Source organism: Lotus japonicus, chromosome 6, assembly GCF_012489685.1.
Source record: "Lotus japonicus ecotype B-129 chromosome 6, LjGifu_v1.2".
Classification (NCBI taxonomy): domain Eukaryota; kingdom Viridiplantae; phylum Streptophyta; class Magnoliopsida; order Fabales; family Fabaceae; genus Lotus; species Lotus japonicus.
Window position 1 is genome coordinate 20335598 of NC_080046.1, and position 72089 is coordinate 20407686.

The following is a 72089-nucleotide window of genomic DNA, read 5'->3' on the forward strand; positions in this document are numbered from 1 at the left end:
AGACTCATCCTTGCGGGTTAGAAACTTTACCCATGTCCAGCGGCTATAGTCATCAACGATAACCATCCCATATCTCTTGCCACCTATAGACTCAGTTTTCACTGGTCCAAACAGGTCGATATGCAGAAGTTCTAACGGCCTTGAGGTTGAGACAACATTCTTTGCCTTGAAAGGGACTTTTTGTGAATTTGCCTTTCTGACATGCTTCACAAAGAGCGTCTGAAGCGAACTTCAGATTGGGTAAGCCCCTGACAAGGTTTAGCTTGCTCAGCTGAGAAATCTTTCTCATACTGGCATGCCCTAACCGTCTATGCCATACCCACTGCTCTTCATTAACAGACAGAAGGCACTTCACATTCTGAGCCTCCAACTCAGATAATCTGATCTTATAAATGTTGTTCTTCCTCTTGCTGTTAAACAGAACAGAGCCATCGATCTGACTTACAGCCCGGCAGGACTTTTGATTGAATATAACATCATAACCCTTGTCAGCTAATTGACTTATAGACAATAAGTTATGTGTTAAGCCGTCTACCAATAAAACATTATCAATGCATGGACTACTATCTACACAAATAGTACCAGTACCAATAATTTTACCCTTTTCATTTCCTCCAAAGCCAACTTCGCCTCCAGGCTTAAGTTTCAGCTCTCGGAACATACGCTTTTCTCCCGTCATGTGACGCGAGCATCCACTGTCCAGATACCATGATTGGTGTTTCAGTGGAGCTATCAAGGATATCTGCAACATAGATAATCTTGTCCTTAGGTACCCACTTTCTGGGTCCTCTTTTGTTAGTTACCCCAAAGGTTCTGATCACCTTGGGTGTCTCAACATGATATTTTAAAGGAATATTTGCATGATATTTAGTCATAGAGAAAGATCCCTTTTTAAGAGGGTTTTTAGCAACTTCAGCAGGTACAGGATCAGGCAATATGGTACCAGAGGGAACAAAGCATTCATACAAGGATTTAGCTTTAGACACAGAAGGCTCATTTCTAATTGGTTTAGAATAGCCAATGCCATGCATTCCATTTCTGCTTACACCATAGATCATTGAAGCCATTAAGCTTCTATCTACGCTTTTAGCCAGGAATCTTTGAAAAGATTTTTCATACTTAGATTCATGCTTACTATCAGAGGCATCGCAGGCAATAACTTCTTCTAACTTTGCAATTTGATTCTTAAGCACAGAGTTAGAATTAACTAAAGCATGGTTATCATTTTTCAAATCAGATATGATTTTCTCATGTTCAGAAGGAGTTTTAGAAACAGCAGATAAGTTCTTTTTCAGCTTCTTATGCTTAGACAACAAGGAGTTATACTTATCCATGATATCAGACAAAGCATGTTTCAGTTCAGAGGTAGAGAAGGAAGCAAATACCTCATTTTCATCGTCAGAGTCTGGATCTCCTTCTGATTCTGAGTCAGAGTCAACAGCTTCCTTTGACTCTGTTCCTTTGTCTTTGACAATAGCCATGAGTCCTTGGACTTCACCATCAGAGTCAACATCCTCTGACTCTGATTCATCGAATGTCACCATCAGACTCTTCTTGGTCTTGAAGTGCTTCTTTGGCTTCTTGTCCTTCTTCAATTTTGGACAGTCACTTTTGTAGTGCCCTGATTCTTTGCACTCAAAGCAAGTGACTTCCTTGATTGATGACTTCTTCTGACCTGAGGATTCAGACTTTCCTCTTGCCTTTCCAGAGCCTTTGAACTTGCTCTGCCTGTGCTTCCAGATGCGGTTGAGTCTCTTGGAGATCAGAGTCAGCTCATCTTCATCAGAATCTTCTGATGCTTCTTCAGATTCTTCTTCTTCAGCTTGAAGAGCCTTTGACTTCTCAACCTTAGCCTTTTCAGATTTGGATTTCAAGGCTATGGACTTTTTCCTCAGATCTTGCATCTCTGAGCGCTTCAGCTCATGGCATTTCAAAATGCTGATGAGTTCTTCTAAACTCATATTCTCAACATCTCTCGTGAGCTCTATTGAAGTCACCAAAGGCATCCAACTTTCAGGAAGACACCTGATGACCCTTATGACGTGATCTTTTGTTGTGTAGCTCTTGTTGAGAGGACGTATGCCAGCTACAAGCAGTTGAAATCTGGAGAACATTTCTTCAATGGACTCATTTGGCTCCATGATGAAGGATTCATACTTTTGGATCAAAGACAATGCCTTTGATTCTTTGACTTTCTTGTTTCCTTCATGAGACATCTTCAGAGAATCAAAAATGCCTTTAGCAAACTCACGATCTGTAATCTTCTGGTACTCCTCATAGGAGATAGCACTTAGAAGAATTGCTCTTGCTTTATGATGTTGTGAGTACAGCTTCTTTTGATCTGCAGACATCTCTGACCTTGGGATCTTTTTGCCATCTGCATCAACTGGACGCTCATAGCCATCCACAATAATATCCCAGAGATCTGCATCGAAACCCAGAAAGAAACTTTCCAGTCTATCTTTCCAATATTCGAACCTTTGACCATCGAACATAGGAGGCTTTGCGTTGTAACCATCTCTTTGAGTTTCACTGGTGGTGGCAGCCATTGTTTTTCACACCGGCCCGGATCACTGAACACTGTTAGGTGTGGTAATCAGAACTTGCGCTCTGATACCAATTGAAGGTATGAAAAACGGTAGAAAGGGGGGGTTTGAATAACGTTTTCAGTACAAAACTACCACCTTAAAGATTTTAACAAATCTTTTCGAGAACTAAGTGCAAAAGATAGAGATAGAAAAGCACACAAGGATTTTATCCTGGTTCACTTGATAAATCACTCAAGCTACTCCAGTCCACCCGTTAAGGTGATTTCTTCCTTCTTAGAATGAAGGCAATCCACTAATCAGGTAAGAGTTACAACTGCACTTGAAACCTACAAGTGACTAACAATTACACTGACTTAGCTCACACTAAGATTCACTCTCTTAGTCTTCTCTAGGATCCGATCAACCTTGATCTCCTAAAGGAAAATCAAACAACTGTTTGAGGTTGGTGTTTACAAGGGTTTGCTTCTGAATAAGCTGAGTGTAAACTAAAATAAATTACAAGATGAAAGAAAGCTTAGAATATATCTTGCGCGTGTGTATTGCTTCTTGTATATTTTTTTTTTCTTCTTTTCTTCTAGCCGCTTCTTTCAATCTTCAGCCTCTATATATACTCCAAGGATTAGGGTTGAGCGTTGCATGGGAAATGCTACCGTTGGAGGGCAGTTCTGGAAAATCCAGCTTCTGCTGTGGCTGAGAACGTTAGGTAGGTCGTCAGGAAGGTACACTTGCTTTTGTACTTGGATAGCGACTTGACCTTTTAACCTAGGAGACTTCTGATCAGAGGAATGCTTCGTATTGGAACTTGTGAAGCCGGTTGATCAGAGTCAGAGGGATAGCACAGATCCTCTGACCATTGTATCTTCTGATTCTGAACTCAGAGGGAAGAACATGGCCTTCAGAGTTTCTTGCTTCTGGACTTCAGAGTTTCCACTATTCAGCTTCTGGATCTTCAGAGTCTTCTACACCATCGGAACATCTGAACCTTCAGTGTTTCTTGGTTGTCAGAACTTCTGGATCATCAGAGCTTCTAGCGACTGAGTCCTCATCAGAGTTTGTATAGCTTCAGATCTTCTGAAGCTTTTCCACTGTTCATACTGAACATGGTGAATGCGAAAGCGTTGCTTGGGTTACCCTTTATACACAGTGCTTCTGATTTGTGTGAAATTGAGTCAGGGTCAGAGCCTGTAAATAGCACACTCAGAAAAACACGTTAGAGTACCACAATTGTTCATATCAAAAGGTTAACTTGTAATCATCAAAACATAGAGTTGTACTACTAGATCAAAACTTGATCTTACACTAGTGACTGAGTCCACATCAGAGTTTGTATAACTTCAGAACTTCTGAAGCTTTTCCACTGTTCATACTGAACATGGTGAATGCGAAAGCGTTGCTTGGGTCACTCTTTATACACAGTGCTTCTGATTTGTGTGAGATTGAGTTGAGGTCAGAACCTGCAAATAGCACACTCAGAAAAACACGTTAGAGTACCACAATTGTTCATATCAAAAGGTTAACTTGTGTGAGACCCAAGTTTTTAAGTTTGGAATAAACCGAATAAAATTCCTTTTCACGATTAATTTGAGGTAACGTGAAGGAAAACCTGAACAAGTGTCTATTGAATGGAATAAATTTGTGAAGGAGAAAGTTCAGGAAAAAGCTAAGGATGGTATCCAAGTCGATAAAGGTTATAGCACGGTTAGTATTCGCTTTAACCTAGGTCAAGAACGCTAGGAAATAGCTAATTTACTCTTTAAGGCACGATGAAAACTAATTCCAAAAATTTTCAGAGAAATGTTAGAACTTCTCTTATTCGTCTATAAACGAGCGTTTCGATACGAAACCCTAGAATGTAAGAACGTCAAATTCCAATACTCGGAAGTTTGCCGAAACCGAATCACTGATAGTTCAGAAACCCTAAAATCAACGGACGATGAAGACTTTTTCTATTCGGAGCTTCAAATAAAGATTTCATCCGCGTTCGCCCACTCTAATCGACGTTCCAGATCTTTCTTCAGAAGGAAGTTTCTGCATCCGAGGTCAAAATCATAAAGTGCATTTTAAGCCGGTACACATTAAAAACAAGCCTCGAAAACCAAAAATCATACTGATATTTCTTTGGAGAATTAGAAGATTCAGCGGGAAGAATATCGTGTCTAAAATACGTTGGAATCAGTAGGAAAAATCGGATTCGCGAAATTCTCATTTTTCCGCATTTTCCATTTCCTATATATAGTATGAAAAATGAAAAAAAAATCAAAAAAATAGCTTCACAACACACACACACGGCCGAGACATTGAAGAGGAAAAAGGAAGAAAAGTGATTTTTCCAATTCTTGACCGATCGTCGTTCCGTTCGTTGCTACGCGTAGACATCGAGGTACTGATGCTATCCCTCACTTCTGATCGTCAGATCTGTCGACTTTTTCTATGTCTTTCTGTGCTCAAAGTTTTGAGCTTTTTGTAAAACTGTCCAAATAAGCTGATTTTAGTGTCTAAACTTATTGCCTACGTGCTCTAGAGCGTGAATATCCGGTTGTTTTCTGCTGAATGTCGCCGAAATGCCGCCGGGATCAATTTCTGTTGGAAAAACCCATTTCTGGGTAAAGTTCCGTTCTTTAAGCTGGAAATTCACGACTGAGCTTAGCTTTAGTAGGATTAGTTGTTATAAATGTCGTTAGGATCGATCCCATCCAATTTGTTTTTCGAAATTCCAATTTTGAAATTCTGAGCTGAAAATAATGACCAAAATACCCCTGCGACAGTTTTCAACCCGATAATTTTTCTGAGAGTTTCCCTGGCCTAGATATCGCCTAAGAATACCTTGGAATTGATTTAGATCGAAGAAAAAGTTCGAAAACCCTATTTTCTATAGTGGCCGAAACCTATTTGCTTGGGTACCGTGTCCAAAAATAATTTTCGGGTCTCTATGACCTGAGCCATTGCGTAGCTCTTTCAATTGTCGAAATTTTGGCGCCGGTTTCGTGTCATTCCGAGTTCTGTAGCTCGAGTTATGCACGTTTTAGCGAATAAAGTGTTTTTGTACAAAACTTGAATCGAGTCAAAACTCATCCATTCGGGGAAAGCCCTTCCATTCGTGCCTAAATGTTGTACTCTGAAGCTTCTTGAGCTTCGTCGAACATTAGTTAGGATTGTTTCGACTGTATCGACTTGTTTTGATTCATTATTGCTTTGCTTGCTTAAAGGTTCAATTGTGGAAACTTTGGGATTGACTGAACAAGCTTGTGAGCAAGACCTGCACCGCGAGACCAGAACAACTCAAGGTTAGGGCAACTTACTTACTAGCTAATGATTTATAGGCGTCGATAAATTCGACTTGAATATTGCTTGATATTGAATATTGCTTGTTATTGAATATTGCTTGGGTATTGTTGATCGTTTGAAATTGGAAAGTTTTTTTCTGGAGGCTTTGACCGAGTGAACTTATATGAGACGTGTGTCTCCGTTTTCTGAGAGGCTTCGGCCGTTTACTGGTTTCTGTCTTATGATTCCCGCACCATACTCTTATTGCATCGCTCTTTAGAGCTGAATATTGTTGAATTGATATCGAATTGTGCGTGTTGACGCGATTGCGGAGCGTAGGACATTTGAGTTGATGTTGTTGATCTTTCGGGTTGAGAGGAAACCCTAGGCAGGTCCTGACCTTAGGTCTGAGATCTAGCCCTCTTTGAACACTTAGACTTTTCCGGGGATTATATTTGGGGGATTTGGGAAACTTTGAATAGTTGGAATTTGGAACTTGAGAATTTATGGAACTTGGATTTCGATAATAAACCTCATAACTTGATTAACTCCACTTGAAATGCTTTGATTAATTAACGAGACCTTTAGGAAAATTTAAGACTTGGAAATGATTGTGAAAAACGGGAAATAGTCGAAAAGCCTTGAACTTGAGATGATTTGATGGTCGTCACGAGGATGAACCATAGTGACCATGGAAATGTCACTGAGTGCAATATGTACTCCGGCTTTTCACAGCCTAGTCGCAAGACGACTTTGATCTTCGGGTCCTTTTAAATTGAGACTTGTGGTTAAACTCGTACGTGTGAGGACGATTCGATGTTTTGTTAACCATATTGCATTATGCATATGTTTGGGGTTTGGGACGGTCAGAAGACTGGGCCTTCACGAAGAACACCAAGGGTGTATCTTCGACTTTGCGGCGCGAATCCGTATGTCCAAACCCGACGGGTTGGGCCGATTCGGCAATAATTGTTGACACGCGCGAATCCGTATATTCAATCCGATGGATTGGATCGATTCGGCGGTAGTCACTCAGGCACGCGTGAGTCCGTATGTTCAATCCGATGGATTGGATTGATTCAGCGATTGCCATTTTACCTCGCGTGAATCCGTATGTTCAATCCGAGGGATTGGATCGATTCAGCGACAACTTTTCGACACGCGCGGATCCGTATGTTCAATCCGATGGATTGGATCGATTCGGCGGTAGTCATTGGACACGCGCAACGTCCGTATGTTCGACTCTTTTGAGTGAACCGACTTGGCGTTGTCATTCGTTGCATGTGCGAGTCCGTATGTTCAACCCGATGGGTTGGATCGACTCGACATGCCTAATTGTGGGAGTTGCGTGTGCGAGTCCGTATGTTCAACCCAAGGGGTTTGATCGACTTGACATGCCTAATTGTTGGGATAATCTTCTGAGTTGACATTGCATGCATACATGCACCCCTACTGATTTATTGAGTCATTGTTTATTGAACTGTTGAGATAGCAGATATCGAATTGTTTATTAGAGCCTTGATAACATGCTATGTATATACCTTAGGGTAGGCAATACATAAATTACATGTAGATATACAACATATATATAAATATACCCCCTTATTCTTCACATGTTGTTTGTATTATCTATTTTATTCCGTGAGTTGACCCTAGCGCCTTGGCTTTGTTTGTATGTTTGTGTTTGGGCGGTCGGCCTGCTGCCAAGCGTCCGTCAGTCGATTCGTGATGACTCGTCACTCGAGGAGGACCAGGAGCGTAATGATTATTACTGAAGCTTTCGACGAGGACCCGGACTGAATGCATGACCAGATGAGGGTCGATGATGGAAGCATAGGGTATGGGTGTTTAGAGCCTACTAAGGTTGGGTGTTAGTGTCATAGCTCTGAATCGTCATTTGTACTTTTGGGACAGGGTAGTTTCCGACAGATTGCTTTTCGGTGTGGTTCTCCGTTGATGGGAATCGCATGGAGTAGTCGGACGTAAGAAGTCTTTTTGGAAGCCGTTTTGGGCAGACTTACTTTTCGAAGGACTGTATTTATAAAACTTATGACTCTATTTATGAGTCGCACTTGTTTGCCGTTGGGCAACACTTTTAGTTACTTGATGTTACTTTCCGTCACTTGGGGACACTCATGACGATGTTTTTAGTTGCAGCGAGGGCTGTGCTTGTATTGTATATTAATCGCCGTTAATCGCGATTGGGTTGAGTCTTTATTTCGACAAGTCTTTTTATTTAAACAAAAACGAAAAAAAAATACCTGCTTTTCCACTTTACTTTATTTTATTTTCGAGTTACTAAAGTGACGCCACCGAAATCGGGGTGTTACAACTTGTAATCATCAAAACATAGAGTTGTACTACTAGATCAAAACTTGATCTTACACACAGTGCTTCTGATTTGTGTGAGATTGAGTTGAGGTCAGAACCTGCAAATAGCACACTCAGACAAACACGTTAGAGTACCACAATTGTTCATATCAAAAGGTTAACTTGTAATCATCAAAACATAGAGTTGTACTACTAGATCAAAACTTGATCTTACACTAAAGCATTAACTAATAGTTCAGTGAGTAGCCCTCACCTGTAGATTCTCCAGGATTGTCCTCTAACTCTTCTTCACAAGCAAAGCCTTGGTCCTCGGGAAACTCTTCAAACGAACCTTTAAAGTAAAACCACAGAATTCTATTAAAATCTATCGGAACTAAGCTATCAATACTCACTAAGGTTACACGGAGTAGTATATACTCCGAGGTACGATAATCTAGCGCGAAAGGACAAGTTTTCGAAAAAGGAATTTTCCTCCCTCCCCCTTAGGGTGCTCGGCCACTATTGGTAATTGTGGGGTTCGATTTTTCTTCGATCAAACTTGGTTCCTATGCTATCATTAGCCGTAACTAAGGGTATTCTAAACTCGGAAAAATTATCGGATCAAAAACTGTCGCAGGGGTATTTTGGTCAATATTTTTAGCTCAGAAATTCAAAACTGAAATTTCAAAAAGCAAATTGGATGGGAACGTCACCAACGACGTTTATGACAACTAATCCTACTAGAACTAAGCTAAGGCGATAGTTTTCAGCCCAAAGGTTGCGACTTTGCTTAAAAATGGGTATTTGATGCAAAAATTGATTCCGGCGGAATTTCAGCGACATAACGGAAAAACTAATCCGACAGAAGTGCTCTTGGGCACGTAGGGAAGATGTTTAGAATCAAAAATGAAGTATTCAGGATAGTTTTGCAAAAACCTCAAAACTATGAGCACAGAAAGACATAGAGAAAAGCTATGGAAAAGACGATCAGAGGTAAGGATTAGCGACTATACCTCGGCACCTTGAAGTAGCAACTGTTGGATCAACGATCAAGCAAGAAATGAACAAAAACTCTTCTTCCTCTTCCTCTTGGTGAGCTCGCGGGTTTTGGAGAGAAAATGGTGGAGATTTGTGATATTTTCTCATTTCTTGGCTATATATAGAGGTTGGCAAAACGCGGTAAAATGAAAGTTTCGCGAATCTGATTTTTCCGGCTTCATTCACCGTGAATTCTAAGATAGGTTTTGGCGACATAATACCAGAACTCAAAAGAGGTTTCCTTGTATTTTTGGTAACTAATGCAAAGTCGGTGTAAAACTATTTTACCCGATAAGTTGCTTTTTGCATCGGATGTCGAAATAGAAAACTTCCTTCTGAAGAAAGATTGAAAACATCAAGAGAAATGGGTGTGCGCGTGTGGAATCTTCATTTGAAGCTCCGAATAGAAAAAGTCTTCATTGTCGGTTGATTTTAGGGTTTTTGAACTATCAAGGTTTTGGTTTCGGCAAACTTCCGATGATTGGAATCGGACGTTCGTAGATCCAAGAGTTTCACCTTGAAACGATTGTCATATAAGGAATAAGAGAAGTTCTAACATTTCTCTGAAGATTTTTGGAATTAGCTTCCATCGTGCCTATAAGTGAAAACTAGCTATTTACTAGGGTTTCTGCCCTAGGTTTAAGCGTATAACGGTCGTGCTATAACTTTTATCGACTTTGATGCAACCCTTAGAATTTTCCTGAACTTTTTCCTTCACAAATTTATTCCATTCGATAAACTCTTGTTCAGGTTTCCCTTCACGAAACATCAAGCCTAATCGTAAATGGAAATCTCTTCCACTTATTCTAAGCTTAAAAACTTGGGTCTTACAGACAGGGTCACACGCCAAGTAGTGAGGTCACTCGCCAGCTAATGGCCACAATTCACGCCTTGCCTTCACTCATCGTAGCGTCTTTATGGATCATGTCGCTTCCTGGGCAGGTCCCCTATTATGACGAGGGGGCTCTCCTAGTCTTATTTTTTTGTGGTTCCCTCCTTAATTGGGCCACACAAACTTATCTTATTTTTAAAGAAAAAAACAACTTTTTAATTTGATTGGGCCAAGCCCACATTTTATTTATTTATAGGGTTTGAAACCCTTGTTTTTGTGAGTGAGAGGAACAGTAACGTGAAAACAAGATTCACATTGTTTTGAAACCGCAACACTTGTTTGGAGAAGAGGATTTTGGTTCTTGACAGATATTCCGATATATCGTTTGTTCTCCATTTTGGATGAACCTTTAGTATGCCCTTCATGTCTGTGTCTTATTTCCACCTTTTATTGGTGTAGTTTTTCCCTTTTTGTTTTGGGGTTTATTTCCACCTTTTTTGGGTGAAGCTTTTGATGTCGTGGGACATTATTTTGTAACCATTATTTTTCTATAGTGGATTACTTTGTGGTTGTTTACTTCTCACATTGAGAAGGTTTTTCCACGTTAAAGTTCTTGTGCCTCTACTTTATTTTTATTGCCTCTGGAGTTATTTGGATTTTCTTTGAAGGTTGTTCGGTTCTCACAAGTGAATAGAAGTTTTTGTGCTTCTAATTTTTTCCACTACGCCACTCAATTCCCAACACTTATAGCATTTAACAAACAATAGGGAGCCTTTTGAAGAAGAAGACAAAGTTGAAGAGCTTCATACTCTAAAGTCCTATGCTTTAGTGGGACTGTATAAGTAAAACTTGGAGAATCGAAGAAACTAAGAAAACTAAGCAAGAAAACGAGAAATAATATACAACAAACAAGCTTTGCAAAACTTTTAGCATCATTTCATATATGAAGTAGAGTTTACAAGAAAAAAAAACTCACAACACGCAAACTTTTTTATTTTTGTGCTTTAGTTTTACAATCTTGTAAAACTCAAAGAGTGCTATCAAAATCATATCTTATAGGCACCTCTTGTGAGTTATTGAGCTTAAAGATTTTACTATCATCTCTATTGAGAGATAACTATAAAGTATAAACAACCCTACATTCTCGAATTAGATTATGATTAGGACAAGTCCTTGATAATACTTGGTGGGAGTCTTTAATAATACTTTTAGGAGAAGTTTTTTATAATACTTGACCTAGTTTGAGTTGGAAATCTTGGTTGAGTCCAAGACATGACGTAGCCCGAGCTTAAGTGAACCTGGATAAATCTTGTGTGTTATCTCTAATTCCCTTCACCTTTTGTTATTACTCTTTATTATTCTTTGAAGCTAACAAAAAGAGCTTTTCTATAAAACGCTTTTGATTCACGCTTAGAAAACTTGTTTCGCCAAAAGTAGTAAAAACACAACTCAACCCCCTTCTTGTGTTCTTGTGTTTATTCTCATAACCTTTGAGACCATTTACCAACAATGTGAAAATAATAAATGTCCATATTTATTATAAAAACTTTTATGAACTCAAATCATAACTAAAGTTGTATTAATATATATATATATATATATTTATTTTTTCTTAATCAATTTCATGAACTACTCTAAGGTACAATATAAATCATTTTTTAATACAACAACATAACAGAGGATATGGAGGAACTGCACTAGATGCTTGACAGTAACCCTTAAGATATCCTCGAAAAATACAATATTGGTTGCATTTTTCATCATGGACTTCAGCAATGCAGGGGCCTATGTAGTTGCACATTTGATCTGATGCTGATGTTGGACCTGCGACAATACGAATTTTACAACTTTGTGCACATGATTCTTTCATTTCTATGTGAAAAAGTTCGTTAAAATATTGTGAAGGGTGAATATGTTTTTGGTCCATGACATATATACACATCCGAATAAAAAATGATTCTTTTAGAAGCTCATGCATAAACTTGCAGAAGTCGAAAAAACAAAAGGGGAAAAGTAATTTAATGTGTGTAAATAGAAAACGTGATGAAGGTGAGAATGTGTTTCATGTTGTAACTGTTTTCATGTGCAACTGAATGTGAGAGAGCCTGAAAAGGTTAGACAGAGAAAAAAATGTCTAAGCCCGAGAAGGTGGGACGAGGCAATGGTGGGGGAAGGTGGTGGTGGTGGACAAGTGGAGGTTGGGTAGTTGTTGGGAAAGGGAGTGGGACATTAAGAATAAGAGGAAGAGAAGGAAAAGAATGATTAAAGTTTTGAAGGACTAAAACTTATATGAAAATTACACGTGACTCCTATATCTGACTATGATTTTCATGTGAGCAATGACTAGGTAAAAAAGTATTTTAAAACGGTTTTATAACGACATAAGAAATATTTCAAATCAAATAAAAAAAATTCAGGGACAAAAAAATAGGAAAAAAGGTTTCAATGACAAATTAGATTTAGGATTTTTAGGGATAAAAAACATATTTAACCCTATTGTGAATTTCTATATTAAAAATCCAATATACTATGATAAAATAAAAAATAATATTATAATGAAAAATAATATTGAAAATCATAAAAATTGTTACATATGTCAATTACATAAAACATATAGATTAGGTAAGTAAGAAAACAAGTTTCATTCTTAAATTTCTTAATAATTATATATTCAAAATAAAAGCGCACAACATGAAAATCAATTTATTCTTCTTACCAGAAGATAGAATCAAAACAGTGAACAAAATCCCAAGGAGAAAATGTTGACCGGTGTGAAAAGATATTTTATGAGAATTTCACTTGTGAACTCTAGTTTGCTCTAGAAAATTCATAGAGGAAGAGGTACAAAATTTTCAGACATGATCACTTTTGCAGGGGCAACATAACCATTTCCCACAAACGCAACACATTGTACCTGGACTTATCATTTGAGTAGTACTTATCCCTAGTGCGTTGGCAATTCCTTCTGTGTTTATTTTGTTGACTGCAGTATTAGTCTCTTGTGCTTTCTCCATCCTTTGTGCAGTTCCCACATAATCAGTGCTCACAAGAGCACAGAACAACACCATCACCATTAACACCATCTTTAGAAAAGCCATTAATTCGTGAGTTGTTTTACTGATAAAACCAATAAGGCATACTTTTTTATGCGCAAAAGTAATTATACCTATTTATATGCATCTTGATGTTGGAAAGATTCAGAAAAGTCAACTTTTATATTTATTTGTTTTGTGTGAGTTAATGACAATCAATAAATATAAAAGTTGACTTCACCAATTTATGGGATTTAAAGTAATTCAAGATATGCCATTTAATTGACATTAAGTTTTATATGTTGACCTTATGTCATTCATGCATGTTGATGTATCTGGTATGTTTTTAAGCTATATTGGTTGAATCAATTACTCCCTCCGTTCCAAAATGTAGGTTGTTTTAGGTTGTGCACATTGTTTAAGAGCTCATTAATTGATAATTTTTTTGATTAAAATACCCCTATTTAAAGTTGTGTTATATTAAGGAGAGAGAAATGTTATTATTGATTAAGTGGATAGTGAGAGTTGTGATAGGTGAAAATTGAAGGTGGTAATTAAGATATATAATATTAAATGAGGGTATATAAGGAAGAAAGAGAGAAAAAGTGCATTGGTTTTGCAAAACAACTTATATTTTGGAATATGATATAAATTCTAAAACAACTTACATTTTGGAACGGAGGGAGTATTTTTTACAATAACTTATGTAATAATATGAGAAATTTCTTAAATAGTACTCCCTCTTATCCTAATAATGAAACACATATTAATTTTGTTAATTTTTAGAAAAATGTTATTTTTCCTATTTTACATTTTATAATGTATTTTATCTTTCTTTGTTTATTGTTCTGACAAAGGGAATTACTTAGAAAAACATTAATTAATGCTCTCTTAAAATCTAAGTGGACAGATAGTCAGATACATAAAAATAAAGTTTTTCTTCTAAGTTGACAGTTAATAAAGAATGGGGGAGTAGATAATTGATGATATGATAAATATATGAAATGTAATTATATGGAGCAAGTTATCTGAAAGATTTATTGTACACTAGTTTTTTAGTATATAGAGCATATGTTTCATGTTTCTTAACAAAAATTATTTTCAATTCATTTTGTGATATTACTCTTGAGAATGAGAAAACATTGAAGTATTAATTGATTGAGGTAGATGTGTATTTTTTTTATTGATGAGTACGTATTATGCTCAAAGATATGTAATACTATTATATGAGCTTTTTTCCTCGTAAAAGTAACAGTGATGCAATCTCTATAGTAAATAAAATGACTAAATGTAACTCAGTATGTGATTGTGTAAGTTTTCTATAAAAATTAAAGGACTTTTATAAAATGAGACTCATCTCTTGCTTTCACATTTTTCGATTGAAATTTTACGAGAATGTGTGATAATGAAAGCTTAATGCATACCCAAGCATATTATTGGTGATGCATATAAAAATTTATAAAATTTATTGTACTGTGAGTATTGAATTATTTAATATGCAGTTTGTACAAGTATATATTTTTAAAATTAATTAGGTAATAAATATATTAAGATAATAATATATTTTTAAAAGAAAAATGGAATAAATATAAAAGGTACTTGGCGAGCCAAGCATAAAGGAATACAAAGCGGGAATGAAGGTTATGCTGGAAAAAAATGGGATGAACAACGCGAACACCGAGCCAAGCAGCAACCTTGGTGGGACAAAAACAGCAACAACACGAACAGTACACCTTCACGAACCAGAACCTACAGTAAAACAAGCTGAGTCGCGAAAATCAATCCGCTGTCCTTGAGAGTTTTATTCGGGAATTATCCCAAACACTCCCCCAGGATTAAACAACCTCTTCCAATAAGCCGGGTGACAGAACTAGCGAGATTTACTTAATCAATATGTCCAAGATACAATTTAGATGGGAAAGGAAGGGAGAGGTAGAACTAGTTTTTTGCTATATTTCTTCATGAGAATAAGCTTAGTATTTATAGGGAATGATTTCACCAAATACAATATAGAGGAGGGCATAAATGATGGGCGGCAGAAATTAAAGAGTGGGAGGCAAACCTTTAATTAGAGGGTGGCAACACACTAAACAAGGGTGATACAATCTAGGTTGTACGGTGGCATTTATCATAGACGGTGAGCACATGTAAAATATGTTTGAACTTTTGAAATACACAATATTTTTCCAACAGGTTAGTACAAAAAAAAAGTAACCAACAAAAAAATCTAGGAAACCCCAAAGAAAAAGAAAGAAGCAAAACCCACAATTAAAAATCCAACCAAAATGAAATCTTATAGATAGCCCTAAAACAAGCCAATCAACTTTACCTCAACCTACGGGACCTTATGTTATCAGCAATGTTGTTCCGTGCTAGAACATAGAGAGGGAAGGTAGTACCCAAAGTGTGAGGAAAGTGATATGAATGCTTAGAGAGAGAAACTCTAACCGCTTAGAAAGAGAAAATATAACTGAATTTCAATGCTATTATTTCTCGAATGAGCTAAGAGTCCCTTACAATTGGTATTCCCCTCCTATTTATAGAGGTGGAGTTGGGCTTTGGCGCCTCTATCCTATCCAAATGGGCCAGTTGGGCCTCGGGAAGGGAGGCCCAAGGTCATGGCGCGTCCCCCGCCCAAGGTCAGGTCTCCTGGGCGAGGGACCCTGGGGTCTCGCCCGGTCCACAAGTCCACAAGACACCGCGCTCGAAGCATGAGAGCTAAGTGTGTCTTTAAGCAAGAAACAAGGCGAGAGCCCCAAGGATGCCGACTAAAACTTTAAAAATTAAAATCTAGAAGTGAAAAACGATGGCCAACATGGCCTGGTAAATAAAGCCTTTTGCAATCGACACTTTGGACCTTCAGTTGCACCCTCTTCTTCCGGGCGAACCCAGTCCACAGCCAACGGCTACTAGTCCGCCCGACTCGGCATAGTTATGCACGCGCCCTAAATCGCGACGTTTTGTCACGTGTTGCATCCTTTCCACACGTCGTACCTTGAAGCGATGCTTGGATCAGTAAATCCACAGAATCTCAACCGCCACCTTTGAAATGTTTTCTCGAATCATGTCAACATCTTGTCAATTTTAAATTTGAACCAACCAGCTTCAACCGTCACAGCTTTCCACTTAATGCGCTGCTCCTGCTCTCTGGAATCCACGTCACACCTTTTGTGTGAAGGCCCCACCTTTACCATGATGATTTAGCATGATGAGGCACGACTTCCCAATCTTTATCACACCCAACCCTTGAGTTCTTTCCCCTCAAATCATTCATCATCTTCTATTAATTGCTCCCATATTTGCTCCCGACTCCCGCTTCGGTCTCCTTTGCTGATCTCACGAATCCCAACTCCGGCTCTTGCTCCTCTTCTCACAGTTCCCTTCCTGGTTAGTTTTCATCCCTTCCTTCTCCCCTTTCTCTCTTTTCTTTCTTTGATGTCTTCAACAGGGACCTTGTCCTCCATTGAGGAGATCAAAGCCCACCGCTTGGCAACCTTCGCCGCTCTGCCCTCCCCAATTTCAGAAGCCCCTGATCAAGGAGTTCTTGATCAACCATCGGAACTGTCAACCAGCAAATCCGTCTCTGACCTTGCTCGTAAGGTCGGTGGGCTCTGCCATTCTTCGTTATTAGAGGGCCTTCTCCAAACCACCGAATGTCGGGGACAGGACCGCCCCTGGCAGCATCGTGGGCTTAATGACCCCAAATATTCCCATTTTTTCTTTGTTTACGAATATATGTTTCTTGATCTGAGCATTAAACTTCCTTTCACCTCCTTTCTTACTCAAATGTTGTGCGTTGACGTAGCACCCTCTGCTACCCTTTTTTCCTTCTTCTTTGAAGTAGATTCTCAAACTCGAGGTTCTCGCGGCTGGGTCACTCTGGTGCCCCGGCCAGGACGAGAACGATTTGCCCCTTATCAAGTGGGCCCGGAATCTTATTTGGCTCGCCGGTATTTCAGGGTCACCGTCCACCCCGCTTACCCCTCATCATTTACCCAGAAGGACGGGAAAGCCCTTTTCCCTCTTTACTGGACGCTGTCCCCCAGATCCTTATCCGGCTTCCCAAAAATATATTTTTCCTCCAGAGAAAGCTTCGCTGTGTAGGTCTTATCTCGACTTCCACTTTTTAGTTGTATTGAACTGCTTGATGTCCCCCCAGGATCCAAATTGCTCCCCCGACTAGGTCATTTTTCTTACTCCTTTGTCGCACCCCTCTTTTTATATGTCCTTCATCTCTAACGACTGCTCTCTCTTTTTCTTTTCAGGAAAAATGAATTTCTCTTCCGACGAACTGCTAAAGGCTTTCCTTTCCGGGGGTGTCAAAACTCCTCCCTCCGCTCATACCGGAGAGAAGAGACAAAGCTCGCCGTCGGACGACGTTGTTTCCAAGAAGAAAAAACTGGACGAGCTGAAACCACCTTTCGTTTCTTCAACTGTCCCTGGCGAGGAGGGCACTGCCTCTGGCTCTCCCGCCCCGGTTGGTACGGGTGATCCTTCTAAACCTATTCACCAGGGCGAGGCGAGCATCGCCCAGGTTGAGGGCCTTTCTCGCCCCCCGGTGTCACCGACGGCCCAGTCCTCGCCAACTGTCGTTCATCTCTCAACTTCTGCCTCTGACTTGCCAACTCATGCTTCTCCGAAGGCTGTTGGCGGGGAAAAAGACCCCCCTCTGAATCGTCCACAGAACCCCTCTGACGCATCAATGTAAGGCCCAAGTTTTTCAGTTTATACCAAGTGAATAAATTCTTATTCACCAGTAGGTTTGATGCATGGCGAAGGGAAACCTGAACAAGAGTTTAGTAAATGAAATAAATGTATGAAGGAGAAAGTTCAGGAAAAGTCTGAGGTTCGTATTGAAGTCGATAAAAGTTATAGCACGATCGTTTTACGCTTAAACCTAGGTCAGAAACCCTAGTATATAGCTAATTTTCACTTTTAGGCACGACGGAAGTTAATTCCAAAAATCTTCAGAGAAATGTTAGAACTTCTCTTTTTTTTTCCATATATCACAATCGTTTCGAGGCGAAACTCTAGGATCTACGAAGTTTGCCGAAACCGAATCCCTGGTATTTCAAAACCCTAGAATTTCTCGACAATGAAGACTTTTTCTATTCAGAGCTTCAAATGAAGATTCTACACGCGTACACCCATTTCTCTTGATGATTTCAATCTTTCTTCAGAAGGAAGTTTTCCATTCCGACATTCGATGCAAAAAGCAACTTATCGGGTAAAATAGTTTTACACCGACTATGCTTTAGTTGCCAAAAATATAAGGAGACCTCATTTTAGTTTTGGAATTCTTTCGCCAAAACCTATCTTAGAATTCACGGAGAATGACGCCGGAAAAATCAGATTCGCGAAACTTTCATTTTCTCGCGAATTTCCAACCTTTATATATAGCAAAGAAAGGAAGAAAAACTCAAATTTTCCTCCATTTTCTCTCCTCAAACCCGCGGCCAAGAACAAGGAAGAAGGAAGAAGAATTTTGTTCATCGCTTGCTTGATCGTTGATCCGTTAGTTGCTACTTCAAGGCTTCGAGGTATAGTCGCTAATCCTTACCTCTGATCGCTTTTTCCATAGCTTTTCTGTAGAGTTTTCTGAGCGGATAGTTTATGGGTTTTTGCAAAACTATCCTGAATCTTTCATTTCTGATTCTAAACCTCTTCCTTATGCGCCCAAGATCACTTCTGCCGGGTTAGATTTTCCGTTATGTCGCCGGAATCAATTTGAGCCTAAAATACCCATTTTTGGAGTTTTTGGAGTAAAGCTTCAACCTTTAGGCTGAAAACTATCGCCTTAGCTTAGTGCTAGTAGGATTAGTTGTCATAAACGTCGTTGGTGATGTCCCTGCAAAATTTGGTTTTTGGGATTTCAGTTTTGAAATTTCTAAGTTAAAAATCATGACCAAAATACCCCTGCGACAGTTTTTGATCCGATAATTTTTCCGAGTTCAGAATACCCTTAGTTACGGCTAATGATAGTATAGGAACCAAGTTTGATCGAAGAAAAATCGAGTCTCCTAATTACCTAAAGTGGCCGAACCTATTAAAGGGGGAGGAGGAAATTTCCTTTTCCGGAAACTTGTCTTTTCGCGCTAGATTATCGTACCTTAGAGTATAGATTACTTCGAGTAACCTTAGTAAGTATCGATAGCTTAGTTTTCGATAGATTCTGATAGTATTTCTGTGGTTTTGCTCTAAAGGTGATTTTGAGGAATTCCCAGAGGAGCAAGCCTTTGATTGTGAACAAGTGTTAGGAGATCGTCCTAGAGAATCTACAGGTGAGGGCTTCTCACTGAATCTCTAGTTAATGCCTAGGGTCGATGTTTCGACATTGTTTACTGTTTATGCACTGGATTGTGTGTGATTGGAAAATGTTTTCTGAGGCTTCGGCTGACAATGTAGATGATTCATCTACTGAATGTTTTTGAGATTGTCTTACATGCTATGTGCTATGTGGGTAATCTAGGATGTGTGGTGCATGCTTTATATGCTAAGTGCTAAGTGTTTATGATGCGATTTATTGATATATGACATGTTGTTGATTGTGATGATTTAAATATGCTCTGTACTGGAATCTGAGATTCTGAATGGTGAGAATAGCGGGCAGGTCATGCCGATTTTATTTTGAGAGTTTTGAGAAAGTTTGATAGGACGAACGAGGTTCGGGCCTTAATTTTGTTTAGTGGATCGAGACATCCTCTGGAAGCGACTTGGGATTGGGAGATCCTGAAAATGTATAAGACTTGCGATAAGACAAAATGGAATCTATTTTATAAAGAAAATTCATAAGACCTTAAATAACCTCAAAATCTTTAAGTAATGATAATAACCTCGAAGGAAGGCATTGGAAGTCAAATCATAGTTTTGGAAAAACGAGGAGTGTCGTCGGATCCAAGTGTAGCGTTTGTTTGTTGTGCTGTTGGAGCAGCGTTTGTTTGTCGTGCTGTTGGAGCAGCGTTTGTTGTTGTGCTGTTGGAGCAGCGTTTGTTTGTTGTGCTGTTGGAGCAGCGTTTGTTTGTTGTGCTGTTGGAGCAGCGTTTGTTGTTGTGCTGTTGGAGCAGCTATGGTTGTTGTGAAGTGTGTCTTTTGTCGCAGAATCGACTTTACCTTAGGGTAAGCTTTTAGAGACATTAATTTAGCTAGAACACGTGGCGACGTGTCGAGTGAGATCGGAGACGTTGATTGACTAATCATCTTGCATTCTTGCAACATTAATGAGGTATTAACACAGGACGTACTCTGGACCTCGTCGGTTTCCAAAATGGTCATAAGACCCGGAATGCCGTGGTAGAGCGTTTGTAGACGTCTCTTGTAGCAGACCGAAATGGCAGACCTACGGGTTTACTGCTGATCTGGCTACCTTTGTGTGGTGTAAGAGGCACGCGGGCCGAAATGGTTCCACCGTGGCTGGTGTTAGGGCTGATCCGTTTGATGTCCATCCCTTTCCGGAATGCATGTGGTTAACTAGGTTAACCTGCATATCATTTCATGCAACATGCATACTGACTTAGTGATGAGTGTGTTTGATACTTGTTAATTCTATTTGAGGCATGTTAACTGTGATTTATCGTCGTTTATATTCATCATGAGATATGCAACCCTAGGATGTTATCCCTAGCTAAAAGCCTAAGTGGCTATCCTATTATCTGTATCTATCCTTGCTATTATTTACATAATTCTTTGGAGTTGACCCTCGCGTCTTCTGTGTGTGCTTTGGCGAACAAACGCCCTTTGTCAGATGTCTTCGGCGGACTAGTTCACGACGGTTCACCCTTCGGGGGAAACTAGAGTTGGGATGCTGGAACAGGAGCGCATCGCGATAGCGAGCGGAGGACGGAGGATGTACCTAGACTTAGTCGTTCTGGATTCAGATTCGGACGACGATCACGCTAGCATGTAGGATTGAGTGTTAGTGTGAGCTCCTCGAGATGGGATTAGTGTAGGAGTAGAGTCTTAGCTCTGAACATCATTTGTTTCATTCGGGACAGGGTAGTTTCCCACCTATAGCTTTTTGTGTGGTTTCGTTACGGGAATCACAGAGAGTTGGTTGGACTTAGGAAGTCTTGTTTCAGGCCGATGGGCCAGCTTATTCTCATTTTGAGGGATAGTGTTGCGGACACTTAACCTTTTCTTTTGGTTTGTACTTTTGCCTACGGGCGCTACTCTTCTATTACCCGTCACTGGAGGTTCACTCGTGACGAGGTTGCTACTTACAGCGGGGGCTGTTTATATATTGTATATTAGTTTTATTACTTTTCGCACTTGGGTTTTATTTATTTCAGTCTTGTCTTAGTTATAATCGGAAAAAAAAAATATATTCACGTTTTTCCGCATTAAGTTTACTTTTGGTTACTAAAGTGACGCCACCGAAATCGGGGTGTTACAATGTGGTATCAGAGCACGGTCGAGTCTTTCGGGAATTGTTGGGGAAGAGGTCTTCTGTGCTAGGTTGTGTGACTCTGCAAAGAGTGAAAATTGATTGTCTGCTAGCGATTTTTCGCTTAGAATTGATTGAAGTTATTGCTTAATCATATTGTATAGTTATGGAAATGCTATCTTATGATGAGTACTAACTGTTTGTCTAACTTAACAGAACATGGTGAACACTAACCAGTTAGCGGAGATGATGGCCACTATGGCCCAAGCTGTGACGGCACAAGCGAACGATAATGCTATGAGGCGTGCTGCTGAGGAGGCACGTGAACAGCATCAGCGCCAGAGGGAAGTAACTCTGGACCAGAACAAAGGCCTGAATGATTTCAGGAGGCAAAACCCACCAAAGTTCCCTGGTGGTACTGACCCAGACAAAGCGGACCTTTGGATCCAGGAAGTCGAGAAGATTTTCGGTGTTTTGCAAACTGTTGAGGGTGCCAAGGTTGGCATGGCAACTTACTTGCTGCTGGGTGATGCTGAGTACTGGTGGAGGGGCACCAGGGGGATTATGGAAGACAACCATGAAGAGATCAACTGGAACTCTTTCCGAACCGCGTTCTTGGAGAAATACTTTCCAACAAGTGCTCGAGATGAGCGGGAGTCACAATTCCTGACACTCCGTCAAGGAGGTATGTCAGTACCGGAATTTGCTTCAAAGCTGGAATCTTTGGCGAAGCATTTTCAATTCTTTCATGATCATGTTAATGAGCGCTACATGTGCAAGCGCTTTGTAAATGGACTGAGGCCTGATATTGAGGACTCAGTGAGGCCGCTGGGAATCATGCGATTCCAGTCGTTGGTTGAGAAAGCCACGGAAGTGGAACTGACGAAGAACCGGAGAATGAACCGGGCTGGAACTGGAGGGCCGATGAGATCGGGCTCTCAAAATTTTTAGAGCAGAGAGAAATTTCAGAGCAGGGGGCCATATCAGCGTCTTGCTGGAAGAGGATTTACTTCAGGATCTTACAGACCCGTGACGGGTGCTGCTGGAGGTTCCGGAGATCAGACTATGAAGAAGGAGACGACCTGTTTCAGATGTGGGGAGCCGGGGCCCTATGCCAATGCTTGTCCCGACACGAGGCCCAAATGCTACAATTGTAACAAAATGGGGCACACTGCCGATCAGTGCAGAGCACCCAAGACGGAGCCAACCGTGAACACTGCTCGTGGAAAGCGTCCTGCGGCTAAAGCAAGAGTTTACACCATGGACGGTGAGAGAGCTGAGGGGTTTGTCAGAGGAGAGCGCAAGAACGATGGTAACGTTCTAACCATTCTTTCTCTTTCTAGTATAATATGTTCCTTTTTCCTTGTAGAGTGTGCAAACACACCTATCTTACGTATATGGTTTACGCTTTGACCTTATAGTTACTACGCCTATTATGACTTTACTTTACTGTTACTCGTATTTTAGCTATAGAAGTTATACGAGGTTTAGAATGACACGCTAAGCCTAGAAAGTAGTCTTCTACCGATGCGTTTAAAAGGAAGCTAGAAGCTGAAGAATGAATTTCATAGAGATTCATTATGGATAGTATACGTATGATGTCGAGGGTGTGTAGTTCCGTAGCGACATCATTGAAGATTTAACGTCAGGGTATTTGCGACCACTGGATGATAGGAACTCATTGACTGTTCCAGTGGGCTTTTTCTAGATTTTCACCTTCGATGTATTAGACCTCATCAACTTAATATTGAGGGGGTGATTTTCGGAATCACAACTGGATATGGACTTTGATAGAAGGATGTGTAAGATGAATTTGAATTGATCGAGGATTAGTCGGATTTGGGAGGAAAGTTCGTGTTAAGTAATTGATTTTCTTTGGGAAGGAGTTGTCGTTGTAAGAGATGAATATTCTTTTAGGAAATGTTGGAGAGCTACAGAGCATCAGAGATCCAAACTTGGAAAAGGTTTAGGTTTTAAGTCTATTAATTCTTGTCATAAGTGTATAGGACTTGAAGTTTGTCATAATTTGATTGGGAGATTAAGAAGTTTATCGACAAGATGGTAATCAAGTTACAAGAAGGAAAGTGTTAGTATTAAGATGAATACTTGAAGTTATCATAGTTGGACAAGCTACTCAGAGTCTAATAGTGAAAGGAACTTTGTTATGGATTTCGGTGATGCTTGATAGAGTTAGCAAGTGAATTTTGCTCAGTTGAATAAGAATCCTATGATTAAGATTGACTTGGGGAGTTGGAAATCGTGTGTGAGTAAGGGATGTAGTGGTGATAGCAGTTACGATAGTAGTTAAACCTCAGAAGGTTGGAGGATCGGATGACGAAATGACTAGTTAAGTCCCTTGAGGTATAGTTATGATTTGATCTTCTAGAGGATAAATCTCGATTGATGCGAAGCGTTAGGGATTTCAGTAAGTGTAAACTGGTTTGAGTGAGGAAGGTTTTGAGGACAAAGACGACAATAATGGATTGTTGGATATCAAGAGGATGATTAACTTATGAGGGGTTGATGAATTTATGATTAAGGAGAATGAGTCTTGTCATGCACAAGGTAGTAAGACTCAAGTTGAGCATTCAATCCGGAACATAGAGGTGTACCGAGTTCCTAATCAGTATTTTGGACGAACAAGGGCAGAGGAGCAAGTGGTTAAGGTTGTGCGATTGCACGAATGCCAACAAATAATATTCCCAACGGAGAACCGATTCAAGTGGTCGAACCGGACAACAGAGAGTTAGAGGACGATATGTCTTTTGAGACGCCTTCGATCAGCATTGGGACTAGAAGAGTGAAACAATCGAAGGGAAAGCAGAGTGCTTTAGTGCAAGTTATTTGGAACAAAGACACAGACGGTGCTATATGGGAGTTAGAGGAAAAGACCAAGGGACAATATTCAGAATTTTTTTTTTACTAACCCTTAAGTTTCGAGGACAGAACTTTCTTTTTGGAGGGTAGTAATGTAAGGCCCAAGTTTTTCAGTTTATACCAAGTGAATAAATTCTTATTCACCAGTAGGTTTGATGCATGGCGAAGGGAAACCTGAACAAGAGTTTAGTAAATGAAATAAATGTATGAAGGAGAAAGTTCAGGAAAAGTCTGAGGTTCGTATTGAAGTCGATAAAAGTTATAGCACGATCGTTTTACGCTTAAGCCTAGGTCAGAAACCCTAGTATATAGCTAATTTTCACTTTTAGGCACGACGGAAGTTAATTCCAAAAATCTTCAGAGAAATGTTAGAACTTCTCTTTTTTTTTTCCATATATCACAATCGTTTCGAGGCGAAACTCTAGGATCTACGAACGTCCGATTCCAATCATCGGAAGTTTGCCGAAACCGAATCCCTGGTATTTCAAAACCCTAGAATTTCTCGACAATGAAGACTTTTTCTATTCAGAGCTTCAAATGAAGATTCTACACGCGTACACCCATTTCTCTTGATGATTTCAATCTTTCTTCAGAAGGAAGTTTTCCATTCCGACATTCGATGCAAAAAGCAACTTATCGGGTAAAATAGTTTTACACCGACTATGCTTTAGTTGCCAAAAATATAAGGAGACCTCATTTTAGTTTTGGAATTCTTTCGCCAAAACCTATCTTAGAATTCACGGAGAATGACGCCGGAAAAATCAGATTCGCGAAACTTTCATTTTCCCGCGAATTTCCAACCTTTATATATAGCAAAGAAAGGAAGAAAAACTCAAATTTTCCTCCATTTTCTCTCCTCAAACCCGCGGCCAAGAACAAGGAAGAAGGAAGAAGAATTTTGTTCATCGCTTGCTTGATCGTTGATCCGTTAGTTGCTACTTCAAGGCTTCGAGGTATAGTCGCTAATCCTTACCTCTGATCGCTTTTTCCATAGCTTTTCTGTAGAGTTTTCTGAGCGGATAGTTTATGGGTTTTTGCAAAACTATCCTGAATCTTTCATTTCTGATTCTAAACCTCTTCCTTATGCGCCCAAGATCACTTCTGCCGGGTTAGATTTTCCGTTATGTCGCCGGAATCAATTTGAGCCTAAAATACCCATTTTTGGAGTTTTTGGAGTAAAGCTTCAACCTTTAGGCTGAAAACTATCGCCTTAGCTTAGTGCTAGTAGGATTAGTTGTCATAAACGTCGTTGGTGATGTCCCTGCAAAATTTGGTTTTTGGGATTTCAGTTTTGAAATTTCTAAGTTAAAAATCATGACCAAAATACCCCTGCGACAGTTTTTGATCCGATAATTTTTCCGAGTTCAGAATACCCTTAGTTACGGCTAATGATAGTATAGGAACCAAGTTTGATCGAAGAAAAATCGAGTCTCCTAATTACCTAAAGTGGCCGAACCTATTAAAGGGGGAGGAGGAAATTTCCTTTTCCGGAAACTTGTCTTTTCGCGCTAGATTATCGTACCTTAGAGTATAGATTACTTCGAGTAACCTTAGTAAGTATCGATAGCTTAGTTTTCGATAGATTCTGATAGTATTTCTGTGGTTTTGCTCTAAAGGTGATTTTGAGGAATTCCCAGAGGAGCAAGCCTTTGATTGTGAACAAGTGTTAGGAGATCGTCCTAGAGAATCTACAGGTGAGGGCTTCTCACTGAATCTCTAGTTAATGCCTAGGGTCGATGTTTCGACATTGTTTACTGTTTATGCACTGGATTGTGTGTGATTGGAAAATGTTTTCTGAGGCTTCGGCTGACAATGTAGATGATTCATCTACTGAATGTTTTTGAGATTGTCTTACATGCTATGTGCTATGTGGGTAATCTAGGATGTGTGGTGCATGCTTTATATGCTAAGTGCTAAGTGTTTATGATGCGATTTATTGATATATGACATGTTGTTGATTGTGATGATTTAAATATGCTCTGTACTGGAATCTGAGATTCTGAATGGTGAGAATAGCGGGCAGGTCATGCCGATTTTATTTTGAGAGTTTTGAGAAAGTTTGATAGGACGAACGAGGTTCGGGCCTTAATTTTGTTTAGTGGATCGAGACATCCTCTGGAAGCGACTTGGGATTGGGAGATCCTGAAAATGTATAAGACTTGCGATAAGACAAAATGGAATCTATTTTATAAAGAAAATTCATAAGACCTTAAATAACCTCAAAATCTTTAAGTAATGATAATAACCTCGAAGGAAGGCATTGGAAGTCAAATCATAGTTTTGGAAAAACGAGGAGTGTCGTCGGATCCAAGTGTAGCGTTTGTTTGTTGTGCTGTTGGAGCAGCGTTTGTTTGTCGTGCTGTTGGAGCAGCGTTTGTTGTTGTGCTGTTGGAGCAGCGTTTGTTTGTTGTGCTGTTGGAGCAGCGTTTGTTTGTTGTGCTGTTGGAGCAGCGTTTGTTGTTGTGCTGTTGGAGCAGCTATGGTTGTTGTGAAGTGTGTCTTTTGTCGCAGAATCGACTTTACCTTAGGGTAAGCTTTTAGAGACATTAATTTAGCTAGAACACGTGGCGACGTGTCGAGTGAGATCGGAGACGTTGATTGACTAATCATCTTGCATTCTTGCAACATTAATGAGGTATTAACACAGGACGTACTCTGGACCTCGTCCGTTTTCAAAATGGTCATAAGACCCGGAATGCCGTGGTAGAGCGTTTGTAGACGTCTCTTGTAGCAGACCGAAATGGCAGACCTACGGGTTTACTGCTGATCTGGCTACCTTTGTGTGGTGTAAGAGGCACGCGGGCCGAAATGGTTCCACCGTGGCTGGTGTTAGGGCTGATCCGTTTGATGTCCATCCCTTTCCGGAATGCATGTGGTTAACTAGGTTAACCTGCATATCATTTCATGCAACATGCATACTGACTTAGTGATGAGTGTGTTTGATACTTGTTAATTCTATTTGAGGCATGTTAACTGTGATTTATCGTCGTTTATATTCATCATGAGATATGCAACCCTAGGATGTTATCCCTAGCTAAAAGCCTAAGTGGCTATCCTATTATCTGTATCTATCCTTGCTATTATTTACATAATTCTTTGGAGTTGACCCTCGCGTCTTCTGTGTGTGCTTTGGCGAACAAACGCCCTTTGTCAGATGTCTTTGGCGGACTAGTTCACGACGGTTCACCCTTCGGGGGAAACTAGAGTTGGGATGCTGGAACAGGAGCGCATCGCGATAGCGAGCGGAGGACGGAGGATGTACCTAGACTTAGTCGTTCTGGATTCAGATTCGGACGACGATCACGCTAGCATGTAGGATTGAGTGTTAGTGTGAGCTCCTCGAGATGGGATTAGTGTAGGAGTAGAGTCTTAGCTCTGAACATCATTTGTTTCATTCGGGACAGGGTAGTTTCCCACCTATAGCTTTTTGTGTGGTTTCGTTACGGGAATCACAGAGAGTTGGTTGGACTTAGGAAGTCTTGTTTCAGGCCGATGGGCCAGCTTATTCTCATTTTGAGGGATAGTGTTGCGGACACTTAACCTTTTCTTTTGGTTTGTACTTTTGCCTACGGGCGCTACTCTTCTATTACCCGTCACTGGAGGTTCACTCGTGACGAGGTTGCTACTTACAACGGGGGCTGTTTATATATTGTATATTAGTTTTATTACTTTTCGCACTTGGGTTTTATTTATTTCAGTCTTGTCTTAGTTATAATCGGAAAAAAAAAATATATTCACGTTTTTCCGCATTAAGTTTACTTTTGGTTACTAAAGTGACACCACCGAAATCGGGGTGTTACAATCAAGCTCTGATCCCTTCTCCTTCCTGCTTTCTCATCCCTTCCTCGAGAAACTGAGGGAAACGCCCAACCAGAACCCGCAAGACGTTGCCCAAGAAGCTGTGTCCAACCTCCTCCGAGCTGGTTGTCTGTTCGCCCAAGTGGCTTGGGAAGCACGTCCCCTTACCGGGATTGCTGGACTCCGGCAGGAGGTGGAGAAACTGCGCTCGTCCAACCTCCAAATCAATGAAACTTGCTCCAAGTTGTCCAAGCAGTTGGCCTCGGAAACGGAGAAGACGACGAAGATGCAGAAGAAACTCGCTGAGGTGAAGCTTGCGAAAGCTGCGGCAGACAAGCAAGAGGAACAACTTGAAGAGCTCCGCAAAACTCTTGGTGCCCAGGAGGCTACCCTTACTTCTAAGAAGGGAGACCTTTTGACTAAGAATGAGGAAATCGCCAAGTTGCGCCAAGACTTGGCGGACAGGGGTAAAGCTCTTCCCGACGCTCGTTCCGATTTGGAGTCGAAACGCAAACTCTTGGCCGATAAAGACGCCCATACCTTCGCCTTGGAGGAGAAGATAAGGGGCGAAGCTGCTCACGCGGTGGCGAATGAGCGTATCCGTGCTTCCTGATCGCCAAGGCCCAAGTCAAACATCTCCATCCTAACATCAACCTTGGTCCCTTGGGAGTTTTTGAGAAGATTACACCCGCCGGGCTGGAGGGTGTCGAAGATCCACCTGGAGTCGCTAATGTTGACCTTGGAGACGCTGTGGAGCAAAAATAAAGAGACAGATAAAACAATGTTTACTTCTTATTTTAATATTGGATTATTGTAATGATAGTACTCTTTTGCTTTACTCGTCGTGTTTTTAGTTTAAGCCAGCTATTTTAGTTTTCACTATATTAGTTCTTTCACACATTTTAGTGCTTTTTGATTTCCTCTCTCGCGTCCTCCATAGTTTCTTTATTTATGAATTACGTCTGACGACATTTATGGTGTGTTGGGTTCAACTAGGACTCGTCGCTCGGTTTTTGAACCGAGGCTTTCATTCACACACATATTTCCCGTAAGATTAGGTGTGGCCCCGCCAACCTTATTAGGCTGGGACTTACAATTGCTCAGTGCCCAATGGCCATATGGGTTTACCCGAGACTTTTGAGCCTAGTTGAAAAATGCTCGCCCATATTTTCCGGAGCAATCCCAGACATCAAGGTCGTGTTGGGATTGCCACCTTCAGGGAATTTTTCCCACCAAGCTCTCGCCGCAATTCAGTGTGATTGAAATTGCTGGATACAATTTTTGTATTTTCAATCAGACGTGATAGTCAACAAACTCCCGAGATGGAGAACAAGAACGTGTCTTTGTTTTTACCATTTTTTGGCGCTTTTGGCCAATAACTTCCTGGGGTAAGTACAAAAGAATGTTTCTTTGTCTCGTCTTTAACTCCGCAGACTACGTGAGGCGCACTGCCTGTCTCTGCATCAGATCCAGCTCCTTCTTGCCTTATCAGCTGTAATAGTACTTTAGTTTCACTGCGTTCCAGGATCGTGGACCCCGTTTGCCATCCAAGCTTTCCAGGTGATAGGCTCCTCTTCCCAAAGCTTTTAAGATCCTGTAAGGCCCTTCCTAGATTGGGCTCAGTTTATTTTCGGTGACTCATGTTCGCTTTATAAGCACCAAATCCCCTACCTGCATCTCCCTTGGTTTTAACTTTGTGTCATACTTGGCCGCAACTCGCTGCTTCATCGCAGCCTCCCTGAGGTGGGCCTCGTTGTGTGTCTCCGACAGCAAGTCTAGTTCTACCATGTTTGAAGAATTTTCGCCCTCGAACTTCGGTTTCGTTCGCCACGAACTGTTGTCTATCTCTACGGGGAGCATGGCGTCCGCCTCGTAAGTCATTCTGAGAGGAGTTTCCCCTGTAGTTGAGTGCTGCGTTGTGTTATACGACCAAATTAAAATTGGAAGTTTGTCTAACCAAGCCTCCTTGGCCTCCGAGAGTCGGAGTTTCAAACCTCGCAAGATGACTTTGTTCGTCGATTCTGCCTGCCCATTTGTCTGCGGATGTTCCACCGAAGAAAATCTCCTCTGAATGCCCATCTCTTCGCAGATCTCCTTGGTTTGATTACTTGCAAACTGCGTCCCGTTATCCGAGACGATCGCTCTCGGTACTCCGAACCGGCAGACGATTCTCTTCCAGTAAAAACTTATGATTTTGGCCGCCGTAATGCTCGCCAGAGGCTCAGCTTCCACCCATTTGGTGAAGTAGTCCACCGCCACAAGGATGAACTTCATTTGCGACCTAGCGGTGGGGAAGGGCCCGACGAGGTCGACTCCCCACATGGCGAAGGGCCATGGGGAACTGATTGTGACTAATTGCTCCGGCGGAGCTCTAGGTAGGTCTGCAAATACTTGGCACTTCTCACATTTCCTCACAAACTCTGCACAGTCCTTCCTTATCGTAGGCCAATAGAATCCCGCTCTGAGGACTTTGCTCGCCAGCGACCTTTCTCCAATGTGGCTTGCACAAACTCCCTCATGAACCTCCGTCATAACAGCCTCGTATTTCTCAGGTGGAAGACATCTTAGGAGGGGTGAAATAAATCCCCGCTGAAAGAGTATCCCGTCGAGTAGCGTGTAGTGCGCCGCCTCCCTCCTTTGCGCCTTTGAGTATTTTACAACGTCACTTGGTTCTCCCGCCAGAATATCGATGATGAGGTTCATCCAAGTTTCCTGGCGATCAACCGAAGCCACCAAATCCCCCTCTATGCTGGGATTGGCGAGCGTCTCTTGAATCACACTCCGGTTGTTGCCAGGCTTCTTAGTGCTTGCTAGCTTCGCTAGGGCGTCCGCCCTTTGATTTTGTGCCCTCAGCACGAATTCAACTACCACCTGTTGCATACAACCCATGTGCAACCGCACGCGCTCCACATACTTTATCAAGGCCGGCTCCTTTACCTGAAACTCCCCGTTGACTTGGCTTGCCACTAGCAGCGAGTCCGTTCTTACTAGCAGACTGTCGATTTGCACCTCAATTGCCAGTTTTAAGCCCGCAATAAGAGCCTCGTATTCTGCTTGGTTATTGCTGGTTTTGAACTGGAATCTGAGGGACTGTTCCAACGCCAACTCCCCGGGCCCCTGCAGCGTGACCCCAGCCCCTCTTCCGTTGTCGTTCGACGACCCATCGACAAACAATATCCATTGCGTGCTCACTTTTTCCCTTTTTTCCTGCTTCAATTCCACCACAAAATCCGCTAAGGTCTGTGCACCGACCTTCCCCCTTTTGTCGTACTAAAATCCATATTCTGACAACTCTACTGACCACGCGACGAGCCTTCTTGACAAGTCTGGCTTCTGCAACACCTGTCTCAAAGGAAGGTCAGTTCTTATTTTTACTTGAAAGCTTTGAAAATACGGTCGTAGGCGTCTGGCGGTGACGAGGACAGCGAGCGCCGCTTTTTCTATCTTCTGACACCTGACCTCCGCCCCCTGAAGTGTATGGCTTACGAAATAAACTATCTTTTGCTCTCCATCTACCTCCTGAAGGATCACCGAGCTTATTGCGTGATCACCGACAGAGATGTACAAATGCAAAGGAAAGCCTCGGACAGGTTTCGAAAGGACTGGTGGGGCGGACAACATCTCCTTGAGGCGGGTGAAGGCCTCCTCGCACTCTGAATTCCACTCAAATGCCGCATTCTTCTTGAGGCATTTGAAGAATTGGGCTAAATTGTCGCCCGAGTGAGGGAGAAAACGAGATAAGGCCGCGATCCGCCTGGTTAGTCTCTGCACCTCCTTCACATTGCTTGGGCTTTTCATCTCCTGGATTGCCTTACACTTATCCGGATTAATTTCGATTCCTCTGGATGTAATCATGAAGCCTAAAAACTTCCCACCCCGTATGCCGAAAGAACATTTTTCTGGATTAAGCCTCATGTTATGCTTCCGAATCCTACCGAAGGCCTCCATCAAATCCTCATGATGGTTCGATCCCAAAACCGATTTAACGATCATATCGTCAACGTATACCTCCATGTTCCTTCCTACCTGTCCTTCAAACACCCTATCCATCAACCGCTGATACATCGCCCCCGCATTCTTTAATCCGAAAGGCATAGTCTGGTAACAGTAGTTTACCCTTGCGGTCATAAAAGCTGTTTTGTCTTCGTCCGACGGATGCATCTTGATTTGGTGATATCCTGAATAAGCATCCATTAAACTCAGAAGTTCATTCCCTGAAGCTCCGTCTACCAGCTTATCTATGCTCGGCAAGGGATAGGAATCCTTTGGGCATTCCTTGTTCAAGTCTGTATAATCCACACACATTCGCCACTTCCCGTTCGCCTTCTTGACCATCACCACATTTGCCAACCAGGTAGGGTACTTTATTTCCCGTATGAAGTCCGCTACTAGCAACTTGTTTACCTCTTGCTGGATGGCCTTCTCTTTTTCGTTTCCCATTCTCCGGCGAGTTAGGGTTATAGGCTTAGCCCCTGGATTCAATGCCAGCCTGTGGCAGATGAAGTTTGGGTCTATACCTGGCATGTCCTTGTGACTCCAGGCGAAAAGATCTTAATTGTCGCCTAACAACTTTGATAGCCTTTGTTCTTGGTCCTCACTTAGCTTGGTTCCTATCTTGAGTATCTTCTCGCCGAACTTCAGCTCTTTGGTTTCTTCTATTGGTGTGGGCCTGTTAACACGTCCCTCGCCCCTCGGGTCCAAACTTTCTTCTGGCGTCTCAACTTCGCTGCAACGGTGCCCGACTGAAGCGCTCTTCTTCCCATACCGATCCACAACATTATAGTAGCATTCCCTTGCGATCCTTTGATCCACAACAATTCCCCCAATATGCCCATTCGACAGCAGATTCTTCACCGCCAGGTGGGCTGTTGAGATCACGGCGCACAAACGGTTTAAGGTGTTTCGCTCGATGATCATGTTGTATGACCCCTCCGTCTCAAGGATTAGATATTTAACGCTGAGCGTCCTAGCGTTTTCTTCCTCGCCAAACGTGGTGTCAAGGTTGAGGGCGCCCTTTACCCATACTTGCTCGCCCGCGAATCCAACCAGAGTTCCCTCATAAGGAGCAAACGCTCCGCCGTAAATGATGTCCGCCGAACTTCCCTGGTCTAGAAGCACTCGCTGCACGGTGAGCTGATTAACACGGAGGGAGATCACGATCGGATAATCTAAATGCGGCTTTATTCCGAAGAGATCAGCAGAAGAAAACGTGATATCTGGATGTTGAAAACCGAAAGGAATCTCTGTAACTGCATTCACCGCTCTAACGTATCGCTTCCGTGCTGCACTAGTGGTCCCTCCTCTGCCGAAACCTCTAGAAATTGTGCCAACTTCTTTGGCCATCGAAAACACATTGCCCCGCGTCGTGGCTGATTTCCCTGCCACAATCAGCTTTACCACCGCACGTTGTAGAGCTCGACACTTTCCAGTATCGTGTCCTGAGATTCGGTGATAGGCACACCATTCTGCTTCTACCTGTCCTTGAGAGAAAGGAGACTCCAGTCGTTGTATGGAATCTCGCTGTGCCTGTTATGTTCGTTCCCGCATCATGTCGTTCTAGGCGATTAATGACGTCGCGAATCAGCCATCGCCAACCCGCTCCATCACTCGGTTCTTGAGGTTGAAGTTGCGCACCTCCTTTGTCCCTCGAGAAGGAAGCCAAAGACCTTGCTTGCTCATCGTGTCATTGCGGCGGATCGTGTGCTCGCTCCAACCTCTCTACACGTGATAGTCGATGCTCCGCCGTTGAGCTCCACTGGTTTATCTAGGTGCATCAACGAAAGATCTTCAAAACTCAGAATCAAGGAATCTCTCCTCCCAATCATTGTCCACGAAGAAAACTTCAGAAAATCGCTCAGAAAAACGAGTTTCACTCCTCTGAATCACGATCCACGTAGTCCGAGAATAGAAATCTACCTGTGAGACCCAAAGTTTTAAAGTTTGGAATAAACCGAAAAAAAAAACTTCCTTTTCACGATTAATTTGATGTAACGTGAAGGAAAACCTGAACAAGTGTTTATTGGATGGAATAAATTTGTGAAGGAAAAAGTTCAGGGGAAAGCTAAGGATGGTATCAAAGTCGATAAAAGTTATACCACGATTAGTATTCGCTTAAACCTAGGTCAAAAACGCTAATAAATAGCTAATTTACTCTTTAAGACACGATGGAAAATAATTCCAAAAATCTTCAGAGAAATGTTAGAACTTCTCTTATTCGTCTATAGACAAGCGTTTCGATACGAAACCCTAGAATGTACGAACGTCAAATTCCAATACTCGGAAGTTTGCCGAAACTAAAACCCTGATAGTTCAAGAAACCTAAAATCAACGGACGATGAAGACTTTTTCTGTTTGGAGCTTCAAATAAAGATTTCATCCGCGTACGCCCACTCTAATCGACGTTCCAAATCTTTCTTCAGAAGGAAGTTTCTGCATCCGAGGTCAAAACCATAAAGTGCATTCTAAGCCGGTAAACATTAAAAACAAGCCTCGAAAACCAAAAATCATACTGATATTTCTTTGAAGAATTAGAAGATTCAGCGGGAAGATTATCGTGTCTAAAATACGTTGGAATCAGTAGGAAAAATCGGAATCGCGAAATTTTCATTTTTCCGCGTTTTCCAAAACCTATAAATAGCTTGAAAATAAAAAAAAAACAAAAAAACAAAACATCACAAACACACACACGGCCGTGGGTTTCAAGAGAAGGAGGAGGAGAAAATCTTTTTGCCAATTCTTGACCGATCGTCGTTCCGTTCGTTGCTACGCGTAGACCTCGAGGTACTAATGCAATTCCTTACTTCTGATCGTCAATTCCGTCGCTTTTCTCTATGTCTTTCTGTGCTCAAAGTTTTGAGCTTTTTGTAAAACTGTCCAAATAACTTGATTTCAGTGTCTAAACTTATTGCCTACGTGCTCTAGAGCATGAATATCCGGTTGTTTTCTGCTGAATCTCGCCGAATTGCCGCCTAGGATCGACCCCATCTAATTTGTTTTTCGAAATTCTGATTTTGAGTTTCCGAGCTAAAAATATTGACCAAAATACCCCTGCGACAGTTTTCGACCCGATAATTTTTCTGAGAGTCTCCCTGGCCTAGATATCGCCTAAGAATACCTAGGAATTGATTTAGATCGAAGAAAAAGTTCGAATATTTTCCATAGTGGCCGAAACCTATTTGCTTGGGTACCGTGTCCAAAAATAATTTTTGGGTCTCTATGACCTGAGCCATTGTGTAGCTCTTTCAATTGTCGAAATTTTGGCGCCGGTTTCGTGTCATTCCGAGTTCTGTAGCTCGAGTTATGCACGTTTTAGCGAATAAAGTGTTTTTGTACAAAACTTGAATCGAGTCAAAACTCATCCATTCGGGGAAAGCCCTTTCATACGTGCCTAGATGTTGTACTCTGAAGCTTCTTGAGCTTTGTCGAACATTAGTTATGATTGTTTCGACTGTATCGACTTGTGTTGATTCATTATTGCTTTGTTTGCTCAAAGGTTCAATTGTGGAAACTTTGGGATTGACTGAGCAAGCTTGTGAGGGAGACCTGCACCGCGAGACTGGAACAACTCGAGGTGAGGGCAACTTACTTACTAGCTATTTGTATTGTAGGCGTCGATAACTTCGACTTGAATACTGCTTGATATTGAAGATTGCATTGAATGTTGTTTATCGCTTTGAACTGGAAAATGTTTTCTGGAGGCTTCGGCCGAGTGAACCTATATGAGACGTGTGTCTCCGTTTTCTGAGAGGCTTCGGCCGTTTACTGGTTTCCGTCTTATGATTTCCGCACTGAATTATTGTTATATTGATATTGTTATTGAACTAAGCTATATGTCATTATTTCTGTTGAGTTTACGATGTCCTGCATATGCTCTATTGAATTGTACTGACTTGAGATAGTACATGATTATATGATTTCGGAGTGTGGGAAAACGTGATGTTATGCCATGCTAATGATGAGGTTTGGGAAATGTTAGGCAGGCTTTGACCGGAGGTCTAAGCCATAGTCATTTTAGGATCGAGACCTTCCCGGGGAATTACTTGGGTTTATTGGGATCTTCTTACTTATAGAGTTTTGGAATAAAAGAGAAACGAAACTTGACTTCATAAATGAAATTCATAATGCATTAACCAAAGGTAGAACATATTCAAATAGTAATAACAATTTCTTGGAAAAGACTTAGGATCTGAGATGAGTTTGAAAACGGGAAGTGTCGGCGATCCTAGTGTTGTGACTGGGACAGTCACTGAGTGCGGATGACACTCCTTGCTCCTTGAGCATTTGGTTCAGTCTTCAAGAGGATGAGCTGTTGTGACGAGAAGTCACAGAATGCGAGCAGCATTCTCTCTAATTGTTGATGAGTTGTTTGGCCATCGAGATGGTGAGCCAGGGTAACTTGAAAGGTCACTGAGTGCGAGCTGCATTCTTTTGCTCGTTGAGCAGTTTGTTTGGCCATCGAGATGGTGAGCCATGGTAAGTTGAAAGGTCACTGAGTGCGAGCTGCATTCTTTTGCTCGTGGAGCAGTTTGGTTGGCCATCGAGACGGTGAGCCAAAGTGACTAGGAAAGTTACCAAGTGCGACTAGCACTTCCTTGTTTACCTTAGGGTATTGTAGAGACAATGTACTCTAGCTAGACAAACGTACCTTGGTGAGGACGTTTCGTTGTTTGGCTAACCATATTGCATTCATGCATACATTTCTTGGAAAGTGTGCTGCTTTCCGAAGGACGATCTCAGATCGGACTTCATTGGAGCGAGATGCTTCACAGGAGCGTGCTGCTTCACAGGAGCGAGATGCTTCATAAAAGCGAGATGCTTTAGCGGAGCGAGATGCTTGGCTCGTCCCATCCATCGAGATGGTGACATTTTATCCGGATCATATTTTGAGCATGACATTGCATTGGCACGCCATGCACCTAACTATATTTGTTGATGGGTTGGAGATCCAATTGTTATTTGTGATTTGATGATGATAAACATCGTTATATATCTTGATGATTTGATGTTGATAAATATGTTATGTATATACCTTAGGGTAGGCAATACATAAGTTATACGTATATATACAACATATATATATATATATACCCCCTTATTCTTCACATGTTGCTTGTATTATCTATTATATTCTGTGAGTTGACCCTCGCGCCTTGGCTTTGTGTTCATGTTTGTGTTTGGGCGGTCGGCCTTCTGCCAGACGTTCAACAGCCGATTCGAGATGGTTCGTCGTTCGGGGAGGACCCGGAGCGAAATGACTACTACTGAGCCTCTGACGTGGACCCGGACTTCATGCAGGATCCGATGAGGGTCGATGTTAGGGGTGTAGTACATCGGGTGTCGTTGTCATAGCTCTGATTGTCATTTCTTATTTTGGAACAGGGTAGGTCCCCGACTATTAGCTTTTTGTGTGGTTCTCTTCCATGAGGATCACAGGGAGTTTGTCGGACGTAGAAGTTTTTTTTTGGAAGCCGTTTTGGGCTGACTTACTCTTCGGAGGACTGTATTTATAAAACTTATGACTCTATTTATGAGTCGCACTTGTTTTCCGTTGGGCAATACTTTTAGTTACTTGATGTTACTTTCTATCACTTGAGGACACTCGTGACGATGTTTTTAGTTACAGCAAGGGTGTGCTTGTATTGTATATTAACCGCTGTTAATCGCGATTGGGATGAGTCTTTACATCGACAAGTCTTTTTATTTAAACAAAACGAAAAAAAAATACCTGCTTTTCCGCTTTATTTTATTCTTGAGTTACTAAAGTGACGCCACCGAAATCGGGGTGTTACATTGTGGTATCAGAGCTTGTCGAGTCTTTCGGGAGTCTTTGGGGAATAGGTCTTCTGTGCTAGGTTGTGTGACTCTGCAAAGAGTAAAAATTGATTGTCTGCAAGCGATTTTTCGCTTAGAATTGATTGAAGTTATTGCTTAATCATATTGTATAGTTATGTTAGATGCTATCTTATGATGAGTACTAACTGTTTGTTTGACTTAACAGAACATGGTGAACACTAACCAACTAGCGGAGATGATGGCCACTATGGCCCAAGTTGTGACTGCCCAAGCAAATGAAAATGCTTTGAGACGTGCGGCTGAGGAAGCACGTAATCAGCATCAGCGTCAGAGGGAAATAACTCTGGATCAGAATAAGGGATTAAATGATTTCAGGAGACAAGATCCTCCTAAGTTCTCGGGTACGGTGGAACTGATCCTGATAAAGCGAATCTTTGGATCCAAGAGATTGAGAAGATTTTCGGTGTACTGCAGACTGCTGAAGGTGCCAAGGTTGGCATGGCTACTTATCTGCTACTTGGTGATGCTGAGTACTGGTGGAGAGGCACCAGGGGAATTATGGAAGCCAATAACGAGGAGATTAACTGGAATTCCTTTCGAACTGCATTCCTGGAAAAGTATTTTCCAACTAGTGCTCGGGATGAGCGAGAGGCACAATTTCTGACACTTCGTCAAGGAAGCATGTCTATACCTGAGTATGCTTCTAAACTGGAGTCTTTGGCCAAGCATTTCCAATTCTTCAACGATCATGTTGATGAGCGCTACATGTGTAAGCGTTTCGTCAATGGACTGAGTATGCTTCTAAACTGGAGTCTTTGGCCAAGCATTTCCAATTCTTCAATATTTATATTTATTGAAGGGTAGTAAAAAATGTAAATTTTTTATAAGAGCAATTTACTAGGACAAGTTGTTGTAACTAATGGATGCCGATCATAGTGGTTGTAACAAAGTACTTATAATATTTATATTTATTATTATTTTTTCATAAATATTTTCATTTTTGTGAAATTCTTTTATCATTTTTATTTATAAAGGTTTGTTTTTATCCTTTATTTAAGAGGGGGCTCCATTTACTCTAGGAGTAAGTCCCTAAAGCTACTCCCAATCTTAGCCTTTTATTATTTTAAAATCTAAAGGAGAATATTCATCTATGATTTCCCTCACGTGATCTCCAATGCACGGGCAGGAACATGACGAATTTTTCTGGCTTGAAGCAACATCCTCGATCTACTTCGCCGGCCGGGGAGCCCTTCCACCGACACCAACAGTGGCACTCGCTACTACTCGCTTATTTCTTCAATGCTTCCGGCATTGGAAAGGTACCTTCGATTCCCTCACAATTTCACCCTATTATTCCCATGACGAATTAAGGTGGTATCACCACGCGATTTTGCGGGAACATGGTGAGGTGATTCTTTCTGCTGGTGCGATTGGTAGTCATCAACTCCTTCTTCTCACTAGGATTGGTCCAAGGCCTTACCTTTCTTCATGAGGATTCCGGTGGCTCATGGAATCACTATTCTCCTTTCACTTCCACTGGAGTATTCTCTCATACAGGTGGTGAGCACCATATGGCATTACCACGGAGGATGTGTCGTGGGCAGGATGGTTGATCCTTAGCTTAGGGTCATTGGAATTAATTCACTTCGGGTTGTGGATGGTTCAGTGTTTAGTGTTTCGCCAGGAACTAATCCTCAGGCCACCATCATGATGCTTGGAAGGTGAGTTTAGCTTGTCTTGTTAATGATTACCCTAACAGTCTCACTTCACTTTCAGTATAATGATTATGTTTTAAGCAAAATAATGCATACCGATTAAGCCATGTTATGTTATTTTGGCAGGTATTTTGGGCTGAAGATAAACAGAGAAAGGAAAAGTTATCAATGATTCTTCTCCCTCCTCCTCTACTTGGCAATTGTACAAATGTTATTAGTTACCCTTTGCTTTTTTTGAATTGTAGTATATTGATTCTTCATGTTTAATTTGGATCCTTGATAGATACTGAGAAGAATGTAAAAGAATCCTCAATCTAGAAGATAACAGTGTAACATAGAGGGGTAGATTTATAAGGACTATTTTACATAAATTTTTATTATATTGGATTCATACCTGAATAATGTGAAGTTGCCAGCAATCAAATCATTACCAAGTTTTGTGCCTTAATGCTCTATATTTTTGTCCCTTCTATATGTTGTGTTCAATGTTCATAGTGATTGCGGTATTTCTTGTGTTCTGGTATTGAACATTTGTGTTGTGGGATATGACATTATGTGTTTTATCCTTCAATAACATGTAACAAAGAAAGCACTTTGCTAGAGTTTAATACAACTTCATTTTGCTTATCAAGTACTTGAATGCATTACTCTAGATTTACTGTTTAACACTTTTTGGATTTGATTCCTCTTGGACGGGGAATTTACTTTAAAGGGATTAATGAGAAATTGTAATTATTGGTACCCAAAAAATCATGGCAGTGCTTTCTTTCAGAACTGATTAACCCCCTATATTATACGTTTTGTTTGGCCATTGATTAACCCCTTAAAACACAGGTATCTACAAGTGGTCGAAATTGTTAGTAAAGGACCTAGCTGCTGCAATTTGGACTTACTCATGGAGTAAATTGAGTCCTCCTCTTATATGATTAGTTTCTCATGATTTTTTTCTCAAAAACTTCACAACTTTTCAGTGGTTGGCTGGTGCTCTTTTTGAGTTTTTGTTTCAAATTGTTGTTTTATTAACAAGTGAATCTTTATTTTCTGATGCAATTCAAATGCGTTGACCTTTCTATAATTTATTTTCAATGTGTACATCCAAACGCAAATAACTTATCAAACTTAAGCACTTATGGCATAAGCTCTTACACGGTAAGGTAAGTGTTTATTGAATAATTAAGTGCAGAATAAGTTATATATCCAAATTATCATTTCCAAGGTATGGGACTATCTCCTCTGTGAAGTGTAAATCTCATAATAAAATCTGAATTATATTTTAGCTTGGCTTCACATATACTTGGCGACGTACATCCCTATTCTTTTGGGTTAGTTTTTTTAGCGAAATTTTATTTTTTTATATATAAGACTCAAATAAGAAACTATACATATTAGCCTAAAATATTTTTAGTACCATATACAAAATTTATTATTAAGATAATATTTATTGAGAAATACGATACCATAAAATTATATAATTATCGACTTATATTTAAATACATTTAAAAAAAATCTATATTTAAATATAATTTTATTAACTTATTTATGAATTGACTGTCTACAAAAGTTTTAGCAAGTTCATCTATTTAGGGATAAATTTATAATTTATTTAAGGCCAAATATGTTTTCAGTCCTTAATAATTAAAGAGAAATCTAAATGAATTCTTGCACAAAAGATTTTTAATAATAGATCCCTTTAAATAAATTGTCCACGTGTCATTTGATTGGTTTTTCAAATCAATGGCATTAATGGTCAATCAATGTAAATCATGTCGTTTTGAGCTCTCAAGGTACGAGTGATCAATGCAAATCTTGTCATTTATGATTCTCGAGACGCAATAGTTTGGGGATGGATTTCAAACGCAACGACGCGTGTGGGTTGGAGCTCACCCGCTGACTATTTGACAACAATGCCAGCAGTGGGTCATGACATTTATGGTGAATTTCACACACAACAGTTATAAAGGCAGATGAACTCAAGGCAAAGTTGGAATAAGTGTTTTCCTTCTCTTGTATTATGGTTTCATCGTATTGTGGACTAGCTAGGGCGCCACGTGGGGATAGTGTTGCCCAATTTTTCTTTTCACCAAAGATTCTCTGATTTTTCTTAGAAAAGAATTCGTATGCCACACTTCAAAAAATAAAATCAAACTTACTTAAAAAAATTAGGACTAATTTAACTGTTAACCTTTTAAAATAAAGGTTTTATGGTGCGACAACAAATTATCCAAATTTCCAAATTGCTACATAAGAAATGAGTGTGAACATGTCTTTTACCAAAAAGTTGTTAAATAGTCGCACATGTACAAGTCCACTGAACTCAACTCTGTGTCATCATCTAAAACGCTCAACTCTGTAAGCTCTAAAAATACATAAAGACCTATCATTTTCATTTTTTAAAAATGGGTAGCAGCAGGTCATGGTTGAGCCTCACCACGTAGCGCAACTGGAGCTTCCGCCACTCCTTCTCCTCCACCGGCCTCAAATCCGGAACCATCGATCTCAGCGGCAGCACCTTCATGCACTGCTGGGTCCCCAAATCGCACAACCCTTCCAAGCCATCCCTTCTCCTCATCCACGACATCAGAGAAAACACAATGTGGCACTGCTGGGCAACTTCAATCTCTTCATCCACAATCTGCTCTTCTTCGGTGACTCCCACTCGACCCGACCCAATAGGTCCAAGCGCTTCCAGGCCGAGTGCGTCATAGTTGTCGTCGAAGCTCACGGCGTCCAGAAGGTCAACGTGGTCGGGTTCAGCTACGGCGGGTTCATGGCAAACAACATGGCGGCGGCGTTCCCGGAGGGCGTGGAGAAGGTGGTGGTCATATGTGTCGTTGTGTCGTTGGAGTATAGAGACATGAAGGAATGGATGTTTCAGGTGAAAACTGTTGACGAGGCGGTTGAGGTCTTGACGCTGGAGATAGTGAAGCAGCTGGTGCAGCTCACGTTCGCCAAACCCATCAAAGTCTTGCCCAATTGATTTCTCAATGATTTCATTGAAGTAAGTGGTAGTGGTGGTCCTTTAATTTCTCTCAATATTTTTTACATTTTTCTTCTTTTTTATCACCAAAATTATTTTCTAATAATTTCTATCATAATCACTTTGACGAACTTACTACTAGGGTCCAAAAAGAAATTTATCACTTCTCCGGCGTCTTACCTTAAGTATAATATTTTAGCATCAATTTATCATTCTTCATATAAATTGATAAGCATAATATATTACTATGCCTTAAGAATTCATATGAACATGTCTATATATGCTTAAGAAAAGTTTTGAGAGCTCCTTTGTGACGGAGAGGATTGTGAAATTGGAATTATGCGGGAGAGAAGGAATTGTGTGATTACATTTATGTAGGGGAGGAGATTAGAGGACTTACTAATGAGGTACAAAAGGGGATTCATCTAGACGGCGATGCCACCGATGGGCTGAGTTGTTTCTCGCGTGTCTCTCTTTGGATTTCGCCAAACTACTTGTGTCATCCTAGCGTTACCCTCTCAGTCGGCCGAAAACTCAAACTACTATCATCATCCTAATGTTATCCTCTCGGTCAACCGAAAACTCAACTACTTGCATCATCCTAACGTTACTCTCTCCGTCGGGCGAAAACCCAAACTACTTGCATCATCTTAACGTTACCCTCTCAGTCGGCAAAAAACGCAAACTACTTGTGTCATCCTAACGTTACAATCTCGGTCAGCCGAAAACCCGTAACAATCCATCGCTCATAAAAGCTTCTCTCTAACTAGACTTGAATGTGTCTATCAATTCTAGAATAATATCATGCATATATAGTTATAGTCTACTTATTTTTTACCTTTTTATCTTGTCTACCCTTATGTGAATATCACAAACATGGAATTACCCTTTTAGTGAAACTCTCTGAAGTTGGCCTTATTCCCTTGCAGGTGATGTGTGCAGAATATCGGCAAGAGAAGAAAGAATTAATCCAAGCACTGCATAAGGATAGAAAATTGTCTAATCTTGCTAAGATAACCCAGGTTTATTTATTGCTTCCTGAATTTTTTTATTGAGTTAATTTTACCACATCTGCATTCTTGTACTCTAACTTTTCAATGATGCAACCTATGCAAATTATATGGGGACATGCCCCCGCATCTCCATTCTTGTACTCTACCAATATATATACTAATACATCTAAAACGATAAAAAATCTTGGGGGGTGGGGGGTGGGGGAATTGCCCCCACATCTGCTTGTCTTCCATTTGAGAAACAGTAATGATATATACACACCTCATTTTTAAAACACTTCATTTTCACCTCTTTTTGTTTCTATCTCTCTCCTCTTACCATTTATCACATCTCATACTTTCTCTCTCTTATTTTTCCTTTTCTTCCTATCTATCTCATCATTCCACCTCTTCCACCTCAAAAGAGAGGTGTGTAAGTAACATTACTCTTTGAGAAAGAAAAGAAAAAAAAGAACTATGCACAAAGAAAAAAAAATAAGAATTGGGTGCGGTTTTGAGAGGGAAGAGAATGAAGATAAAGAAACTCTTTTCCGGAATTACTGATTTCTGGAGAAGTGGGAGTGAAGTCTATTTCGTTATAACTAAGGATGTTTCGGGGGGGGGGGGGAGTTTAGGATGTGTTATTAGTAATTATTAAAATAATGCGTCTTATCCGAATTTCAACATGAGCAACCTTACTTTTCTTCTGTCCCCTTAGTGATGAATAGAATAACTGGTAAAATATTTCGAGACAGAGGAATAAATGATCTGCACTTAATTAAAACAGATATGTTCTCAACTACTCCCTCCATTCCTTTTTAAGTGTCGTTTTAGAACAATTTTTTTTCCTATTTAACTGTCGTTTTGATGTTTTAGGTTCCATTTTGTCAATTATACCCTTACTTTTTCAATAACTCCACTTCACCTTTTTCATAAAATTCTTCTTTCTTAATAACTATGAAGACCTTTATGACTTTATGATTGGGTGAGAGTGGTAGGTGGTTTAATGACATGAGAGAGTGACAAAAAAAAACTAACAATCCACTATCTTGGTTGGAGAAATTTATAACTTTATGATTGAGATGTGAGAGGGTAGAATGGGAAAAACAACTCTAATAATCCACTATCTTGGTTGAAGAGCTTTATGCTAAAACGACACTAAAAAAATGAAGGGAGGGAGTATATCGTTGAAAAAGTTAGAAAAAGAGAAGAAATTAAAACTCAGCTTTTAGAATAAAGTTGTATTCTTGACCAAAAAGTAAAAAGGAATAAAGTTGTGATGATAAATTAGTGGCGCACTCTCAGTGTAACACCCCAACTTTTGGGGGTCACAATTAGTAACTTATTAAATAAAATGAAATGATTTTACAAAAGGATTTACAAATAAGGGTCTATTTTTTTTTCATTTGTTTTCTAAAACATTTCCAAAACCTGATATGCATATACTTGCCCAAACCCATACATCCGGCCTTAACAAGGCAAGCACTCGTGAGTGACGACGGATTTTCAATACATGTAATATACAATAACGTAATGCCTTAACAGACAACAAGGTTCAGAATGCGATAACACCCTAAGTCCAATATACTTCCTACAATCCCCGCACCGGAGAGTTGCAGAAGAGCAATGCATCAGAACCTACCCAAAACCAAAGTAAGTTATACAACCATCCCTATATGCTTTAACCAGTAACAGTAAGCTTCTCTACCCAAGGCTCTAACCTTACATCTAACTATTACTTCTATCAGTCTTCGTTTAATCTACTCACTACAAGAAGTCTTCCCGTAAAACAATCCAATCACCTCCTGGCAGCGATCAACAGCTACTCACAGCAACACCTATTAGGGCCTGGCAGTTTGCCGACCGCCCATACACAAACAAAGCAAACAAGGCAAGAAAGGGTCAACTTCCTAGAGTAATGTAATATAAGTCCTAACGAGATTCAACATATTTATAAGCAGCGTATAATAATGATTAAGGACGATGTGTATCCAACATTATCATCTGAACGTCAATCCCTCAATCCATCGCTCGTCGCCTACGCATAGGTGTATCTTCATTTCCGTGCCAAGGCGACGCCACGTGTTACTAATGTAATTGCACGACTGAGGAGCAAATCAACTAACGCGATTAAGGTCTACGTTCTATAATCAATCAACAAATAATATGTTGAGGGTCTAACCTCTAAATCAAATAATAGCGAACGAGATTAAGGACAATCCTCCTAATCCAATAACGAATGGTATGATCAAGGTTCAACCTCTTTAATCAACCAATATGCAATATGATTAAGGTCCAATCACTTTAATCAGGTAGTAAATAATATGATTAAGGACAAGCCTCTTAATCAAGTGGGAAATAATAGGATTAAGGACAAGCCCCTTAATCAAAGGATAATTAATAGGATTAATTAATGGGATTAAGGACAAGCCACTTAATCCGAGAATAATTAATATAAGGTTCAATCCATTAACCAAAGTGGAATCCGATCTTCCGATCATCTCCCTTCAAGTGATGCATGCATGCAAATGCTAGTAACAACGATTCGTCCTTGCCCGGATACGTGTCTAGCTATGGTTCATTGCCTCTATCGTTTTTGCCTAAGGTAAACGTCGGTTCATAGGTCAATTGCTCCTCAAGCAAGGAACTATCTCCTGTACTTAGTGGATGCTCTAATCATAACGACTTATCCTCTTGAGGTCCGCAACTGGAACACTTATCTTTCCTCGAACATCGGATCGCCGACCCTCCCCGTTTCAAACTCATTTCATATCCTAAGTTTTCCTCAAAAGGGGTTATCTTTATCATTCGAAGTGTTCTATCTTGAGTTAATTCATTATGGAATTTATTCTCAAAATCGAAGTCTTATGCATTCATTTATTTTGAAATCTAATAAGTCAAAGGATTCCTATTATCCCCAAGTCCTCTTTCAGCAGTAATTCAGTCCTTCCGTCAGATCCTACTTGCGAACTCTCATAACACTCCGCATTCACAGTCAATATAATCATAAGATTTTGACATAATACAATGTTTATGCACTTACACAATTTAAAGGAATAGAACATGTCTGTCCACTAGAAAGCAATAAGACAACATCACAATTAACAGCCGATTCTTCGACACCTAAGCATAATAGCTAATAACTAGGAGAGTTGCCCTTACCTTGGGTTATTCTCCTCTATCCTGAAACTTCACAGCTTGTTCTGAATCTTCCTTCCTTAGCTCAACACGATCCAAACCTTAAGCAAAATATTCATGCTTAGTCGCTAAGAAACAATTCGATTTAAAAATGCTCACTAACGTCGGAAAAAGCTTCCTAAACTTCAGAGCTAGACACGTAGGCACGAATGGAAGAGTTACCCCAAATGGGTGAGTTTGACTTTACTCAAGTTTCACACATAAGCACTTAGCACATAATAAAGTAAGGTTCTGACTCAATCTTAAAACACAAATCATATCATCATATTCATGGAATAAACCTAGTCATGTTCCTAGTACATGCTTAACCATTTAGCTTGCCTAGAACATTAGTAAACACTTGGACACATTTCACATATTCAAGTTTAGACTCAACCCAACAAATAACCAAATAATAGCAACTCATTCTAGCATATAATTTCATCTTCATTTTTACGCATGCCATCACCGAAACATGGTAAACAACAACAATAAGTAGCAACAACAAAAGAACGACAACAGTTACAGCGAAACAGCAACAAAAACAGTAATTACAGAAGAACAGCAGCAGCAATTACAGCAAAAATAGAAACAGCGACAGCAACAATAAAAAAAACAGAACAGCAACAGCAGCACTTGAAACATAACAGAAACAGCAGCAGTTAAAACAGAACAGAAACAGCAGCAGTTAAAACAGAACAGAAACAGCAGAAATTAAAACAGCAAAGTCTCATTTCCTTTCTCATTAATATAAAATTCATGCAACTTGATCATGCTTCAAACCTGAACGGGCCTATAATTTTTCTCAAAGCTTCACCTCATTTTTAAATCACCATGCTTATAGTTGAATCTAAATTTATCATCACGCATTCATTTAGGCCATAAAATGCACTTACTTAAGAAACAAGTAGCACTTAGCATACCTAATCATTTAAACACAAAATCATCCTCAAGCTTACTCCAAAACATATCCTAAAAACATGCATCAATTGATTCAATTCTAATCTTTAAAAGAGGGATTTTCCTCCCCTCAACACACAAGCAAGCTCGCGGCCCCCCCTCCAAAAATAGGGTAATCCAACTTTTCTTTTGAAACCAATTAATTCTTAGGCACATTTATACCCTAACTAAGGTAGGAAAACCATCCAAACACTCATACAACTTCATTTGTGAATTAACATTTTTTCCATGCCCAATTGAAACCTAAAAATCCAAAGTTGATGTTTTCTCAAAATTGATTGCACATAGCTCATTCTTAGACATCTACTAACAACTAACGTGAATACATTTAGCATGGGTATGACTCTAACATAATTCAAGTTAACATTTGAGCCAAAATGGGTTTTTTAGAGCAAATTCATCACAATCATCAACAACTTCAATCACATTTGCAAATAAGGTACCAATATGATCATTAGAGCGTGCATAGAAGCTAAATGAAACCAGAATTTAAGCTAAACATGCCTCAAACTCAAAAACACGAAATTAGGGTTCAAAAGCTTGATGAAAAATAGACTCCAATAGATGAAATGGAAGCTAAGAGAGTGAAGAGGAGGTTGTTACCTTTCAAAGCCCTCAAGAATCACAAGATTTGAGCAAGGAATGAGCAAGTTGTGAGCAAATTCTTCTCCCTTTCTTTCTCTCGAGGAACCCACGGCCAAGAGGAGAAAATGAGAAAGAAAATTTGATTTTCTCCTTTTATAGGAGAGAGGAAATGAGAAAAAGAAATATTTATCGAGTTCGGTCGTCTTAGTAATTTCATCTGATGATATTAAGTAAGTATTTGGCGCCAGAACTTATTTCGAGGCTCTTTTAATTTGAGAAAACGATTCAAACGCAGTGTGGGTCAAGATACGCCGCAAAACTACTTTTTGCAATTGATGTCGGATGAAGAAACTTCCTTCTAGAAAAAGATCACAAACGTTGAAAGAAATAAAGTAGTGCGGATGGAAACTTCGTTAGAAGCTCCGAATAGAAAGACTCTTCATTCAGGGTCTAAATTAAAGTTCCCGGGAAGATAAAGTCTAGTTTCGACGGCTTCCAGAAAGCAAAACCTATCGTGTGTATAGTCTATAGTTTCACATCGGAACACTGATCATGGGAAAAATACTAAGAGATTCTTATTTTTCCTTCAACTCTAAAATTCTCTTAAATAGTGCTCTAGGAGCGGAAATAGCATATTTCGGACACTCTCGACCTCAGTCGGGTGTGAAAATTACTCGTGCTATCACTTAGACTAACTACAGTACTATCCTTAGTCATTTTATGAACTTTCTTCTTCATTAAGTTATCAAATTCGTCAAACACTTGTTCAGGTTCCTCTCACACTTACACGGGAACCTAGGCGTGAGTCGGAAATTAATTAATTATTCTAATTCAAAAAATGTGGGTCTTACACTCAGGTTCAATTCTGCATTCACCTAAACAAATTTTCTGCATACATTCAAAATTCCAATGAATTGAATGGCCAAATAAGATTCGATAAAATGATGCACTAACTATTATTTCGGGCATATTATGATATTGTTAATCGCCTATATAAGGATCTCCATCAAGGTGCTAAAAACCCCAAAACACACTCAACTCAGATAGATTAATAATCTAGCTAGCAGCAAATTAAAGCATCTCTGTCCCACTAACAACATGGGAAAGAGACTTGGGTTTCAACAGCAATGCTATGCTAATGATGACATGTGGACTGAAACACAGACTGAGCAATAGAGCTATGCCTTCCAAGAAGAAGAATCCTGGAGCTACAATAACAACTACAACAAGCAATTCTCAGGCATGCCCAGTCTGCATATGAAGCTTGGTGCTTCTGCTATTGACTCTCAGCTATCAATTTCAAAAAATCATGATAAGATAGGAGGAAGCATGGCATGTATGGGGAAAACATGCTCATGAAGCCAGGTGCATCTGCTATGTCAAACCATCATGAAAAATTGGGAGGAAGTAATGGTATGCAGGGAAGCATGCTCAAGAAACATGATGCTTTCGGTATAATCTCTCAGCTATCAATGTCAAACCATCATGACAAGTTAGGAGGAAGAAACGGTATGGATCCCGAAAGCTTGCTCACGAAAGAAATCCTATGCTTCTTCTATAAACTTTGAGCTATCAATGTCAAATAAACATCATGACAATTTAGGAGGAAGTCATGGTATGTATCAGGAAAGCATGCTAAAGAAACCTGGTGCTTTTGCTCTAAACTCTAAGCTATCAATGTCAAACCATCATGAAAATTTAGGAGGAAGCCACGATATGCATCGGGAAAGCATGTTCAAGAAAAATGGTGCTTCTTCTATAAACTCCAAGCTTTCAAGGTCAAACCATCATGACAAGTTAGGAGGAAGAAATAGTATGCATCCGGAAAGCTTGGTCTTGAAATCCGGTGCTTCTGGAATAAACTCTGAGCTATCAATGTCAAATAAACATCATGACAAGTTAGGAGGAAGTCACAATATGTATCAGGAAAGCATGCTCATGAAACCTGGTGCTTCTGCTCTAAACTCTAAGCTTTCAATGTCAAACCATGATGAAAAGTTAGGAGGAAACCACAATATGCATCAGGAAAGCAAGCTTAAGAAGCCTGTTTCTTCTGCCTTAAACTCTGAGCTATCAATGTTCAAACATCATGACAAGTTAGGAGGAAACCAGAATATGTATCAGGAAAGCATGCTCATAAAGCCTGGTGTTTCTTCTATAAACTCTGTGATGTCACTGTCAAACTCAAAACATCATGACATGTTAGGAGGGACGCACAGTGTGTATGATGAAAGCATGCTTTTGAAGTATGGTGCTTCTGCCATAAATCCTAAGCTATCAATGTCAAATTATCAAGACAAGTTAGGAGGAGGCCACAATATGTACCAGGAAAGTATGTCGCGTAGCCGTGGCCATGGCTCTGGTTATGTGCAAGGTGGGGGCAATAATTTTGCTTTTGGGGGTGTCAAGTTCGACTCCAGTGACCACCATGACTATATCTCAGAGGAGTATGAGTATGAAACTTTTAAAGAGGAGCATGCTGGTGCTGCCTCGTCAATGATGGAAAAAATGAGACTCGACCATCAAAATTGGGGTGGAGATGTGTGCTATGCCAATCAATATGGCACCAAAAATAACTGGAGTCTTCATGGTGGCAACAACTTTGAGTTCAGAATCAATGGGTTCTAATATAGGTCTAGCACGTACTAGATACTTCATCTTGCCTTACTGGTTGCTGTCAATTCAGCAGTAATAAATTCAAATGGTGTGCATTCGCTATTTTATGATAGTAATAAGATTTCTCAGATAGGACCTTTGTGCTTAATCTTACATGTAATATATGTTAGAAATTAGGTACGACGATTGAAAACTGAAACTGCAATCAAACAGACCTTCATCCTATAGTGTTACAACATCAGTGGTAAAACTGTTTAATTGCAGTTTTAGTTTTTAGTTTTTAAAACAGTTTTTAGAAACAATTTTTAAAAACAGTTTTCAGAAGAAGAAAATAGTTTGAATTTGTTCCGGCCAAGAACATAGAAAGGAGGTATAGTACCTAGAGTGAGAGGATTGCAATGAGAGAATCTAAAGAGAGACTGTAACCGCTCAGAGAGAGAGTGTAACCGAATCTTGAGTTTGTTATTTATGAAATGAGCTAAGAGTCTCTTACAATTGGTAACCGCCCCCTATTTATAGGCTAGGGGCCATGGCTTGACGCGTGTAGGCTGCGTGTAATGTGCTGAGGAAATGCAAAGGTTAGCAAATCTACAGAATCTCAACCGCTGCCCTCGAAACGTCCCCTCAAATCACAATAAAGTCTACCAATTTGAATTTAAACCAATCAGCCGTTGTGACTTCCCATTTAATGTGTCGCTCCCATTTTCCCAAAACCAGCGTCTCTTTCCCCAAAGTAATCCTTTCCTCCTGCCATCATGGGGCACAATCTCCCACTTATCTTTACACACGTCCTTCCACTCATTGCTTTATTAATCCCACTCTCCTTGTTATTAGCAACTTTCACATTCTTCCCAGGCTTTTACACCCCCTTACTTCTGTCTTCTCCTCAGGTTTCTTGCCGGCTCCTCACGACTGCCCTGCCGTCTCCGACTTCCTTACTCCTCCCTGCACGACTTCCACCCAGTGAGTCTCCTCATTCCCGCCTTGTTTCCTTATTTTGCTTTTGTGTTTTCCCGTCCCTTCCTCTCTCACGATGTCTTCAAAGCGTTACCCTGAAACCACTTCAATAGGAGCCCTTTCTTCCGTGGAGGAAATAAAGGCTCACCATCTCAAGACCTTTGCTACCCTTCCTTCCTCGATTCAGGATGCTCCTGACCAAGAGATTCTTAACCAACCATCAGAATTTTCCACCGACGACTCTATTACCGATCTTGCCCGCAGAGCCGGCGGATTTTGCCGCACCCCGTCATTGGAGAACCTCCTCCGTACCACAGGCTGTCAAAGCCAAGACCGCCCGTGGCAGCATCGCGCGGTTAATGACTTCAAGTACTCTCATTTCTTTTTCATATACGAGTACTTGTTTCTTGAACTTAGAATCAAACTCCCTTTCTCCTTGTTCCTTAGCCAGGTGCTGAGCGACATCAATGTTGCCCCTTGCCAATTACATCCCAACGTCTGGGCTTACTTGAGATGTTTCGAAATCCTCTGTGACAGTATTGACGTCGCTCCTTCAACCGCCATCTTCTTCTTTTTCTTTGAAGTGGATCTCCAATCTCTGCGACTCCGCGGCTGGGTTTCGCTAACGCCACGCCCAGGTCGCGAACGGCTTGACCCTTACTGGTTGACCCCGAACCCGGTTTTGCTCGCCGGTACTTTCGAGTAGTCGCTCACCCAGTCTATCCCACATAATTTACACGAAAGGACGGAACTGCCCTTTTCCCGTTTTACTGGACCGAGTCCCCCCGTCTCTTAGCTAAGCCTCTCAAAGCGTCCTAGCCCGCCAAAGATAGGTTCGCCCTCGGGCTCCTTTCCCGACCTCCCCCTCTCGACTGCGTCGAGCTACTCAACGCCCCTCCGGGCTCCAAATTACTGCCGCAATTAGGTCACCTTTTGTGCTTATTTTACGTCTCTCTTTCACTTCCCTACTTCTAACAACTTTACTTCTTATTTTCTAGGAATATGAAGTTCTCCACCGCCGAGCTCCTGCACGCCTTTACTTTTGGGACCCCCGGAGTGCCTACCTTAGCCAACACCGAGGGAAAAAGGATACGATCTTCGGCGAGACGAGCGCCTTTGGCGACTATTCGCCCAAGAGGAGAGCCTCAGGTGGCCCAAGTCCCCAGACCGCCCCTTCAGTGATCCTTTTGCTTTCCTCCTTTCTCACCGCTACCTCGAGAAACTGAGGGAGGCCTCGAACCAAGACTCACAGGACGTGGCCCAAGAAGTCGTATCAAGCCTCCTCCGCGCCGGGTACTTGTTTGCCCAAGTGGCCCAGCGTTCACAACACTTTGCTGGGGTCGCTGAATCTCCGAGCCAACGAGACTTGCTTTCAAATGACCAACCAACTAGTGACCCAAGAGAGAAAAACGAAGAAGATGCTTGATAAGCTCACAAAGGTGAAGTTGGAGCTGTTCACGGCCAATTAGAAGGAAGAGAAACTTGAGATCCGCATCCAGGAACTACAGCGGGATCTTGACGCCAAAGGAAGCATTGTTGCTTCCCAAGAGGAAACTCTTGCCGCCAAAGACAGAGAAATCGCCTCCTTGCGTGGCGAGTTGGCGAGCAAGGGTAAGGCACTGGCTGAGGCCAAGTTGGACCAGGCGTCCAAAGGTAAACTTGCGGCCGAGGTGGATGCCCGAGCCGAGGCCCTTAAGGAGAAGATGAGGGAAGAAGCTGCCTATGCGGCGGCCATAGAGCGCATGCGCGGCTTCCTCCTCGCCAAGGCTCAAGTTAAGCACCTTCATCCTTCCGCCAACCTTGATCCTATGGGAATTTTCAAGAAGGTTACCCCAACCGGGCTGGAAGGTTCGGAGGATCCACCAGAAGCTGCCAACGTTGACCTGCAGGATGCTGCGGAATAGAAAAAAGGAATTTGGTGTTAACTGTTTTTTCGATAATTGTAATGCAAGTACTGCTTTTGCCCGTTAGGCAGGGACAATGTATTTTTCAAGTCAAATTAATTAGTTTGGTTTTATCTTAAACTTATTTTTTATGTTCCTTCCGAAATTCTCGATGTCCCTTTCGCACTATTTCCTGTGCTTCATTCTTATATCTGAATTACGTTCAACGACATTGGTGGTGTGCTAGGTTTAACTAGTACTTTTACTCAGTTTTTGAACTGAGGCTTTGTTCACACGCTTTTCCCGTAAGATCAGGTGTGGCCTTGCCAGTTTGGCCTGGCGAGGACATATGGTGGCTTAGGTCCCAATGGCCATGTGGGTTGCCCAAGGCTTAGCCGAGTTAGAAATGCTCGCCCATATTTCGGGGAGGCTTTTTGGATAAGAAGCTTATCCGCACACATCGTCAACGGGTGATGGCGAGCAGCGTCGGGTTTTCCGAAGCGATCCCCGGACATCAAGGTCGTGTTGGGATCGCCACCTTCAGGGAGTTTTTCCCACCTAGCACTCGCCGCAATTCAGTTTGATTGAAATCGCTTGATACATTTTTTATATTTTCAATCAGACGTTATAGCCAACAAACTCCCAAGATGGAGAAAAAGAACGTGTCTTTGTTTTTACAGTTTAGACGTTTTAGCCAACAAACTCCCATGATGGAGAACAAGAGCATGTCTTTGTTTTTAATCCCGCAACTTTCATGAGTCTTGCTCACTTGACCGCGCTGCAGAAAGCTTCTCCCTTCTTCGATCCTTAGCTGTAGTAATACCGCAGGTTCGATGCGTTCCAAGATCGTGGCACTCGCCTCCCATCCAAGCTCTCGAGGTGATAAGCCCCTTTCCCCAATGCTTTCAAGATTCTGTAAGGGCCTTCCCAACTTGGACTCGACTTGTTCCCCACGTTTCCAGTCCGCCTTTTGAGAATTAGGTCTCCCTCTGACATCTCCTGCGGGCGAACCTTGGTGTCATACCTTGCCGCAGCCCGCTGCTACATTGCCGCCTCTCTAACACGAGCTTCCTCTCGGGTTTCGGATAGCAGGTCCAGCTCTATCGCCATGTTGGAGGAGTTCTGGCCCTCGAGTCGTGGCTCTGTCCGCCATGAGCTGTTGTCTATCTCCACTGGAAGCATGGCGTCTGCCCCGTAAGTCATCCTGAAAGGCGTTTCCCTTGTGGTTGAATGCGGCGTCGTGTCGTAAGACCAAATCACGACCGGGAATTCGTCCAGCCATGCCCCTTTTGCTTCAGAGAGCCGGCGCTTTAAACCCCGCAAGATCACCTTATTCGCCGACTCTGCTTGGCCATTGGTCTGGGGGTGCTCCACCGAAGAGAACCTCATATGAATGCCCATTTCCTCACAGAACTCCCTTGTCTGATTACTTGTGTTCCGTTGTCTGAAACGATCGCCCTCGGAACCCCGAACCTGCACACAATTCTTTTCCAGTAAAAGCTCACGATTCTGGATGCGGTGATACTTGCAAGGGGCTCCGCCTGTATCCATTTTGTGAAGTAATCCACTACCACGAGAATGAACCTCATCTATGACCTAGCGGTTGGGAAGGGTCCAACCAGGTCGACTCCCCACATGGCGAAGGGTCATGGCGCGCTGATCGTGGCCAACTGCTACGGCGGTGCCTTGGGCAAGTCTGCAAACACTTGGCATTTTTCACATTTTTTTCACAAATTCCGAGTAGTCCTTTCTCATGGTGGGCCAATAGAAACCCGCCTTGAGGACCTTGCACACCAATGACCTTCCCCCGACGTGGCTAGTGCAAACCCCCTCATGGACTTCTGCCATGACGGCCTCGTACTTTTCAAGCGGCAGACACCTTAGGAGGGGCGAGCTAAATCCTCTTCAGAATAGCGTGTAGTGTCCCGCTTCTCGCCTCTACTCTCTCGTGTATCTTACCACCTCACTTGGTTCTCCCGCCAAGATGCCCACGATAGGGTCCATCCAAGTTTTCTGGCGTTCGACGCAGGCCACCAGTTCTCCCCCTATACTTGGGTTAGCTAATGTTTCCTGGATCACACTCTGATTGTTCCCAGGTTTCCGATTACTCGCCAGCTTTCCTCTGATTCTTCGCTCTTAGAACAAACTCAGCTACCACTTCCCGCAGTTGACCTATCAGGAGTCGCATGCGCTCCAGATATTTTACCAGAATCCATTGTTTCACCTGGAACACTTCATTCACTTGATTTGCAACTAGCAATGAATCTGTTCTAACCAGCAAACTATCAATCGGAACCTCGATGGCTAACTTTAAACCTGCAATTAACGCTTTGCACTCTGCCTGATTATTGCTCGCTTTGAACTGAAACCTCAGAGATTGCTCCAGTATTAGTTCCCCAGGTCCTTCCAACGTCACCCCTGCCTCGCTTCCACTCTCATTCGACAACTCGTCAACGAACAGCGTCCACTGTGTACTTACCCTCTCGCCAGTTTCCGGTGTTAACACTACCACAAAGTCCGCTAAAGCTTGCGCTCCAACCTTCCCTCTCTTGTCATACTGCAAGCCATACTCCGACAGCTCTACCGACCACGCAACAAGCCTTCCCGATAAGTCTGGCTTCTGTAACAACTGCCTTAAAGGCAAATCAGTTCTTACATTTACCTGGAAACTCTGGAAGTATGGCCTCAAGCGTCTGGCGGTCATGAGTATAGCGAGCGCTGCCTTCTCTATCTTTTGGTACCTAGTCTCCGCCCCCTGATGGGTGTGGCTCACAAAGTAGACTATCTTCTGCTCGTCATCCACCTCTTGAAGAATCGCCGAGCTGATTGCATGGTCACCGATAGAGAAGTACAAATGCAAGGGAAGACCTTGGACGAGCTTTGATAGGATGGGCGGTGCGGATAGCAGCTCCTTAAGGCGACCGAAAGCTTCCTCACACTCCGAATTCCACTCGAACGCCGCGTTTTTCTTGAGGCATTTGAAGAACGGAGCTGACTTGTCACCCGAGTGAGGGAGGAATCTCGAAAGGGCTGCGATCCGCCCCGTCAAACGTTGCACTTCTTTTACATTGCTTGGACTCTTCATCTCCTGTATCGCTTTGCACTTGTTTGGGTTGATCTCAATCCCTCTCGATGTTATCATGAAACTCAAAAACTTTCCACCTTGTATCCCGAAAGAACACTTTTCTGGATTGAGCCTCATGTTGTGCTTTCGGATTTCGCCAAAAGCTTCCGACAAATCTTCATGGTGGTTCGCTCCCAAGGCAGACTTTACGATCATGCCATCTACATAAACATCCATGTTTCTCCCCACCCGGTCGGCGAAGACCCTGTCCATCAGCCGCTGATTTGTCGCCCCGGCGTTCTTCAATCCGAACGGCATCGTCTTGTAGCAGTAGTTTACCCCTAGCGGTCATGAAGGCCGTTTTGTCCTCATCTGACGGATGCATCTTGATTTGATGATAACCTGAGTAGGCATCCATCAAGCTTAGCAACTCATTGCTGGATGCCCCATCCACCAACTTGTCTATACTTGGCAATGGGTAAGAGTCTTTTGGGCACGCCAAATTTAGGTCTGTGTAGTCTACAAACATGCGCTATTTCCCATTTGTCTTCTTTACCATCACAACATTCGCTAGCCATGTGGGATACTTGATCTCACGAATAAATTCTGCCGCCAGTAATTTATTTACCTCTTGTTGAATAGCCTTCTCTTTTTTGTCGCCCATGTGCCGGCGCGTTTGGGTTACTGGCTTGATTCCGGGGTTCAAAGCCAGCCTATGGAAGATGAAGTTTGGGTCTATTCCCGGCATGTCCTTGTGACTCCATGCGAAAAGATCCAACTTCTCGCCTAACAACTTTGCTAGCCTCTGTTCCTGGCCCTCAGTCAGCCTAGTCCCGATTTTCAAGACTCTGTCTTCAAATTTCAGTTCCTTGGTCTCCTCAATTGGCGTGGGCCTATTCAGGCGCCCTTCGCCTCTTGGATCAAGGTTCTCCTCTGGCGCATCAACCTCATTGCATCGGTGTCCTATTGGGGCATTAGTTCGTCCATACTGATCCACTGATTACCACGTGGTCGTGGGTTCGATCCCCACAGACGGCGCCAAATGTTCCAGCCAAGAACATAGAAAGGAGGTATAGTACCTAGAGTGAGAGGATTGCAATGAGAGAATCTAGAGAGAGAGTGTGTGTGTAACCGCTGTGTAACTGAATCTTGAGTTTGTTATTCATGAAATGAGCTAAGAGTCACTTACAATTGGTAACCGCCCCCTATTTATAGGCTAGGGGTTGGGACCGGCGTGTCTAATTGTCCTTAGTGGGCCGGTTGGGCCTCTTGGAGGAGGCCCAGACCCCTGGCTTGTGCGTCGCTTGGGACGAGCATCCTTAGGTGAGGGCCTCTGGGGTCTCGTCCAGTCCAGAATTACATGTTTTCCAATATTTAGAAAACTGATATCTAAAAATTAAAAACAGAAACTGAAAACATCTTTTAGCTGTTTTAATTTTTTTAGCTTTAAAAACTGAAAATAAGAATTATTTTCAAAAACAGTTTTTGAAAAACAGGTCGTGACAAACAGATTTTCAATTTTTTAAAATTGAAAACTTATTTTGATAAATGCTTTCTTGATCTAGGATCTATTGCTAACATTATACATATTCTTTGTTGAGGAAGCTAAGACCATGTGAGTTCATACTTGCTCACTCTTAGTAATAAAAACGAAAGCAGATGAAAGATGTCCCATCATAGATAAATTTGTGCAACACAAAAACACAAGTTTCGGAAGGAGGTGGCGATAGATGAATCTCTAAAAGATGAAGTTGATAAAAAAAAAAACACAGAACTTGAGCACAAAGATTTATACCAAGATTTCATAATTACATCCGGTCCTTAGTCTTCTACCAATATTTTTACTACAGCAAATATCAAGGACTTCTTCACAAATATTTTATAAGACTTCTCCTCATGACATGTATTCTACAAGGCTTATCATCAACCAAGTATTCTAAGGACTTCTCCTTATAAGTATTTTCAAGGACATCTCAAAGAATACTTCCTCTTCTTTGATTCTCCTATGAAGAGGGATGTAGAAAGTTTAAGCTCAATCAGCTCTCTAGTGAATCAGATTTGACTATTTTAAATGCATTTAAAGGATTTTACATAGATGAAATAGACGTGTAATTCTCTTTTTTTTATTAAAGATGATTTGACTCTAAGGCTTTGCTTTTGATTTTTGTTTAAGATGTGTAGTGTTTAGCTTTCCTTTCTTTAATCTTTAAGTGTTCCTTTTATACTCTCTTATCTAAGATGTTTGAAAAGCTTCTCTTAACGGCTCTATTTCAACATCTCTTTATCTTGAACAACGGATCTTCCGCTCCTTTCTTTTTATCGTCTCCCTGAAATGCAAATGGTAGTTTTTATGCCGCTAAACATCTTTGACAAGGAATTTGCTTCTAAATTACTAGAACTAGAAATGCTTTGGAGTTTCTTGTTGTGTACCTCGTTTTCAACCTCTCAACTGTACTATTCAATAGTTTTTAGAAGTATTTTAAGAATCTGTATAAAAAACTTAGTCATTTTCTCATGTAATCGTTTGTCTAGAAAATCATTGTATTTAGTCATTCTCACAACAATCGCTAGACCCAAAAAAGAGTTCTTTGGCTTTTTCAACATTTACACCATTCTTTTTTAAAAGTGACATTTATATTATTCTTCTTTCCAATAAGTTCGCATGAATTCGGAGTAAATAGCCATTTTGGTCCCTGGTTGTGTATAGCGGTGACAGAATGGTCCTCAGCTTTTAAAAATGGTCATTTTTAATCCTTGAATGTGTCGACGTCGGTCAAGTTGGTCCTTTGTTCAGTTTTCCGTTAGTCCCTGAGACGGAAAATGTCAAATGTCATGTTTTTTTACACATTGGCATCCTACGTGGCTCTCCAGCAGTCAAAATGAAAGTAAGTAAACACATTCAGGGACCAAAATGACGGTTTACTCCAAAAAATCACTTAACCATCATCTCCAACCTCATCTTCATCTTCATCCTCAATCTCACCTTCTTATTTCATTATTTCCAGAAAACAAACACAAAATCCCAAATCTTCATCCTCCATCATCTTTTTCCCTATTCAACCATTAAACTTTAAAAAGTTCATCATCTAATCCCACATCCCAGATATATTTTATATGATCCTATCTTGGTCCTAATCTCATTGGTAGGCACTGCTTATCTGCTCTATTTGCCTATCACCCCCACTCTCCCATACCTGTACATCTTAGTGAGTTCTTCAATTTCCATTATGCTTCCTTAACTCCATTTCAATCAACACCAATGCACTGCAAATCACACCCTCATACAATCACTACCTTCAACCCTTTCTTCTGATTCTAGCATCATCCCACTGTGTAGTGTATGCAATTAACCAAAACTCAAATTTAGAACCCACACTAAAAGAAACCCCCAATATGAGTTTTGTGAATCTCAACACATGGGCACGCCCAAGTTTCGTGATGAACCATGCTACCAGATCCAGATCCCCAACTTTTTACCTCTTCCATGGCCTTAGGAAGATACCCATTTCGCCAATTATCCCCGCAAAGCCCCAAAGGTACCAACTCTGTTCTTCTTCAACTGTTTCGGCGGTGATGACCAAGGAGGAGACGGTGGAGGCTGAGAAAGAAAAACCCACCTTCAATTTCAAGTCCTACATGATTCAAAAGGCGACCCAGGTTAACCAGGCCCTCGACGACGCCGTTTCGCTCCAGGACCCTCTCAAGATCCACGAGGCCATGCGCTACTCCCTCCTCGCCGACGGGAAGAGGGTCAGGCCGGTTCTCTGCCTCGCCGCCTGTGAGCTCGTCGGAGGGACCAAGCCCATGGTGATTTCAGCGGCGTGCGCCATCGAGATGATCCAAACCATGGTATCAAGCAAAATAATGAATAAAAAGACCCAAAAATGAAGAATAAGAATATGAGTAACATGTTTGAGTTTTTAAAGTTTAATGGTTGAATATGGAAAAAGATGATGGAGATGAAGATTTGGGGGATTTTGTGTTTGTTTTCTGGAAATGATGAAAGAAGAAGGTGAGATTGAGGATGAAGATGAAGATAATGGTTAAGTTATTTTTTTGGAGTTAACCGCCATTTTGGTCCCTGAATGTGTTTACTTACTTTCATTTTAACCGTTGGAGAGCCACGTAGGATGTCAAACATGTAAAAAATGTGACATTTGACATTTTCCGTCTCAGGGACCAACGGAAAATTGAAAAAATGACTAACTTGACCGACGTCGACACATTCAAGGATTAAAAATGACCATTTTTAAAAATTGAGGACCATTCCATCACCGCAATACACAACCAGGGACCAAAATGGCTGTTTACTCCATGAATTCGTGTCTCAAACAAATTGATTCCATAATTGATAAGCGCAAGTTTTGTATCCTCGCAAAAGCACAATTGAATAGATATTCCATCGACCATCACCAACTTGTAAATGCTTAACGGATCAAATTAATGGTGGGTGGCGTTCGAATCTTCTTGGTGCCCATCTTTCAGAATTTCAACTAGTTTCAGATATGAAAACTTTTAGTATACATAATTTAATTTAATTTAACAATTTATTCCAACTAGTTTTTTGTTTTATATCATACTAGTATTTTTTACCCGTGCGATGCACGGGGGTATTCATTTTATTTTTTGTGTTATTTTTTAAAGATATTTTACGAATTAAAAGAATAAAATTTATTTTAGATACAATAAATCATAAATTTGTAAGTTTTTTTTACTGAAATAATTACATTGAGAATAAAATTGAGAACGTATCGTTCCACATTTCCTATAAATAAGGATATTTTGTAATAATCAATCCAAATCATAATTTAAATCAAAATATTCTATACATTCATTATTAAATAAGAAATAATCTATATATTATAAATAATTAATCCTAATTAGTTTAGATTTTAAATCATAAATCATCTATGTGTTTACTTTTAAAATAAATGTATTTAAAATTAAAATTAAATTAAATGAGATTTTACTTTTAAAATCACAAATAATAAATAAAAATATTTTTTTTATCTAATCTCTTGCAAAATAATAATGTATGCAAGTTATTTTTTAACACCTTAAAGTGAAACAATCAAGCATTTCTTAATATACCCACTATTATAGAGATATCTACTCCAAGTTATATTTTTATAAATCATTTGCTGAAAGAATCAAACATTTCTTAACGTACCCATTATTATAGAGATATCTCTTCTAAGTTATTTTTTTTAATAAATCATTTGTAAACAAATATGTTATTGTTTATGTTGTGAGTTTTTAATTATCGTACAAAGGTAATTAATGTAAAATCAATAAATTTCTGTCGTTACACTCGTTTGGCTATGAGTATGCTTGATTATCATATACTACATCAAGTTTTTATTGAAGAACTTAAAAACAAAATTTGGTGAAGGTGCACTCATGTGAAGAAGCTCGACCATGGAAGCAATTTGTTCTTCTTGAATGTGCCCGGTTTAGCACACACTTTCATTCATTTGGGAATATGATCAATTATGAAAGTGGATAATCTATTACTTAATGGTATTAATTTCATAAAATTAACATTTATAAAAGTACATGTGTTAAGCATGTCTCCTTCTCCTTGGGTGTGGTGGTCTGTGTTGTTTAGGCGTTGTTAGTTTAGGTTAAATGTGCTAGGCCCCGTCCTCGTGGTCGCCCTAAGAAATCTAAAGCGGCGGCCTAGGGGTCGACCCCGTAAATCGGAGAGTGTGACTATCGCTAATGTGCCGGCCCCGCCCAGTCCCCCTTCTCCTTCGGGTCCTTATTTCACGCGAGCAAAGAAGGCTTGACATCTTGCTCAGTTTGCAGGCATGTCTTTCCCTGGTAGTGATGAAGATGCTATTCAAGGGTTGGCCGAAGTTATTAAAGAAAATTTTCCTTTTTTGAAGTAGGGTGGTTGTTCTCTTTTCTTTTGGGCTGTTGTGTTTGTTCCTTGGGTGGTTTGGTGTTTTTTTCCCTTCCTTGTAGTTTGTTCTCCTTTTCGTTTATTAATGAATAACTCTCTTTTGCTCTCAAAAAAAAAATGTGAATAGCCTTGTTTATAATAAAATGACTCAAAATTCTATTTTCTCAATTTATACTCAAGTAACAGGTAAGCGATCTAGACTGTCGATTAAAAAATAATATATTATATGGTTAAAAAATGTGGTTTACCCCTAAACCACCCATGGAATTCTTTACATTTGAAGCCACTAATTAAATTTCACTTCCTTACTACTCACAAAGACTTTGCAATTAATTACTAAAGCTACCTCAAAGAATATGTTTAGTTTTAAAGTTTAAAAAACACATCATACTTGAGGCTTAAGAAGAGTTTCACCAGGGCTCCTGGTGGCTGTCAATGTCCATGTAATGAAAATGATGTAGGGACAAAGTCTGGATCTATTGTGATATGCGTTGCACGTGGATATTCATTTTATGAATTAGTGTTATTTTTATCACGTTATATAAAAGAAAATTTATGAATTAATATAATGAAATTAATTTTAGATATAAGTAAATATAAATTTGAATATTTTTTCAAATAATTTAATTACTTGTAAAATTTTAGTGTCTTATCATTTTTATCAAATCGAAAGATGGGAGCTTATTCATTCATGCATAATATTTTTGCCCGGTAATTTTTTTTTGTTATTACAACGGGTGTCAAGGACAACTGCCTCGCACTTCGACTAATCCTGCTCATGATGCGTGACTATCATTTGGCATATCTTCGCTAACGTATTATCATACTTATATTTATATATTGTATTGCAGCTGCATGTGAAAATGTTCGTAAGGAAAGTCTTTGTGGCTTGAACTTTGGTCTCTAGCGAGCTTCTGGCCATGTTGAATGGGTCAAGATATTTTCATAGGGAAATATAAGAAGAGAAGAGGTAATGGTAACCATGGGAAGACATAAAAGAGGAAGGGATATAATAGTAATATGAGGAAGGGGTGTAACAGTAACTTTAACAACCACTAATTTTTTATTCTTTCAAGTTTATTTCATATTTTTTATGGGGTCCAAATTGCTTCTCATAACTTCTCCACCATGTTTCGTGAGTTGTTGTCTCACCCTTTTACCAATCCGATATGACATTTGGGTGTCAACTTAGAAAAAACTAAATTAAATAATTTTAAAGTTGATCATACAATGTCAGCATAGTAGATTAAATGGAATACAAATATGAAACAAAAAGGTAACTAAATAGAGGATTATTCCTTTTCTTTTCAAAAGTTTGATAAGTTCAGCATTTGATTTTGTTTTAGGTCTTTGGTTTGGCCTTTCTCTTTTGTTTAGAGAGGTTATTGTTGTTTATACCTTAGATGGTGGCTAAGTAATTGTGCATTCTAGGAATGTTTGAGGTTTTGGTTTGTTGTTTCCTCATTATCCTATTTGAGCTTAGCCTCTTCCTTTTTATTATATAATATATAATATAAATATATATATGTTTGGTTTTCCAAAAAAAAAATGAATGAAATGCGGAGACTCATTGCGTAATCATTACCTCTTACCGAATGTGCTATATTATAGAGCTGAAATGTACCTCCCGAAAACCCAATAGCTTACTCAATAACTCCTAATAAAGAGCAATAACATTAGACTTTGTAACTGACTCTTAAAGAAACTTTAACCAAGATTTAAAGCAGGAAACTAAACTAATAGTAAGAAATTATTTTTAACCGTTATTGGCAACCATATAGCTTAATCAATGACCCTAATAAAGTGCAACAACATTAGACTTTGTAACAAACTCTTAAAGACACTTTAACCAAGGTTAAAAGGAGAAAATAAAACTGACAATAAGCAATTATTTTTAATAGTTACTGGCAACCCAAAATCTCACTAATGTCTCCTAATAAAGTGCAATAACATTAGACTTTGTAACTGACTCTTAAAGACAGTTTAACCAATATTAAAAGCAGGAAATAAAACTGACAATAAATAATTGTTTTTAACAGTTATTGGCAAGTATCCAAATAAGCAATATTATTATTCATAACCTATCAACTAATCAAATGAGGAAAGCATAAAAAAACACTAATGGAAGAGTATATGCCAAGACTCAACCAAAAAAACTTAAGGGAAAGCAAACACACCAAAAAATCTCTTCATTGCAACTCGAGATAGGGAAAGATAAACATAACATAAAGATAAAATGTAACTCATGGAAACTCAAAAACTCACTCAATGAATCTTAATAAAGAGCATTATCAATAGGCTTTGTAGCTTGCTCTTAAAGACACTTTAAGCAAAATTAAAAGTAGGTTGTTGAGTTCTCAACAAAAGACACCTTATACATTAACCATTTTAAAATCTTGCACCACTTCTCACTTTTCTGAAACATAGCACCAGAGATAGGATCACTTGAAGGAAAACTTCAAGTTTGATATGAACCAAAATGTGTCCAGATAAGTTAAAATTGAATATGAATAGAATAACACAGGAATAAGATAATTAACATTGGAGTTGGTTTACTTTCAAGCAAGATTGAATCTAGAGATTTGAAATTCCTTCAATTTTCTGCTAAAATAGTATGCATTTCCACCAATAATAAGAAAAGTCTAGAAGGCATATGTAGAGAAGGGGGAAAATTAGTAACGAAAGCTTGAATTACTTTCACACCATCATTGTCTTCATGTACTTATTTGAGAACTTTAGAAAATTAAAAAAAACAAAAAAGGTAATAGAATTAACACGTTCTCACTTGAAGACGTTGCATGATGCAAAGAAACAAACAATAATAATTAAAAAAAAAAGAAAGCGAAGCATTTTCCTTTGATTTGCAAACAATGTCCATAGGTTCCATGATTCAACCTGAAATCAAATGTAAGAGAGGAAGAGCAGAGGCATAAATAGACAAAGAGAAGAGAAAAGAGACGAAGAGGAAGAGAAATGAAACCTACAAATTGTTACCTGGACAATTAGTAGAAAATAAACCGAGAAGATCAAATCAGAAACCGAGTAGAATGAAACGGTGGATGAAAGAGGAGCAGCAAACCTGAACCGTTGCGAAATGAGAAAATGAGAAGACCAAAACAGTGGAAGAAAGATGAGTAACAAATCTCAAGCATTGCAACAAAGTTATGAACGGCCAAGATTTAATCTTTGGCAAATAATGTGAAATTTTACTAAAATACCCATACATAAAATTATAGTGTAGTGCAATGAATTACTCCCTCCGTCCCTAATTATAAGCTAACATTGAGACTTTTTTTGTGTCACTTAATATAAGCTAACCTTGCAAAAGTTAATATTTCTTTCCATATTCACCCTTGCATTTATTGGTAGTGGAGCACCACCATTAGTAGTACAATGATGAAAAAGTGTTATCATAAATAGGGGTAAACATAGAAAGTTGTACATTTTTTTTGAAAACCAATGCATCAATTAAGGCTTTCTTAATAAGTGTGATTTTTACAACTTTAGCTTATAATTAGGGACGGAGGGAGTATTAATTTACCTTTGAACCCATGAAGCTGCTAAAATTTCTTCACCAAATAAAATTAGAGTAAGAGAGAAAACTTTGAATTCAGGAGACCAAAATGAGATTTGATTGTATCCAAAGCAGAGTAACATTCCCAAGCATACTACATTACTCTGTGGAAAAATCTGAGATTCCCACAATGAAGTGAATTATGTATGTCAAATGCATAAATGAAGTCATTAATTTTAAGAGTAGTTTCATGTGAAAATAAAATAGCACTGAAATGTGTAAAAATAATCTAGCATTTTTCATTAGGCCTCCACAACAAACCGATCAATACCTACTTCTCCATATGTCATCCACTTGTACCTTATGAGGGAAGGAAGAATAAAAATGGTCACAAAGATATAAAATAAATTTGAGCGAAAAAGAAACACAGTCCACAAAGCATCATAGATTAATAGTTTAGCAGCTTACTCTCCAATGGTGAAATAGCAGGTCAAGATTTTAACTTGGAAAAAACTACATATTTGATTGGTAAGGTATGAACATGACAAAAAGTCAAAAATAGAAGATGGAAAATATTTTCTCTAACGCTGGTTAAAAGTGAATTATTGTATTATATCAACTATTTTGCATCACCCCACTTTGAAATTCTCTACCAAGCAAGCCTTAAAAAATATCTAATATTTATAAAGCAACAAAAACTAAGAAAGGGTGGAGGAATTGACAATATATATAGGCATCTCCTAATAAAAATAATATATTGTTGAGAGCATATGATAAGCATGACTAAGCCATTCCCACTTCCCAACTTCTTACCTTATGAAAACATGAAATAAGGTAAAATGGTTATAGAAGTTTCATTCTAGAAAATACCATAAAAATAGTCACACCAAAAAAAGTAGAGGACGTAGGAAAAAAATTAAAACTTTAGAAGATGAGAGAAAGGAGAACGGGAGATGATGACCGCATCAACACTTTTGTAGCAGGGGAGGAGGTCCAGCAACAAAGAAAACATGACATAGAAAACCTATGGGGAAGAGAGTATAGAAATTAACCTAATGAGAAAGAGATTAAATAGGGGAAAAATGAAACTGCAAAAATCTGGAATGAGAAAAGTCTCACAAAAGAGAGTAAATAGGGAAAACAATGAAACAATAAACATATGGAATGAGAAAAGGCATCACAAATTGATTCAGCAAAAAAGGAATCAATGGCTAGGATTAAAAGTAATCAATGGTTAAGATTGATTTCATAATTAATTACTCACAAATTTACATATATGTCCATGGAAAATTATTCATACGTGTGTAATAAATTATTGAAGTACAAATTTACCCTCAAAGTTGCAAAACTTTTCCTTTATATATAGTATAAATTTCTTTGAATGAATACTTAATAGTATATGAAAAAATGTCAATAAGGTTATAATTAATATTAATCTTATAGAACGTGAAAAAAATACGATTCTTATAAATATTTTGGAAAAAAATCTAATAAATAAGTTAACATAATCTTCAAATATATGAACAATTATTTCATAATAAATATTATATAGATATAACCAAGCATAAGTCCTTTAATAAAAACAAACAAGCATAACTGCATAAGTCTTTCTAATCAAATTTTGGGCACATTTTCTTTTATATCTCTTTTGTTTTCATATTACATCGATCACTTATTATATATCTCACGTCATTATCTTTAATTTCTCTTATTATTTCAAGCTATATATATTCATTCACACTCTTAACATTTTTCATTCTATTTCTCCTCTTTACTTTTTATCCATTTCTCTTTCGTTTTAATTACATATAGCCATTAGATCTCTAATTTTCTCTTTTTTTTTCTTGATATATATCTCTCTCCTCACTCACTTAAAATGAAGTGTGAGAGGAAATGGAGAGGGAAAAAGAAAAAGAATGTATCAAAACAAAATGTGATGAGAAAAAATGAAATGTGAATAAATGATTATGTAGAATTTTTAGTTATATTCCTATCTCGCCTTATAAAGCGGAGGGGACCTAAAAAACATGAAGCTGTAACACAATTTCAACCACTTAATTTCAAACAGGACAGACTTGGGATAGGAAATGACAAGCCAAAGCTTCAACTATCGTGGGTGGTGCCCCTCCAACGATTACCAAGTTCACGAAGTAACAGGTCCCGCACTTCGCAAGCGCTCTGATCGTCCTCGACCTAAGAAGGGTCATCATGTGGTATTCAGAACCGATCCAGAGGAGCCGGTAGCAGCAGAAGCTGATCAAGCACCCCCCGTTGTCCCTGTGGCAGAGGCAGAGACTGAGACCTGCAGCACTGAGGGTACTGTAAATGCTTTCAAGAGTGTGGACCAAAAAGCTGATGCGTTTATCAAGCTAGAGCACAGGAGGATTCAACTTGCTAGGCTCAGGTCTTTGAGTCTTGCCTGAGAATACGTACTTCTCAGTTCATATGATTAATATAGCTAGGTGCAAGGGTAGGGTTATCATAAACATGCAAATAAAATTTTTACTACCAGCTCAATCTCTGATACAGGATGTATGTTCACCCAAATAATGCATCAAGGACTCACTCTCTTATGTCGTGTTTTAAATATTTTGTTATTTCACCTGTCCTAGTAATGTACTCTTTAATTATAATTATAATTTGTGGTTTTCATGGTACACAATTTTGCACTCAATTATTAGCTAGACAATAATAAACAATGCATTTGGGTGTGTAGCAAAGCCATGAGTACGACTCTGACCGTAATTAGTGTCAAGTTCAGAGTTCTATCACAGATACAACACAGTCACACACAACAGATACAGCACAACACACACACGAGAGAGAACAAAAGTGAATTGGGGGAAAAACTGATTTCATTCAATATGACAATAGGTGCTTACACTTTAGTCTATTTATACACAAGTCCTCACACTAACAAACTAAACCACTTACTAATCAAGTAAGTCTAACTAAACACCTTAACTAACCTAACTGATTACATGATTAACTCTGGTTAATCTCCAACACACCCCCTTAATCAGTTTGGTTCAAACTCCTAACCCCCAAGCTCTTCCTAAGCTTCAAGAAAGCTTCCTTCTTCAATGCTTTAGTAAGCACATCAGCAACTTGTTCATCTGTCATGCAAAATTGCAACCTCAATTTATTCTTGCTCACTTGATCCCTTATAAGGAAGTGAAATCTGGTCTCAATATGCTTACTCCTCCCGTGAGCTACAGGATTCTTTGCAAGATTAATTGCAGATTTATTGTCTACAATCAGTGTTACAGGACCAGAACCAATGATTTTCAAGTCTTCAAGGAGAGTTTGCAGCCATAAAGCTTGACAGCTTCCCATACATGCAGCTATATACTCAGCCTCACAGCTAGACAAAGAACCACTTGCTGTTTCTTAGAACACCAGCTAACTGGAGCTTCACCAAACTTGAAAATGTAACCAGTTGTGGACTTCCTATCTGACTTATCACCACACCAGTCTGAATCGGAAAATCCCATCAACTCTTGTCTCATATTGTCATGTGCTGCTGGAAACATTAAACCAAAATCAAGAGTGCCTTTCAAGTATCTTAACAATCTCTTGACTGCCAACAAGTGTGTATGACTAGGATTCTCCATATATCTACTCACCAATCCAACACCATAAGCCAAGTCAGGTCGAGTATTGCAAATCTATCTGAGAGAACCAACCATCTGTCTGTACAGTGTCTTGTCTACTGGCTCAACTGACTTGTCAATAACTTCATCATTGGTAAGCACAAGTCCTGTCTCAACTGGAGTTTCAACTGGATTGCAATCAAACATATGAAACCTCTTGAGCACATCAGTGGAATACTTCCACTGGTGCATCAAGATACCAGCAGCAGTTCTCACAAACTCAATGCCAAGAAAGTAAGACAAATTTCCTAAATCTGTCATCTCAAATTCAGCTTGCATTTCTCTTTTAAACAACCTGATCTGCTCTTCACTACTTCCAGTGATCAATAAGTCATCTACATATAAGCACACAATTAACAAGTTGTCAATTCTCACCCCCTTAATGTAGATGCCAAATTCAGTAGTGCTTTTAAAAAAACCCAGTTTCACCAGAAAAGAGTCAATCTTCTTATTCCATGCCCGAGGTGCTTGTTTCAAGCCATACAAGGCTTTGTGTAATCTGTACACTTTATCCTCCTTGCCTTTAATCTCAAACCCTGGAGGTTGGCAAACATACACTTCTTCATCTAGTGGTCCATTTAGAAAAGCGGACTTCACATCCATTTGATGCAAAGACCAATTTCTGAAGCTTGCAAGTGCAACCACTAATCTAACAGTATCAAGACGAGCCACTGGTGCAAACACTTCATCATAGTCCAATCCATGCTTCTGAAGAAACCCTTTTGAAACAAGTCTGGCCTTGTATTTGGCCACTTCTCCATTTGGCTTCATTTTAACCTTGAAGACCCATCTAACAGCAATTGATTTCTTCTTCTCAGGTAGAGTAGTCAGCTCCCAGGTGTTGTTTCTTTCAATAGAGTTCAATTCTTCAGTCATTGCAGCAATCCACTGAGGTTCTTTCAAGGCTTGACTCAAATCTACTGGCTCCATTTCTGCTAACAGTGCCATATGCACTAGATCACCTTCTGAATTTATCATAGAGTCAGGAAAAACTTCATAGTCTCTGAACCTCTGAGGCAATTGCCTTTGTCTCTGTGGTCTCGGATTCTGAACATGATCATTAGGAGCAACTGGAGCAGATTCACTTTCAGTCAGAACATCAAGAGGATCAAGTTGAAGCACAGTTTTCTGCAACTGTTCATTCTGACCTGAATTTCAGTCAAAGCTTCTATGTTCATCAAATTGAAGGTCTCTGCTGATCACTACACTTTGTGTTACAGGATTAAAAGCCCTATAAGCACCAGTTGAATGATAGCCTAAGAGAATTAGAAGTTGTCCTCTATCATCAAGCTTCTTTCTCTTTGCATCTGGAACATGTCTGAAGCAAACTGAGCCAAAAATCCTCAAATGCCTAACACTTGGTTTTCTTCCAATCCAAGCTTCCTCAGGAGTAACACCATCTAATCTCTTGGTAGGGCACCTGTTGAGTAGATAACTAGCAGTAGAAGCAGCTTCTCCCCAAAATTTCTTAGGGAGACTTCTAGTCCTCAACATGCTACGTGACATATCCAGAATAGTTCTATTGAACCTCTCAGCAGTACAATTATGCTGTGGTGTATATGGAGCAATAATCTCATGAGTTATCCCTTCCATGTCACAGAACTCATGAAATTCCTTAGAGATATATTCTCCACCCCCATCGGTTCTTAAATTCTTAAGACATTCACCACTCTGTTTTTCTGCCATTGCCTTGAAGGTCTTGAACATCTCAAACACTTGATCTTTCCTCTTAATAAAGTAAAGCCATAACTTCCTAGTGAAATCATCTATGTAAGTTACAAAATATCTATTTCCAGCAAGTGTTTCAACTTCAAAAGGACCACACACATCTGAATAGACAACTTCAAGTGGTTTCAATGTCTTAGAAGGTATGAATGGAACAAAAGAATTCCTAGTTTGCTTGCTGGCTAGGCAATTGTCACATAAACCTCTAGGAGCTTTAATTTTTGGTAACCCATTCACCATATCAGTTCTACTAAGTAACTCTAAACTCTTGAAGTTAAGGTGACCATACCTTTGATGCCAAATCCAATCATCAGTCATCACAGTTGCTTCAAGACATTTCTGATCTCCAACTTGAATAGAAATTTTGAAATTTCTATTGCGAGATAGTGGGACCTTCATGATCAGTTGTTCCTTGTCATCAAAGACCTTCATATGTCTGTTCCTCATCTCCATAGCATAGCCCTTTTCAAGCAATTGTCCCAAACTCAGAAGAT

At 40.1% G+C, this 72089-nt stretch overlaps 4 protein-coding genes, 1 long non-coding RNA gene and 1 pseudogene across 5 annotated transcripts; 2 read left to right on the forward strand and 4 right to left on the reverse strand.

The window, feature by feature from the left end:
- Window positions 1–11624: 11624 nt before the first annotated feature.
- On the reverse strand, window positions 11625–13118 carry LOC130723348 (uncharacterized). The gene is made up of 2 exons (XM_057574353.1): window positions 12908–13118; window positions 11625–11817 (listed from the first exon to the last, which is right to left on the reverse strand). Exons 1-2 carry the CDS (start codon window positions 13089–13091, stop codon window positions 11645–11647), a joined length of 357 nt encoding a protein of 118 aa, XP_057430336.1. The 5' UTR covers window positions 13092–13118; the 3' UTR covers window positions 11625–11644.
- A 16600-nt stretch (window positions 13119–29718) lies between these two features.
- On the reverse strand, window positions 29719–32145 carry LOC130725072 (uncharacterized). The gene is made up of 3 exons (XM_057576329.1): window positions 31567–32145; window positions 30472–31287; window positions 29719–29991 (listed from the first exon to the last, which is right to left on the reverse strand). The coding sequence occupies exons 1-3, from the start codon at window positions 32143–32145 to the stop codon at window positions 29719–29721; spliced, it is 1668 nt and encodes a 555-aa protein (XP_057432312.1).
- Window positions 32146–41983: 9838 nt separating this feature from the next.
- LOC130725073 (uncharacterized) lies at window positions 41984–43619 on the forward strand (annotated as a pseudogene).
- A 1313-nt stretch (window positions 43620–44932) lies between these two features.
- Window positions 44933–48424, reverse strand: LOC130723349 (uncharacterized). Its single transcript, XR_009014262.1, has 3 exons — window positions 48297–48424; window positions 46719–46795; window positions 44933–45404 (listed from the first exon to the last, which is right to left on the reverse strand). It is a non-coding gene; the product is annotated as an uncharacterized LOC130723349 (long non-coding RNA).
- Window positions 48425–54775: 6351 nt separating this feature from the next.
- Window positions 54776–55285, reverse strand: LOC130725074 (uncharacterized). Its single transcript, XM_057576330.1, has one exon. It carries the CDS (start codon window positions 55283–55285, stop codon window positions 54776–54778), a length of 510 nt encoding a protein of 169 aa, XP_057432313.1.
- A 4906-nt stretch (window positions 55286–60191) lies between these two features.
- LOC130725075 (geranylgeranyl pyrophosphate synthase, chloroplastic-like) lies at window positions 60192–60686 on the forward strand. The gene has a single exon (XM_057576331.1). It carries the CDS (start codon window positions 60192–60194, stop codon window positions 60684–60686), a length of 495 nt encoding a protein of 164 aa, XP_057432314.1.
- Window positions 60687–72089: the final 11403 nt, after the last annotated feature.

Excerpts from the sequence above, each read along its gene's own strand:
- LOC130723348 (XM_057574353.1), bottom strand. The coding sequence starts at position 13,091 with ATGGCTTTTCTAAAGATGGTGTTAATGGTGATGGTGTTGTTCTGTGCT. Across the intron at positions 11,818-12,907 it reads TACTCAAATGATAAGTCCAG|GTCCAACATCAGCATCAGAT; the intron begins GTACAATGTGTT and ends GTATTGTCGCAG.
- LOC130725072 (XM_057576329.1), bottom strand. The coding sequence starts at position 32,145 with ATGTATCAGCGGTTGATGGATAGGGTGTTTGAAGGACAGGTAGGAAGG. Across the intron at positions 31,288-31,566 it reads AGCAAAAGATAGTTTATTTC|GAAAAAAGGGAAAAAGTGAG; the intron begins GTAAGCCATACA and ends GAATTGAAGCAG. Across the intron at positions 29,992-30,471 it reads GGAAATGTGAGAAGTGCCAA|CACTCAACTACAGGGGAAAC; the intron begins GTATTTGCAGAC and ends AACACAACGCAG.
- LOC130725074 (XM_057576330.1), bottom strand. The coding sequence starts at position 55,285 with ATGGATACAGGCGGAGCCCCTTGCAAGTATCACCGCATCCAGAATCGT.
- LOC130725075 (XM_057576331.1), top strand. The coding sequence starts at position 60,192 with ATGAGTTTTGTGAATCTCAACACATGGGCACGCCCAAGTTTCGTGATG.